The following is a 65,028-nucleotide window of genomic DNA, read 5'->3' as shown; positions in this document are numbered from 1 at the left end:
CTTCCAGAAAGACAACCATCTCTGCAGCACTCCACCAATCAGGCCTTTCCTCAGTAAAATGCACATGACAGCCAAGTTGGAGTTTGCCAAAAGGCACCTAAAAGACTCTCAGCCCATGAGAAACAAGATTATCTGGTCTGATGAAACCCAGATTGAACTCTTTGGCCTGAATGCCAAGCGTCACGTCTTGAGGAAACCAGGCATAGCTCATCACCTGGGCAATATCATCCCTATGGTGAAGCATGGTGGTGGCAGCGGTATGATGTGGGGATGTTGTTCAGTGGCAGGGACTAGGAGACTAGTCAGGATCGAGGGAAAGATGAACGGAGCAAAGTACCGAGAGATCCTTGATGAAAACCTGCTCCAGAGCGCTCAGGACCTCAGACTGGGGCGAAGGTTCACCTTCCAACAGGACAACGACCCTAAGCATACAGCCAAGACAAAGCAGGAGTGGATTCGGGACAAGTCTCTGAATGTCCTTGAGTGGCCCAGCCAGAGCCCAGACTTTATCCCGATCGAACATCTCTGGAGAGACCTGAAAATAGCTGTCCAGCAATGCTCCCCATCCAACCTGACAGATTCAGGAATGACCACATGCAGGAACACCCTGAATTGCGGCTTTTTTTGTGTAGTGCGTACTGTGTAGGAGCCCATTGGAGGACTTTTGGTTTCATGTGCTTTGGCGTCATTTAGCCTATTATATGATTTATCATATAATTCCGATTTAGGAAATTACATATTTTTTACTTCTATGCACATCTCAGTAGTTGGTATTCAGACTTACCTTATGAAGGTGCGTAATGGGCTTTGCAGGCATGGTTCCCTTGCGCAAGCTGAATGAATGTAATTCAACCGCTGAAATCTCTCCCACTTGTTGGCTGACAGATTGTCTCATGGAGTTTTCATTCAATAGGGGTTTCAGTACATTTAAGTCATCCCTTTAAATGTGTTGTACCTTTAAGTTAGAATTTTGTCAACAGACTCAATAGAATATATCGAGAGAACAGGTTCACAACCTTGGGGATCAATGAAAGAAAGCCATCAAAATATATGCACATTCATCTCTGTTTCAGCACCAATTGGTAGATACTCTGATCTTATTTACTGAACAAAAATGTAAATGCAACAGGCAACAATTTCAACAATTTTACTAAGTTACAGTTCATATAAGGAAATCAGTCAATTGAAATAAATAAATTAGGCCCTAATCTATGGATTTCACATTACTGGGACATAGGCCCACCCACTGGAGAGCCAGGCCCAGCCAATCAGAATGACTTTTACCCCACAAAAGGGCTTTATTTGCATGTTTGTTCTTCCCCATTTATTTTTCAATTTTTCTAAATGTATTTTCCTTTATTACTTTCCAAACCCACAACCACTCCCCTAATTGGAGTAAACTAGTGAACAACAAGGCTTAGGCCTCTACTTCCAGCTTATACATACTATATACATTTTACTTCCTCTACCCTCAACCTCTCCGATCATTTTCATGATGTCCATGCCTCTACATGCCATATCCCCCAAACTGTGCTCTATCACAAAAGTTCTCAACCTATATACTTATTATGGACACAGTATGTTTTACATTAGTTATTTTGTTGTTATTAGTTGTTATTAGTCCCATCTATCTCTTAAGACCATCCATATTGGATTTCTACTTGCCATATATTTCTCAACTGTACTGTGATGTTTCACAAAAGTTCTAAACCCCATTGTTTCTACAGATTGTAAATTGAAAATAAACATTTTTGCTAAAAGTATTATTATATTGTTGATCGATTGACTATGACTTTCAGATCACCCAGTAATGCTATCTGCAGGGTTAGCTCCAGGTATATATTGCAATCCTTCAGCCAATCCTGGACCTGTGACCAAAAACAAGCTACAAATGGACAGTACCAAAACAAATGATCTAATGATTCTGTCTCTTCGCAGCAAAATCTGCAGAGCTGGGAAGATTATATCCCCCATATAAATATGGGCTTTATTACAGACAGAAATACTCCTCAGTTTCATCAGCTGTCCGGGTGGCTGGTCTCAGATGATCCCGCAGGTGAAGAAGCCAGATGTGGAGGTCCTGGGCTGGCGTGGTTCCACATGGTCTGCAGTTGAGAGGCCGGTTGGACGTTCTGACAAATTCTCTATAACGACGCTGGAGGCAGCTAATTAACATTCAATTCTCTGGAAACAGCTCTGATGGACATTCCTGGAGTCAGCATGTCAATTGTATGCTCCCTCATACAAGAAATCTGTGGCATTGTGTTGTGTGCACATTTTAGAGTTGCTTTTTATTGTCCCCAGCACAAGGTGAACCTGTGTAATGATCATTCTGTTTAATCAGCTTCTTGATATGCCACACCTGTCAGGTGGATAAATTATGTTGGCAAAGGAGAAATGCTCACTAACAGGGACGTAATTTTTGCACAAAATTTGAGAAAATAAGCTTTTTGCGCATATGGAACATTTCTGGGATCTTCTATTTCAGCTCATGAAACATAGGATCAACAATTTACATATTGCGTTTATATATTTTTTTAGTATAGCTTAATTAAGGTTAGGAAAGTATTTATGAATCATAAAAAAACAGGTTTGGAGAGCCTTTAATAGAAAATAAAGAAAACTGTAGATTTCAGAAATTTGCCACATTCAGTTCTTCAACCCATTGTAATGTTGGAAGATTAGTGTACATATAATTATAATATGGAGAATAGTGTACAATAGTAGGCTATACCCTCCCTCGTCTAGTGCCTGCACTAACCATGGAACTGTGTGATGACACGGCCAAGTATTGCTCCATGTGTCGGGCGGGTTTAAATGGCTTGGTTTGTGCTCCGCTGCATAATGATTAAATTAGCCTACATGTCTTTTTTTATATTATCAAATGTTACTAATGATCCTCAGCAACAACCATATGGCCGTGACTGTGTTTACAGAGGAAGCAAATAAAGTTAAACAAAACAATGTAATTAAATGGAATGATAATGTAGGTTATACCAACTGAAGGGAATTAACAGTAAATTGGCAGTTTAATATGTGTGGTCATTAGACCTACTGACGGTCGATACTGATAGTTGATCATATTTAACATGAGAAAGTCAGGGTAGCCTATAATTAAGACACATTCTACATAAAGGCACAGCATTTCATAAACTTTACAGTGGGAAAGTTGATATGTTGATCTGCTTCACATTTGTCTCCAGCGATTATAAGGTAAAATACACTCAGTGGCCACTGCTTTCACGAAAATGGCTCGCTCCTACATAAAGCAGGCAGACAGACATCAAGGCATTTAGTTACTGTTCGATTGAACGTTAGAATGGGCAAAACGAGTGACCTAAGTGACGTTAAGCGTGGTATGATCGTCGGTGCCAGCCGCACCGGTTCTAGTACCTCAGAAACATCCGGCCTCTTGGGCTTTTCACTCACGACAGTGTCTAGGGTTTCCCGAGAATGGTGAAAATAAAAAAAAGTCCTGTGGGCGAAAACAACTAGTTGATGAGAGGTCAAAGGAGAATGACAAGAATCGTGCAAGCTAACAGGCAAATAACGGCACAGTACAACAGTGGTGTGCAGAACGGCATCTCGGAACGCACAATTCGTTGGTCCTTGTCAAAGATGGGCTATATTGCAGCAGACGACCACACCGGGACCCACTCCTATCAGCTAAAAACAAGAACAAGCGGCTCCAGTGGGCACACGATCACCAACACTGAACAATTGTGGAGGTGTAATGGTGTGGGGAGCGTTTTCCTGGCACACGTTAGGTCCCTTGATACCAATTGAGCAACATGTCCATGCCCCGAAGAATTCAGGCTGTTCTGGAGGCAAAGGGGGGTCCGACCCGGTATTAGATGGGTGTACCTAATAAACTAAAATAAGTGTAATTTATATGTACAATTCCCTTATCCAAATGGATTACTCATTTACCTAGCTCTTATTAATAGCTCTTATCAAGTTGTCAATGACAGTACATGGAGAATGGTGTTATTTTTATCCCCAAAAATAAAGTAGAGGCTTTTTCCACTTGGAACCAGTAGGTTCGCTAGACCTTATTCATTGTTTATCTTCGCGTAAAGGTGGTGTAATTATTTGGGAATTATCCTCTATTATTCCTCAAGCAAGGAGGAGGCCAGAGTCATCAATGATTCCCATCAGACCAACTCCTTGAAAGCCCCACTCCTTGAAGTTAGCAGTTGTCTACAAACACTATTTAGCAACAAAAAATATAATATATATATATATACTTTAGTGTGTTTACTTTACTGTATTTGTACTTTCAACAGTAAAAGTAAAAAATTGTCTGGAGGACCTCTTTAAAACTGCTCCATTGTGTAAGACTGGGCTACTGAGTAATCAAGACAAATAGTGGGAATAAAATATTGTTTGGAAACAACCCCATTTTAAAATAGGGCCAACGGCCATGCATTAGCATGAAGTCTTCTGTAAACGACAAAAATACGCATGGTGTTGTTTTCTTGGGTTAAAATACATTTCTGACGCAAGGTGCTGCTGGGCTGCACCTTCTATAGTGCAGAGCTTCTGCTTCAAACTTACAAGTGAAGGGAGCGACGACAGAGGAGGAGTTGAACATGAAGCTCCGACGAAAACGGTATTTTAGCAGTGTATGTGTGGGCAGCGCGGTGTGCAGAACGCCTGAGACAGAAACACTTCGGATAGTCAAAAACCTAAAGTTAGCGAGTAACAGAAGAGAGGAACGTGTACATTCAAACACGGAGACATTCGTTAGAGTGGTTATTCAAGTGCGTAATGGTTAGATAAGGTGATGGAAATTGGGGAAGGGTGGATTTGCGCGATATTGAGCAACTTGGAGAGCGCGCACCAACGGAAGGGTAGCTACATGCCAACGAATTGGGAGAGAACACTGGTGAATAACTGACTATTTTGTTCCACATAGACAGTTACAGAATAATGTCGGGTATGAATAATGGCAGGATGACAAGTGGGTCCCGGGAGCCTACTATCCCGGTGATTATGTTCATATTCGGAGTGGTGGGTAACGTCATCGCCATCGTGGTTCTCCGAAAGTCTCGGAAGGAACAGAAGGAAACCACATTTTACACCCTGGTGTGCGGGCTTGCAGTGACCGACCTTTTGGGAACGCTACTGGCCAGCCCCGTCACCATCGCCACCTATGTGCAAGGGAAGTGGCCGGGTGGAGAGTCACTGTGTCAGTACTCCGGCTTCATCCTTCTCTTCTTCTTTCTAGTCGGCCTCAGCATTATCTGTGCTATGTCCATAGAGAGATACCTGGCTATAAACCATGCATATTTCTACAACCATTACGTGGACCAAAGACTTGCAGCGTTGACGCTTGCGGGCATTTACATTTTTAACGTGATGTTCTGCGCACTGCCTGCCATGGGGCTGGGGAAAGTGAATAATCAGTTCCCAGGGACGTGGTGCTTCATCGACTGGCGGACTAACGACTCCACGCACGCCGCCTTCTCCTACATGTACGCCGGGGTGAGCTCCTTTCTTATCCTGGCCACGGTGATATGCAACGTGCTGGTATGCGGGGCGCTGATTATGATGCACAAGCGGTTCATCCGCAGGACATCGCTGGGTACGGACCAGGGAGGACGCATAGCGGACCTGAGGCGCAGACGGAGCTTCCAACGCTTGGCCGGCGCAGAGATCCAGATGGTGATTCTGCTCATCGCTACCTCCGTGGTGGTTCTCATCTGCTCCATACCTTTGGTAGTAAGTTGACGCCTTGCAAAATAAGTATTGCAATATTTTGACTGATTTTTTAAAGTTGCGCAACATGTTGGTCTCTCTTTTGTGTCTCTCGTTGTGTGTGCGCAGGAATGGATAACGTTCTGGTTGGTGTGGTGTCATTGTTTGTAACACCTTTACGCATCAGCATACGAATTAATAATTGGAGGGAAAGCCCAAAATGTGCATGAAATAAAATGGTTTAATATTTAGTAAATTAGCTCCTAATCCAATGAAGGATATTAATAGGCATAATTATAATTAATGAGGTGTTGTTACTATGTTAACTCTAATGTCAACTTCTGGTGCTCTTGCCATTAGAAACATTTCCTTACTTTGAGAAAAACAAGAACAAATAAATATTATTGGTCTGTTGATCATTTTTGCATTTATCTTTAGATGCCAAATTCACCAATGACATAAGGACTAACTATAGCAAAACCTTAAAGAAAAGCCCTTGTATTAATAATATCTTAGACTAATATCTAATTTTAGAGCATGAATAACAGGTATTTGTGATTTAGCACACTGATAAGGAAGACAGGCTAATGCATGCTTTTTGTGTGTGTGTGTGTGTGTGTTTGTGTGTGTGTACCTTGAGAAATGCAACTATCCAGATGTCAATGGTGGCAATATCAACTGGACATTAGAGCAACAACTAGTTATGTTCATTGTTGCGGGTTTTGGTTTTTCCGTTTATATTTCGAGGTGGCGCTTTGGCGCGTGGGGCACATCGATTGGTGTCGCCTCATTGGTGGGTATGTGTTGCACCTGTGCAGGCTTGTCCATCTCGTTGGTCAGTGGGTGTTTCGCCTGTGCTGGCCCAGGTGATGTTTGGGAGTGGCTGGCCCAGTGCTCCAGTTGGTCTTACATTTACATTTGAGTAATTTAGCAGACACTCTTATCCAGAGCGACTTACAGTTAGTGAGTGCATACATAGTGAGTGCATACTGGCCCCCGTGGGAAACTAACCCACAACCCTGGCGTTGCAAGCGCCATGCTCTACCCATTGAGCTACAGGGGACTTGAGAGTCACCTTTTGTTGACTCTCCCTATTTAAGTTCTTAAACAAAGCCTATTATCTGGTGTTTTCCCTGTTTTGTTTTGATCTGCTTTCTATTTACTCCCTATCTTAAGTTGGTGCAGGGTTTTCTTTTTGTTTTCTATTCACTAGCCACATTTAGTGGGCATCCATTGTGGGAATCTTTTAGGGCACATTTTCCTAGTTGCTTGTCAACTTTCAGTGGAGACCACCATGGATGTCCTTCAGAACCCCTTTTGAACCCCTTTCTGTTTTGGTTGTCAGTGATTTTCCTTGTTAGTTCCCTTTGTTGTGAGCGACATTTTGAGTTTGTGTTGTGGGGACGTAATACCATCCACTTGTGCTGATGGGATCGGTCTGTCTGAGTACTGCTCGGCCAGTGTCAACCATTTCCACCAAACTCTGTCCTCTGTACATACTGTAAAACCAAATGTTTAGGATCTGATTGTTTAGGATCAATGTACACGAGGAAACATAGATATTAAAACAAATTATTCAAAAAATCAACCTGCAACAAAGCATCCTGGGAAATATGATAATGAGGCCCCGCCCACGTCTTTTTCACCCAGAAGGTTAACAAAAATGAAGTCAACACAGTTGAGTAACAACAACACCATGTGATTGAAAATATTTATTGAATCAAGTGCTGTTAAGTGCTGAAATGTAGGTAAGGTGACAGACATTCCTTACACTGAACTGAATAAAAGGCAAGGAAAGTCACATTAATTTGTAATGACTAATGCACTCTAAACAGGATGATGGGAAAGTAAACACTAGTGTTTAAAAATGGAACACTTAGGAGATAAACAGTAGGTGTTTTCCTGATTGGAAACTGACTGTAAAAAGCTGACTATCATGTTTAATCTTGCATTCTAAACGCCTGTGTTTAAGATGAGAACACTTATTGGCAAATCTAAACGCCTAATGTTTACGTTTTAAACACTGACATTTACGTTATAAACGTGTCACGTTTGATGGTTTTACAGTGCAGAGAGTACTATAATCCATCCTGTCCCCATTCACTGCATTAGAGTTACAAGAGGGTACTGTAAGGACAGAGTCACTAGAGACAGTACATTACATCCTGCACGCTTCAAAAACACTCCACAAAGAAAATGAGAAAACTAACTGCAGGGCACTGAGGGCAAAAGTTCTGAAGAGGACCAATGATATATTGTGTTCTATAAACCATCCCCATGAAGCATTTGAAAGTTACATGTAAGGACAGATCCACTAGAGACAGTACATTACATCCTGCAAGCTTAAAAAACCCTCCCCTTGAAAAAAAACCCTGAAAAGATGAACTGAGGGCGTAAGGTCTGAAGAAGACCCATTGGTCTATAATTACATATTATTGTGTTCTATATGCTGTCCCCATGCTCTGATTGAGAGCTAAGGACAGAGCCACTAGACAGTACATCCTGTAAGCTTCAAAAACTCCACCAACCAAAAATGAAAAGACTAGCTGAAAGAGACCCTGTAAGGGCGGCAGGTAGCCTAGCGGTTAAGAGTGTTGGACCAGTAACCGAAAGGTCGCTGGTTTGAATCCCTGAGCCAGCAAGGTGGAAAAATCTGCTGTTCTGCCCTTGAGCAAAGCAGTTAACCCCGAATAACAACTGCTCCCTGGGCGCCGACGACGTTGGAATCGATTAAGGCAGCCCCTCGCACCAGGGTTAAACGCGGAAGACACATTTCGATTGAATGCATTTAGTTGTGCAACTGACTAGGTATCCCCCTTTCCCTGTAGTTCAATAATCAGTGTCTCTGTGTTTTCCCTCCTTCTGTATTTTCAATAACAACCTTATCATATAGGCTAGTCACTAACCCTGTGCCTGACAGTTACTTTCCTTCATTTGTTTTGACATTGTGAGTCAGAGCCCAGGGGAGAGCCAATGGCCAGAGACGTTCATATGATTGATTATTAACATGGGGAGTGGGGTTGTGTTTTCATTTGCTCTTTGCCCAGGCTTCTGTGCCGCTGTCTGCTAGGCTGATACTATTGCTCCTAGTACGCTCTACTGCCCATGCTATACCCTTATGCCAACATTACAACAGCATGGTCAAATAGGTTAGAAGTTTTGCTTTCATAGCAACCATGATAGTTTGTTCTGTATGTATGTATATTTTTTCTTGCACTACAATAACATGAGAAATTATTAGCTAGGTTTAGGTTAATGTTATTCATGTTTGAACGCTACATCAATTGGATTTAATTAGAATAGTTCAACAGGATTCAATAGGAATTCAATCATTTTGTACATTTTAGTCATTTAGCAGATGCTCTTATCCATATCCTATTGAACACACCTATTGAAGCTTCCAATGTACATCCTCCTCATAAATACACAGAATAACCAATAACCCTTAAACCCTGTCCATCTCCCTTCCTTCCTCCCTCAGCTGCGGATTTTTGTAAACCAGCTGTCCAGGTTTGAATTTGACGCCCGTTCAACTCCCATAGAGAAGAACCCAGATCTCCACGCCATCCGCATTGCCTCCATCAACCCCATCCTCGACCCCTGGATCTACATCCTGCTGAGGAAGACCGTTCTACTGAAGCTGGTGGAGAAGATCAAGTGTCTGTTCTGCAGCTTGGGCAGCCGGGGGCGGGGCTCAGGGGCATGGGGTCAATTCTGCTGCGGAGGTGAAGGTCACCTGAATTCGTCCATCGTGTCCCAGGACTCCCCATCGCTAGTGTCCTGCGAGTTGAGGGACGTCATCAGCACCTCGCAGACATTTCTTTACCTTCCGGAGGGGACTAGAGGGGGGCAGGGGGGGTTTAGAGGGACAGGGGGCGAGGGAAGACCTAGCCTCCCTGCTGTGGAGCGCTCCCTGCTCCAGGACCAACAGACACCAGCGGGTATGGGAATGCAAAAGGATCCCAAAAAGGGCACTTTAGGACCCAGGATATCAATGAGATCAGAGGGGACAGTTGACCCTTCACGTCTGAACAGGGTGCCAACGGACCGAAAGGACAAGACTCTACATGTGACATTTACAGACGAGACACTGAACTTACAGGAGAAATGCATCTGACGGACACAAACACAAACTCAGCCAGAGTGGCTGATAACACAGAAAAGTCACAGAGGTGAGGGGAATTTAGGACTTCTAATAGCTTAAAAGGTTGGGACTTCTGAAGGGTTGAACTGAAATACACATTGATAAACTGAACTCAAAGGTGAAGGAATTCTGGGAGCTGTGCAAACACACGGTTGATTTTACTGACAGCTGACACAATAAGGGGACAAATAGTAGTCGTTCTATAGTGATTGTGTTATTCTTAGAACTTTGAGTTCATCGGTGATGCTCCAATATGGAATGTCAGCCTAGCAGAAACATGATGTCCTGTTTAGGGTTTGGACAAATTGGAAACACGGTGTCAAAGTGGATTGTAGGAGATTGGATCTATTTACATGGATGGATCTATTGTATATGCCACAGTCTTATTACAAGAATACCAATATAATATGCACACACATCAGTAATGAACATAAAATGTCATATGAACTTTAATAAACACTATAAGGAGATTTCATTGCACTTTTCAAGAACTCAAAACCACTGAAAGGCTGTCAGAATGCAATCAGTATAGAATGTTGCTTACACTGGCCTCCACCTATACAAACGTTGTGATATACTGTAAATAGTCATGAGGCTACATTGTGAACTGTGTCCCATAACATTAATGAAGTTTTTTATGAAAAAATAAATGTTTCTTCTCTGTGAGAAGGTCCAGTTAGTTTGTATCCATTTAAAATTGTTACAAGATGGATTGAAACGGTACGCTACATTTCAACATTTGCATCATATTGGTTCACTTGGCAGCTCCACAACAATGCCTGAAGTATAAAAATCAAGCAAGAATATTGAGCATATAAACCCGTGCATTCCACTCTGTTACGTGTACTGAGCTTGTATGGTTGAAATAACAAAGATTATTTAAATTGCTGTCTTTTGTTTTGTTCAAATGACACATCTGCTTCATACAGTTGAAGTCGGAAGTTTACATACAACTTAGCCGAATACATTTAAACTCAGTTTTTCACAATTCCTGACATTTAATCCTAGTAAAAATTACCTGTCTTAGGTCAGTTAGGATCACCACTTTATTTTAAGAATGTGAAATCTCAAAATAATAGTAGAGAGAATGATTTATTTCAGCTTTTATTTCTTTCATTACATCGTGGGTCAGAAGTTTACATACACTCAATTAGTATTTGGTAACATTGCCTTTAAATTGTTTAACTTGGGTCAAACGTTTCGGGTAGCCTTCCACAAGCTTCCCACAATAAGTTGGGTGAATTTTGGCCCATTTCTCCTGACAGAGCTGGTGTAACTGAGTCAGGTTTGTAGGACTCCTTGCTCGCACACACTTTTTCAGTTCTGCCCACAAACTTTCTATAGGATTGAGGTCATGGCTTTGTGATGGCCACTCCAATACCTTGACTTTGTTGTCCTTAAGCCATTTTGCCACAACTTTGGAAGTATGCTTGGGGTCATTGTTCATTTGGAAGACCCATTTGCGACCAAGCTTTAACTTCCTGACTGATGTCTTGAGCTGTTGCTTCAATATATCCACATAACTTTCCTTCCTCATGATGCCATCTATTTTGTGAAGTGCACCAGTCCCTCCTGCAGCAAAGCACCCTCACAGCATGATGCTGCCACCCCCGTGCATCATGGTTGGGATGGTGTTCTTCGGCTTGCAAGCAACCCCCTTTTTCCTCCAAACATAACGATGGTCATTATGGACAAACAGTTCTATTTTTGTTTCATCAGACCAGTGGACATTTCTCCAAAAAGAACGATCTTTGTCCCCATGTGCAGTTGCAAAACGTCGTCTGGCTTTTTTATGGCAGTTTTGGAGCAGTGGCTTCTTCCTTGCTGAGCGGCCTTTCAGGTTATGTCGATATAGGACTCGTTTTACTGTGGATATAGATACTTTGTACCTGTTTCCTCCAGCATCTTCACAAGGTCCTTTGCTGTTGTTCTGGGATTGATTTGCACTTTTCGCACCAAAGTACGTTCATCTCTAGGAGACAGAATGTGTCTCCTTCCTGAGCAGTATGACAGCTGCGTGGTCCCATGGTGTTTATATTTGCGTACTATTGTTTGTACAGATGAACGTGGTACCTTCAGGCGTTTGAAAATTGCTCCCAAGGATGAACCAGACTTGTGGAGGTCTACCATTTTTTTTTCTGAGGTCTTGGCTGATTTCTTTAGATTTTCCCATGATGTCAAGCAAAGAGGCACTGAGTTTGAAGGTAGGTCTTGAATTACATCCACAGGTACACCTCCAATTGACTCAAATTATGTCAATGAGCCTATCAGAAGCTTCTAAAGCCATTAAATCATTTTCTGGAATTTTCCAAGCTGTTTAAAGGCACAGTCAACTTAGTGAATGTAAACTTCTGACCCACTGAATTGTGATACAGTGAATTATAAGTGAAATAATCTGACTTGCCAAAACTATAGTTTGTTAAAAATAAATTTGTGGAGTGATTGAAAAACGAGTTTTAATGACTCCAACCTAAGTGTATGTAAACTTCCGACTTCAACTGTATGTGTGCATGTCCATTTCTTTCCCCCCCAATTAAATGATATCAGTGAACTGCAAAACTGGATGATTTGTTTTCAATGTTTCTGAAGAAAGTACTCACCGGGCACCAGGGTCGTAGTTACGGGTGGGCTTTGGCGGGCCCAGGTCCACCCACTCGGGAGCCAGGCCCACCCAATCAGATGTAATGCTCTACTTGTCAGTGTTCCAAATGGGACATTGTTTGTCTTTTTAATTAAACACAGTACTTGACTTAGGCAGAAGCTCACCGGAACTTAGTACCCACACCTCAATATTTATTCTGCTTGAGTTACTGTACCTTCTATAGAATATTAGCTCAAAACTATTGAGGCGTTCCTGCACCTAAATATAAACATACCGGCACCTATTTCAGTCCAAGTCAAGCACTGGCCTAAACATGCACACATTATCAGATAGAAATCATAGCAAGCAGTAGAGAGGGGGTGGGAAAGGGATATACACTGAGTGTACAAAACATTATGCTCTTTCCATGACATAAATAAAAAAATTATAGACTGACATAGACTGACCAGGTGAATCCAGGTGAAAACTACAGTATATTTTTAGTAGCCTCCCACTGGGCACAAACTGGTTGAATCAACGTTGTTTCAATATAATTTGTCAACGTATTGTGACGTGGAATCTATGTGGAAAATACATTGGATTTGAAAAAATTAATCAACTGTTGTTTTGAGGGTGAAATTTCAACCACAGAACTATGTCATCATGGTAACCACTTTTCATCATAGCCAAACCTTGTATAAAATATGTTGAATTTGTACCTTTGAAACAACGTCAGATCGTCAACATTATATCCACTAACATTAAAAAAAGGCTGAATCTATAAACAGCTATCCATTTGGTCTCCCATCCAGGGTTTTAACCAAGCCCAGCCTTGCTTAGCTTTGATATTTGTCACTGACTACTACCAATGTGCTATCGTGAGAATGGTTATTGAGAGACCTCTTAATACCTAAATACCTAAATATCAAAGTCATTCCAAAGGGTAGGTTTAACAGAGCAAATGAAATCTAACCACACTTTATAAGTCATATATCATCAATATTTAGGCCTATATAGCATCTGAAAAGTCATCAACAACTATTGTTTCAATTCAACCCAGGGTTCAACTAAAAATAGACGAGACATACTGTTTAGGCCTAGGGTTTCAAACTTTGGTTGATTTCAAATGTAATCTTCAAGTTGTTAATTACCATAATGGATTCACGTCCATCTTAACCAAAAATCTAAGTTAAAGAACAGAACTACACTGAACAAAAATATAAATGCAACATGCAACAATTTCTAAGATTTTACTGAGTTACAGTTCATATAAGGAAATCAGTTAATTTAAATAAATGCATGAGTCCCTAATCCATGGATTTCACATGACTGGGAATACAGATATGCATCTGTTGGTCACATATACCTTTAAAAAAAAGTAGGGGCGTGGATCACAAAACCAGTCAGTATCTGGTGTGACCACCATTTGCCAAATGCAGCGTGACACATCTCCTTTGCATAGAATTCATCAGGCTGATTGGATTGTGGCCTGTGGAATATTGTCCCACTCCTCTTCAATGGCTGTGCGAAGTTGCTGGATATTGTCGGGAACTGGAACACACTGTTATACACGTTGATCCAGAGCATCCCAAACAAGCTCAATGGGTGACATGTCTGGTGAGTATGCAGGCCATGGAAGAACTGGGACATTTTCAGTTTCCAGGAATTGTGTACAGATCCTTGTGACATGGGGCCGGCAGTGACACGAATTACAAAGCCAGAACCCAGAAGCAGACCAGGACAAGGTAAGTTGAAACGAAGGTGAGTGTTTATTTACAAAGTCAAGAGTGATGCTGAATAATCCAGGGAACAGAGCGGGCGGCGTTGATTAGTTGTTGGGGGTGCAGTGGTTGATCCAATCAACGGCCGGCAGCCGCCGACCACCAGGCAGAGGTTGGATGAAGGTTCCGGACGAGTGACTGCAGATGGAACAAAACGGAGGTAAGTAAACAACAAACCAACAAGGTGCAAAACAACAAAACTAACGCTAGAAGCTCTAAGACTGATACTCTGGTAAACCTACTGTTCATGGCTAACGATCCGGCAGGGAATGGATGTTAGGCCAGAGCCTAAGAAGGGTGATGATCAGGACCAGGTGTGCAGATTGCTGATGGGATGCAGGTGCGGAAATCAAGAGAGCCCCCGGAGCGTTCCAGAACCCTCGGGAAACTGGAGATCACGAGAAGAAAACTAGTCCACAGACAGGACCCGACTCAGACTGCCGGGATCGTTACAGTACCCCCCTCCGACGAACGCCACCGGGCGGACTCCCGGAGCGCCAGGATGGAGGCGGTAGAAGTCACGGATGAGGTCAGCATCTAGGATCTGTCGCCGCGGAATCCAACTCCTCTCTTCAGGACCATACCCCTCCCAGTCCACGAGATACTGGAAACCCCGGCCCCGCCGTCTGGAATCCATGATGCGTCGCACCGTGTAGGCAGGACCACCTCCGATCATCCGAGGAGGAGGAGGAGGAGGCGGAGGAGGCAACAGAGGACTGAGGAAAACAGGCTTGAGGCAGGAGACATGAAAGGTGGGATGGACTCTGAGCGTCCTCGGGAGTTTGAGTTCGAACTGCCACCGGATTGATCACCTTCTCCACCACAAACGGACCAATGAACTGCGTAACAACTTCCTAGACTCAGTCCGTAGAAGGAAGATCCCGCGTGTGGCCAACCAGACCCTATCTCCGATGGTGTAGGTGGGGATCAGCGACGATTCGCCTGGAGCTGATACCGGGTCGAAACTCTAAGGAGTGCCTTTCTGGCCCGATGCCAGGTCCGGTGGCAACGCGAATATGGGCCTGAACAGAAGGCACTGAGAGCTCCTTCTCCTGAGAAGGGAACAAGGGAGGTTGTTGTGCCATACAGGCACTGGAAGGGAGAATCCCAGTGGCAGATGTAGGGAGAGTATTGTGGGCATACTCAACCCAAGGCAACTGAGAGACCCAGGAGGTGGGGTTGGAAGAGGCCAGGCAGCGTAGCGGGGATTCCATCTTCTGGTTGGCTCTCTCCGCCTGACCATTAGATTGGGGGAGTGAAAACCAGATGTGAGACTGACTGTAGCTCCAATGGCCAAACAGAAGGACTTCCAGACAGCAGAGGTAAACTGAGGGCCACGGTCGGGTGGAACGATATCACTGGGCAACCCGTGGACCCTGAAAACCTCCCTAACCAGGATCTCGGACGTCTCCGGAGGCAGAGGGAAGCTTGGCAATTGGCACAAAGTGGGCGAACTTGCAGAATCTGTCCACGAATCAGAGAACGACCGTGTTCCCCTCAGAAGCGGGCAACCCAGTGACAAAGTCCAGGGGCCAGATGCGACCATGGTCGCGGGGAATAGGAAGGGGGTGAAGTAGTCCAGAGCTGGGCCGATTGGAACTCTTATTCTGCGCACACACTGGACAGGCAGCAACATAACCCGAGTATCCTCGGCCATGGCAGGCCACCAAAAACGTCTGCGAGAAACGCTATCGTCCGAGCCACGCCAGGGTGACAAGCCATCTTGCTGGCGTGGGACCATTTGAGGACCCGCAGGACGAACCGACTCAGGCACAAACAACCGACCGGTGGGAACGTTGCGGGACCGGGCTGCGTCCGAAGAGCCATCACCTCCTCCTCAATCTTCCACCTAACAGCTCCCACGACGCAGTTCCGGGGAGAATTGTCTCGGTCTTGGACCCACTCTCCTCCGTCTTGGAGAACATCCGAGACAAGGCGTCCGCCTTGCCGTTCTTAGATCCAGGTCGGAATGCTAGGGAAAAAATTGAATCGTCCGAAAAACAACGACCACCTGGCCTGGACGGGAGTTGAGACGTCTAGCCGATTGCACGTAAGCAAGATTCTTGTGGTCAGTCCAGACAATAAACGGCTGCTCCGCCCCCTCCAACCAGTGGCGCCACTCCTCCTCCAAGGCAAGTTTCACCGGAGAAGCTCCCGGTTACCCACATCGTAATTCCTCTCCAGGCGAAGCGACATAGTAGGCGAGGGATGGAGTTTACTGTCCGTGGAGCATCGCTGCGACAGGATGGCGCTAACTCCCACATCAGACCATCCACTTCAGCCGACTAACCGACGGGCCGTGGTCCGGTTGAGAGAGAATCGGTGCGTTGGTGAATCGCCTCTTCAAATCCAGAAACGCTCGATCCGCCTCCGGATTCCACTTGAAGCTCCTGATACTGGAAGTCAAGGCCGTTAACGGAGCGGCCACACGGCTGTAATCCCGGATGAATCTGCGGTGTAGAAATTCGCAAACCCCCAAAAATCTCTGGAGCTGCAATCTCGTACCGGGCTGGGCCCATTCCAGAACCGCTCCTAACCTTCTCCTGGTCCATCCTAATCTCTCCCCTGGAGATGATGTACCCGAGAAAGGATGTCGTGTGGGCGTGAAACTCGCACTTCTCGGCCTTCACGAACAGGCGATTCTCCAACAATCGCTGCAGAACCTGCCGGACATGCTGGACGTGGTCGGAAGGTTCCTTCGAGAAGATCAGAATGTCATCCAGGTAAACAAACACAAAGAGACCGATCATATCTCTCAGGACGTCGTTCACCATACTCTGGAATACCGCTGGAGCATTGGTCAGTCCAAACGGCATCACCTGATACTCGAAGTGACCCATCGGGTGTATTGAAACCCGTCAACCACTCGTCTCCCTCTCTGATCCGGACCATGTGATACGCATTGCGTAGGTCTAGCTCGGAGAGAACACCGTAGCACCCTGTAAGGAGTCGAAGGCAGAACTCATCAAGGGCAGGGGATACTTGTTCTTGACCGTGATGTCATTCAACCCCCGATAATCAATACGCGGTCGAAGAGAGCCATCCTTCTTACCCACAAAGAAGAATCCTGCCCCCAGGGGTGATGACGAGGGACCGAACGAGACCAGCAGCTAGGGACTCCTTGATGTAGGTCTCCAAAGCCTCACGTCGTTCAGGGCGGGAGATACTGTATAACCTTCCCTTGGGGTAGACAGCTCCAGGGAACAGGTTGATGGCACAATCATATGGTCGGGGGGAGGGAGTGACAGAGCCTTCTGCTTACTGAACACTTCCCCCAAATCGTGATATGTCTCGGGAACCAGGGACAAATCTGGGGGTTAGCCTCAATCACCTGACTGGGAACCGAATGGGGACAGGCAGTCTTGAGACAGTTAGCATGACAATCAAGGCTCCAACTCGTTACCTTGCCCGTCACCCAATCGAACGTGGGATTGTGTTCCTTCAGCCAGGGGTATCCAAGGACCAGAGGAACATGGGAAGGACGGCAAAGAATGAAATCATCTCCGAATGATTCCCGACAACAGCATCTTAACCGGTTTCAGTCCTCATTTCGTGATACGCGCCAGACTACTGCCGTTCAGAGTGGTCGCTTCAATGGCTTCCGGCAATTGCTCCTTGGAAAGCCCCAGCTGTTCCACCAACTCGGCATCAAGAAAGCTTCCATCGGCACCTGAATCGAGAAAAGCGTTAATCGCTAAGCTCTGATTCCTGTTCACAAGGGTAGCCCGGAAACGGGGTCTGACAGAGGTACTGAGAGGTTGAAACTGGCTCGCTAAAAGTCCTCCCAACTTTAGCGAGCCGGGCAGTTTGACGACCGCCGGGGAACAAGTGGAGATGTAATGTCCCGAGCTACCACAGTAGAGGCAGCAGTTGGTCTTACGTCTATGTTGACGCTCCTCCTTGGTTAACCCTGGTCCCCACTTGCATGGGTTCAGAATCGGGAGAGAGGACCTCTCCACTAATCCTTTGTGGTGGAGAATGATCGACGTGTTCTGGTCCACCACCCGACCCGACTGGGAACTGAGAAGCTGATCGATTGGACGGACCCCATTGCTTCTCCCTCCTTCGGCTCTCGGACTCGATTATCCACCCGAATAGACAAGGCTACCAAGCTGTCCAGGTCACTAGGCTCCGGATAGGAGATCAACTCATCCTTGAGCTGCTCCGACAGACCCTGGTAAAGGCCGCTTGCAGAGACTCCTCATTCCACCCACTCTCCACAGCCAACGTCTTGAACTCGATCACGAAGTCGGCCACGCTGCGAGTATTCCTTGGTGAAGCGAAAACAGGCGCCTAGCTGCGTCCCTCCCTCGGACGGAATGGTCGAAGAGCTTCCTCATCTCGGCCGTGAACCCCTGGTATGAAGCCATGCAGGGGTCTTGTCGTTCCCAAACGGCTGAAGCCCACTCCAGCGCTCGACCACGCAGCAACTCAATCACAAAGGCTATCCTAGCCTTGTCTGTGGCATAAGAGTAGGGCTGTAGATCGAACACTAACCCACACTGCATAAGGAAAGAACGGCATCTTCCCAGCTCCCCCTCATATTTATCCGGCGTCCGAACCTTGGGCTCACGGAAGGACACAGCTCCAGACGCGGCAGGCGAGATGGGTGAAACCGGTAGTGGATCCTCCACCGAAAACTTGCGCTGGTTCTGGACCTCCGTCAGACCGGTAGAAAGGTTCCGAACTGCCAACGCGATCTCCTGTAGCTCCGTGCTATGATGGCCCAACATCTTCTCCTGATGGGTAATGGCATGGCGAACAGAGTCCAGGTCCGCTGGGTTCATTACTTGCCGGATCGTTCTGTCACGAGTTACAAAGCCAGAACCCAGAAGCAGACCAGGACAAGGTAAGTTGAAACGAAGGTGAGTGTTTATTTACAAAGTCAAGAGTGATGCTGAATAATCCAGGGAACAGAGCGGGCGGCGTTGATTAGTTGTTGGGGGTGCAGTGGTTGATCCAATCGCGGCTCGGCAGCCGCGACCACCAGGCAGAGGTTGGATGAAGGTTCCGGACGAGTGACTGCAGATGGAACAAAACGGAGGTAGTAAACAACAAACCAACAAGGTGCAAAACAACAAAACTAACGCTAGAAGCTCTAAGACTGATACTCTGGTAACCCACTGTTCATGGCTAACGATCCGGCAGGGAATGGATGTTAGGCCAGAGCCTAAGAAGGGTGATGATCAGGACCAGGTGTGCAGATTGCTGATGGGATGCAGGTGCGGAAAATCAAGAGAGCTCCCCGGAGCGTTCCAGAACCCTCGGGAAACTGGAGATCACGAGAGAGAAAAACTAGTCCACAGACAGGACCCGACTCAGACTGCCGGGATCGCTACAGTGCATTATCATGCTGAAACATGAGGTGACGGCGGCGGATGAATTGCACGACAATGTGCCTCAGGATCTCGTCAAGGTATCTCTGTGCATTCAAATTGCCATCGATTAAATGATATTGTGTTCATTGTCCATAGCTTGAGCCTGCCCATACCATAACCCCACCGCCACCATGGATCACTCTGTTCACAACGTTGACGTCAGCAAACCGCTCACCCACACAACGCCAACGTCTGCCATCTGCAGTTGAAACCGGGATTCATCAATGAAGAGCACAGTTCTCCAGCATACCAGTGGCCATCGAAGCTGAGCATTTGCCCACTGAAGTCGGTTACGATACCGAACTGCAGTCAGGTGAAGACCCTGGTGAGGACGATGAGCATGCAGATGAGCTTTTCTGAGACGGTTTCTGACAGTTTGTGCAGAAATTATTTGATTGTGCAAACCGACAGTTTCATCAGCTGTCCTGGTGACTGGTCTCAGACAATCCCGCAGGTGAAGAAGCCGGATGTGAAGGTCCTGGGCTGGCGTGGTTACACGTGGTCTGCGGTTGTGAGGCCAGTTTGACGTACTGCCAAATTCTCTAAAATGATGTCGGAGGCAGCTTATGGTAGAAAAATTAACATTACATTCGCTGGCAACAGCTCTGGTTGACATTTCTGCAGTCAGCATGTCAATTGCACGCTCCCTCAAAACTTGAGACATCTGTGGCATTGTGTTGTGTGACAAAATGTCACATTTTAGGGTGGCCTTTTATTGTCCCCAGCACAAGGTGCACCTGTGTAATGATCATGCTGTTTAATCAACTTCTTGATATGCCACACCTGTCAGATGGATGGATTATCTTGGCAAAGGAGAAATGCTCACTAACAGGGATGTAAACAAATTTGTGCACAAAATGTGAGAGAAATAAGCTTTTTGTGCATATGGAAAATTTCTGGGATCTTTTATTTCAGCTCATGAAACATGGGACCAACACTTCACATGTTGTGTTTTATTTTTGTTCAGTGTAAATCTTTCACTTAGATTTTTGGTTTAGATGGAGTTGGGAATCGAACATATCAAATATTCATTTGTAGACAAACTGATAAATATGAAATTGTGTTTGGTTTTCAATGCAACAGAATATCAACATTTGAAGGAGATGTATTTTCTGCTTAGATAGTTCCATCTTTGCCACTGACTTAGCATGGCTTTAATTCCAGTTTATCTACAAATTAATAATTGATGAATACAAAATATATGACATTGTATTCCCATTTCAACTTTGTTGTGCTTTTAAATGGTTGAAAGTGAAGTGATAACACATTTATATGCCAACTAAACCAGAAATCTGACATAGATTCCTATTGGAATTTGATTGTGCTTTTAGATGTTTGAACGCATAGATAACACATTGGGAATTCAACAAACTTCTGGTTGTTTTTTTGAGTGGGTGAGTAAAGGTTGAAATCTCATTAGTCAACGTCTCAACCAAATATTACCCACATTTCCATGTTGAAATTATGTGGTGTTCCCAGTGGGTAGCCTCATATCTTTCTCCAATTACAATGTCAAATTAAGGATTTCAAAGGTCGAAAAGAACCAACTCACACTCACACAAGTCTATCTGTTCTGACACAGAACAATATGTGGCTGCTGGCTGTATAAAATGTAAATATGTGGCTGCCCCTCGACACTTCAATGTTGGTTGAAGTCCTGTCTACTCTCCTTCCAAAGTAGAGAGAAACTCTCACAGAGCTTGATGATAGAGGAGGGTCTTATAGGCCCTTTTCCAGTACACGACACACTGACACTTACAATGATGTTTTGATTCTTGCTTAAACAGTCGCTAAGATTATATTTGGTTGTGATCTTTGCAAAATAACTATTTTGGATGCAGCAGTTGTTAGCTAGAATGATATAGGCTGTAGAAAAAGCTAGCCAAAGAGCCATTCTACTGGTTGTTTAAGTGTTTTTTAAGTATAATGCAGTTGATTTGCGATGATGACACAAACATTATATTAAGCAGGACATTCATACGAGCCTTAAAATCCAATTATAATCCAAAAGTAGTGTGAAATGCACACATAAGGAACATGTAAATAGAGGCTTTTTTTTGCTGCTGTTCTATAAGAACTCCCCCTTGTTCTGCCACCAACTTGCGCGCATCGCCCTCGTGAGGCACAGAAAGAGGTCTATTGGACTCAGCAAAGCACAATCAACCTGGACCAGCCTTTTACTGACTACCTGACCTCATGACAACTTTGACTGACATTATTATCAATAGACAAACATTGCATAAAGCTGTTACGGCCATGAGATGTAGTGAAACACCCACAGAGCTCAATGAGGAAGGTCGTAGGCAGGCCACAGGAAAACATAGCAAAACACATGCAGTCAATCTGAACCAGTCTTTACTACTGACCTGATAACCTAACTACCTGATCAAGGCCTCTGAACAAATAGGTTATCGATCAGGCCAGCCTACTTGACGGCACTACAACTAGACATCAATACTACAGGATTCATCTGATGGAGGTCACAGATCATCAAGTGTAGGGGGTAATAGATTACAGGATTCATCTGATGGAGGTGACAGATCATTGTTCCATATCAATCACATCCTCCAGAATGTATTTCTTGAGAGGCCTTGAACAGGTAGTCAGTTGTAAAGACTGGTTCAGGTTGGCTGCATGTGCTTTGCTGTTTTATTCTGAAGAAAACTGCTTTGTCCGAGATGCTTTACAGGCAATTATGGCTCTGATCAATCATAAGGAAATTGCATTTATTTCTACTACAGCACCTTTATAATGAATTATGTACGACGTAGGCTACTGTACTGTATATCCACAAGTAAAAAAATATTTGTAGCCTACCAAGTTTTGCTTAATCGACTTAAGCTGTGGGAGTGTCCAAATCTAGCATATGGCAAAAAAAGGCCAATTAAATTTGCAATGTTACTTGTAATCAATTGATTTATTTCAATTTACACTTTACATGTAAGACTGATACATTCTCATTATTTACAAAAACAAAGTATTACTACATTACATCAGCTGGGTCAATTACAGAAACATCAATAAAATTCACACTATATAGACTATGAGCATTGTCATGGTCAAAACAGTTGTGTTACTTTTCCCACTGTGTGTTCACAGCTCCTCCCAACGATCCCCCACATTACCAGAGAATAAACTCAGTCCTATGAAATTAATGACGGTTACCAACACATTCATGGCCCCATTTTTCTAGTAAAAGGTCAGTGCTCTGTGTCAGAGTGTCTTTAAAGCTGAAGTTGCTGTTCAGCATTTATTGCGATGCAGCCTCTGCAGACGTCAGGGCTTTCATACTAGCGGAGCAGAGCAGAGCTATTGCGAAGTAAGTTGTCAAGGAAGTAAGTTTGTGTTTATACAGGTCGTACTGCCCCCACCTACCGTCAACTAGTCATGTCAATGCAGAGCTATACGGAGCACAGCGATGCGTAACAGAGCTTAATTTGTCCTCTGCATGCCTCTGAATGTTCCGCAATTGTGTCACACTCTCCATACGAAGCCTTCGACCACATTTTCAGATCAAGCATAAATTGGCCTTTACTATGAAATATATTTCTGCATCCATTACAAGAGACATAGATGACGAAATGGTCTTAATATGATTTAATATTGTTAGGTTCTGAACAAACAGAGTAAAAACTCAGAAAAAGCTCAAACCAAGTTTATTCACCCCATTCGGTCATACAGCTGCAAAGACAACATACAAGTCACACAAGCACATCTTTATACCTCACAACTATACGGAGTCACCTCCTTGCATGTCTAAGATAACTAATCCTTCTTTGGTGTTAGGCAGATACACAGTAGGTTCCTCTTACTGGTATTGTCATGGCCATGCCTCAGTCCAGGACCCTCATGGGCGTGGAAGTGTGTGTGTGAATGAGAGATAGGACTGTACCCCTGTGGCCCCCCTTCCAGCAGTGTCTTCTCTCTTCAACTGTTGACCATATCTCAAGTTGAGTTCCACCTCCCTCATGGTCCTGGTTCCACAGCAACTGGCCTGCCTTATCAAGAACTGAAACTAGACTGTTGCCTTTTGCCTCCCTCCTTAGGAACGTTCATATTCGACAATAATATATTTGAACAGAATAAGACATTTCTGCACTTCCCCTTTTCTCACTCAGTCACTTTCCATATCACTCAGTAACTTACCCTTCCTTGACCCCAGACATACATTTCTTATACATGTAAAATCATCACTAAGTTCTGGTATGGTATCATGAATAAGTACATTTCAAGCTAGAATCCAACAATATGAATTTAATAAAGCCAAGGAGGACACATGAATTCTCTCAGAAACCTGTCTCTTCTTTCACTGCCTCTCTGTATTAACGACAATTATATGGCTAAATCTGATAGCCTGTTTTAGTCATACAAAACCCTTTTATGAGTGTCCCATGAAAACAATCTTGCTATTATAAGATGCCATTCAAATGTAATGACTGTTCAAGCTGCTAGGCTTTTCAGATTGGCCAGTCCAGGCTGACTGCACAGAGCTTTCAGCGCTAGCCTGCTGCTGGCATTCCGGCCCAAGGTGGATTGTTTTAGCAGCTCACCCATCGCCTATGGAGGCTCACATGACACACAAATCCCAACACTGGAATTCTGGGAAAACTCATGCAATATTATTTCTCTGTGGGGTTTCTTTCTCCGAGTTACCGTGGAGACAGAGTTTCCCAACAGATAAGACCAGTCCGTTAGTCATTATAAAATAGCACTTCCAATTGCGAATTTGTGTGGCATGAAACTCCAATTCAAAAAGGTCTATTTTTTAATAACAGCTCGACTGACACAATTGACTCAAGTGAGGAGTTTTCCAAGGAGATATTTTCCGGTCATCTGACAAAGACATCCTGAAACTTCTCATAACTTGAGACATTTAAAAAGAGTAAGGGGCAGTTTCTGGACACAGAGTATGCCTATTCCTGGACTAAAAAGCAAAATCAATGGATAATCGTCATTCAATCGTTTTTTAGTCCAGGATTAGGTTTAATCTGTCTGGGAAACCGGCCCTGAATGTATTTGAGTTAATGGAACTGACAGACATATTCCAAACACAACAGGATGCTCTTTTCAGGAGGAGGATTAACCAACATGAGTGACTGTTGAGCTCTCAAGTGCCTAATGATAAAACATTATTTGGGGCTACACTCCAAACCAGTATTTTAAATGCCATAGGAGTAATAAGAGAGCATTGATATAAACAACAACGCTTAAACAGGGAACATACATTATGTCTAAAATTGTTGGCATCCTTGATAAAGATGAGCAAAAAATAAAGTATAAAATAAATAATACAAATACTGAGCTATATTGTAGGCTCAAAACAATTTGTAACTTATTATTTTATACTAATACAATTGCTCAGTGTAAATGTATTTTTTTTATACTAATACAATTGCTCAGAGTGTACATTTATTTTTTCATACTAATTCAATTGCTCAGAGAGTCATTTCCAATAAACTTTCAATACTGACCTTGCGAGGATAACGCATTCAGCCTTTTTCAAAAATGTTTTACAGCATTGGAGAACACATTGGGAGGGATCTAAGACCATTCCTCCATACAGAATCTTTCCAGATCCTTCATATCCTTTATCTGCACTTATGGACTTCATCTGCACCCTGAGGTTTTCAATCAGAGACTGAGATGACCATTCAAATATGTAGATTTTTTTCATCTGACCATAGCACTGGATCCAATCCAAGTGTCAATGCCTTTAGCAAACTCCAGGTGTTTATATTTGTTGGATGACATGAAAAATGAGCTCTTTGGCCACACACCCCAGTGGTGGGTTTGGCGTCAAAAGAAAGATGCCTGTGCAGAAAAGAACCCAATACCTACTGTAAATATGGTGGTGGACCTTTCATCGTATGGGGGTATTTTGTTTCCACTGGTCCTTAGGCCCTTGTTAAGGCCAACTGCATCATTAACTTTATCCAGTAGCAGGGGCCTCATTTATCAAGGTGCGTTCGCACACAACAACAAAAAAAGACTCTAAACTTTGCGTACACCAGTTTTCCTGCAAAGGTTGGTATTTATACATTTTGAACTTGATGGGAAATTGTGCGTATCTCCATGCAAATCTCAGACCATGCGTACGCACAACTTCTAGTAGTTGATCAACTGTATTGCAAGCAAATACTGTTATTTTGGGGGAAATGGAGGTGTTTGATGCACATGAATTATAATAATGGTAGGCTAATAAAAATATTAAAACGTACGCCTAATGATAAAACAGATGCATTTGCTGTTGGTAAGGAGATTGCATGTCACCTAATATATTTACTTTACCTTTACTAGGCCTATATATAGGCCTAAATCATAATCATATTGCAGGACATGTCTCCTTTTCTGACATGCCTGGTTTATTCCCACTACACAACAAATATGAGGCTACCATTTATCCATTGTTCATTCAATAGCCAACCATGCTCGAAAGTAAAGAGACTGGTAGCCCATTTAAAATATTTGACAGTATGGGTAGGCTACAGTATTGCTGTGGAATAGGAGCGTGACATCATAGCCTATTTAATAGGGATGTGCATCTTTCCCTTTCAAGACGATTCGACACGTATCTAGATACATGGGCTCCGATGCGATACAGAAACGATCCCTTTTAGATTGAAACGATACGGTGCGATTCAATGCACTAATATTTGTTGCACAGACACATTCATTTCCATTCTAAATTAAAATCTGCTGCTGATGGAGCTCATGAGCTGGGCCTCTCTGAGCTGGATCTGCCTGAGCTGGATCTGTTAGAGCTGACGTCTCCGTGTCAATGGTGTATGCAGGCACCTGAGCTGAGCCATAAGGGAAACTGGGCATCTACCACCCCACTATCTGTTAAGGGGATAGTCATACAAAACCCTTTTATGAGTGTCCCATGAAAACAATCTTGCTATTATACGATGCCATTCAAATGTAATGACTGTTCAAGCTGCTAGGCTTTTCAGATTGGCCAGTCCAGGCTGACTGCACAGCACAAACAAACACACACTTGATCTCAAATCACCATCACCCACTAATTAGTCATTTTTGCAGATTAAAAGTGTTAGAGCTAGTAATTTATCAATATTTACAGTGGGGAGAACAAGTATTTGATACACTGCCAATTTTGCAGGTTTTCCTACTTACAAAACATGTAGAGGTCTGTAATTTTTATCATAGGTACACTTCAACTGTGAGAGATGGAATCTAAAACAAAAATCCAGAAAATCACATTGTATGATTTTTAAGTAATTCATTTGCATTTTATTGCATGACATAAGTATTTGATCACCTACCAACCAGTAAGAATTCCGGCTCTCACAGACCTGTTAGTTTTTCTTTAAGAAGCCCTCCTGTTCTCCACTCATTACCTGTATTAACTGCACCTGTTTGAACTCGTTACCTGTATAAAAGACACCTGTCCACACACTCAATCAAACAGACTCCAACCTCTCCACAATGGCCAAGACCAGAGAGCTGTGTAAGGATTAAAATCCTGCAGCGCACGCAAGGTCCCCCTGCTCAAGCCAGCGCATGTCCAGGCCCGTCTGAAGTTTGCCAATGACCATCTGGATAATCCAGAGAAGGAATGGGAGAAGGTCATGTGGTCTGATGAGACAAAAATATAGCTTTTTGGTCTAAACTCCACTCACCGTGTTTGAAGGAAGAAGAAGGATGAGTACAACCCCAAGAACACCATCCCAACCGTGAAGCATGGAGGTGGAAACATCATTCTTTGGGGATGCTTTTCTGCAAAGGGGACAGGACGACTGCACCGTATTGAGGGGAGGATGGATGGGGCCATGTATCGCAAGATCTTGGCCAACAACCTCCTTCCCTCAGTAAGAGCATTGAAGATGGGTCGTGGCTGGGTCTTCCAGCATGACAATGACCCGAAACACACAGCCAGGGCAACTAATGAGTGGCTCCTTAAGAAGCATCTCAAGGTCCTGGAGTGGCCTAGCCAGTCTCCAGACCTGAACCCAATAGAACATCTTTGGAGGGAGCTGAAAGTCTGTATTGCCCAGCGACAGCCCCGAAACCTGAAGGATCTGGAGAAGGTCTGTATGGAGGAGTGGGCCAAAATCCCTGCTGCAGTGTGTGCAAACCTGATCAAGACCTACAGGAAACGTATGATCTCTGTAATTGCAAACAAAGGTTTCTGTACCAAATATTAAGTTCTGCTTTTCTGATGTATCAAATACTTATGTCATGCAATAAAATGCAAATTAATTACTTAAAAATCATACAATGTGATTTTCTAGATTTTTGTTTTAGATTCCGTCTCTCACAGTTGAAGTGTACCTATGATAAAAATGACAGACCTCTACATGCTTTGTATGTAGGAAAACCTGCAAAATTGGCAGTGTATCAAATACTTGTTCTCCCCACTGTATCTTGAGAAAATAAGCTATAACAAAGCCATTGAATATAGTGCACAACTTTGGATTTCGCCCCAGTCTCATAATCGAATGGTTAAGACCGTTTGGCAGTTTTGATGGACTCTGAGCGAGCATCTCTTCTTCTCCCGCTTCGACCATGCAGTGTGGGTAGCAAAAGTGATTGCTGTCCTCATTAGGAAATTATCAACTTTACCCTGTATATAAAAAAATTGCTATATATAGGGGAGAGTGGGGTAAGTTGAGCCAAAGAGGTAAGTGAGCCACCCTTGTTTCTAGGAAACCATACACTAAATTAATAATTTGATCAAATATTTAGGTAGAGATCATCATTTAATTTAACAAACCACATGAAAAAAGTGGTAAGCAAGTTAGGTCCGATTATCACCAAGTCAAATTAATGTATTGTGTTTGAGGTTTCATGATGTTTGTATCTAAACCAAAGTAGTTGTAAGATTGTTTTATACATCAGTCAGGGTCTCTATAAGCTTCAATATTGAGGTCCTAAACCTAGCATGAAAGTGCATCCTTGTAGCTGTGTGGGCTAATATAGTGAAAATATTTGCCTTAGGGTAAGTTGAGCCAATGGTTGAGCTAATGGGAAGTTGAGCAAATTGAAGTGTTTTCTTCCCAGGTGTAATGCAAGGCATTATCGCTGGGATATGAGGTGACAACAGGGCCTGGCCTATGTTAAAAGTTTTTTTTTTTTTAAGCACAACGTATTAGGTTAAAGCCTCTGTTAAAATATGCTTAAATGATTGAAAGACAAAAAAACAATTGTGATTGTGTTGAATTGTGTTTGGGAAATAAAGACAGACATGGTTTAAAAAGGTATTGATCATATTTAATTCAGTACGGAGTAAGTTGTGCCAAGAGACCACTTTTTTTGGACAAGCTATGTTTTCAAAACTGTAACGTTTACATACATTGATTATTTCCAGGGATACACAACATCCTGAAATATATGTAGATATCTTTGTTAGAAAGAATACTATATTTCCCTTGACGGTGTGATGCTGAATGTAAAAAAAATGGCTCAACTTACCCCACTTTCCCTACTGATTGTTTCAAGCAAAACTACCAGAACCATTGCTGATGGTGAACCTAATGTAAGACCCGATCAGCATGTACAGTGCCTTCAGAAAATGTTCATACCCCTTGACTTATTCCCTAATTTGTTGTGTTACAGTATGAATTGAAAATTCATCTACACACAATACCCCATAATGACGAAGTGAAGACATGTTTTTAGAAATTTTTGCAAATCTATTGAAAATGAAATACAGAAATAGCTAATTCACATAAGTATTCACACCCCTTTGCTATGCCACTCCAAATTGAGCTTAGCTGCATCCAATTTCCTTTGATCATCCTTGAGATGTCACTACAACTTGATTAGAGTCCACCTGTGGCCAATTGTTTGGACATGATTTAGAAAGAAGCACACCTGTCTATATAAGGTCACACAGTTGACAGTGCATGTCAGAGCAGAAACTATAACATGAAGTACAAGGAACTGTCTGTAGATCTCAGAGAATTGTGATGAGGCATATATCTGGGGAAGGGTACAAAACAATTTCTAGAGTGTTGAAAGTTTCCAAGAGCACAGTGGTCTCCATCATTGGGAAATTGAAAAAATATGTATCTACCCAGACTCTGCCTAGAGCTGGCTGTCGAACCAAACTGAGTAACCGGGCAAGAAGGACCTTGGTCAGGGAGGTGACCAAGAACCCAATGACAGCACTTCACCAATCTGGGCTTTATGGGAGAGTGGCCAGACGGAAGCCACTCCTGAGAAAAAGGCACATGACAGCACGCTTGGAGTTTGTAAAAAGGCAAGTGAAAGACATAAGGCAAAATATTCTGTGGTCTGATGAGATAAAAATGTTACTCTTTGGCCTGAATGCAAAGTGCTATGTCTGGAGAAAACCAGGCACAGCTCATCAACCGTCTAACATCATCCCTACTGTGAAGCGTGGTGGTGGCAGCATCATGCTATGGGGATGCTTTTCAGCGGTAGGGATTGGGAGCCTTGTAAGGATAGAGGGGACAATGAACAGAGCCAAATACAGGCAACTCCTTGATGAGAACCTGCTTCCGAGTGCAAACGACCTTAGACTGGGGCGAAGATTTACGTCAAAACAGAACAATGACTCCAACCATACAGCCAAAGCAAAGCTGGATTGACTTCAGAACAAGAATGTGAAAGTCCTTCAGTGGCCCAGCCAAAGCATAGACTTGTGTGGAAAGACTTGAAGATTGCTGTTCATCGCTGCTCCCCATCTAATTTAACAGAGTTTAAGAAAATCTGCAAGGAAGAATGGGAAAAAAATACCCAAATCCAGATGTGCAAAGCTGATACAGACATACCCATGACGACTCAAAGCTGTAATCACCGCCAACGGTATTTCAACAAAGTATTGACTTAGGGTTGTGAATACTTATGTAAATTAGATGTCATTATTTCATTTTTAATACATTTGCAAAAATGTCGAAAAACATGTTTTTACTTTGTCATTATGGAGTATTGTGTGCAGATGGGTGAGGGAAAAAATATTGAATCCAGTTTGAATTCAGACTGTAACAAACAAAATGTAGAATAAGTCAAGGGGTATGAATACTTTCTGAAGGCACTGTATAACCAGATGATTTGTTTGACTAGAACATTTATATTGCCTGGGGTTGTTCGGCATGCAAAATGACTTGTAGATCAATGACTGTCAACACAATTACATGCTTAGTTCGACACTAAAGGAGAAGAGCAGTTGTCACAAAATATGAGGTATTTTCAGAAGGTAGAAAGAAAGTAATTTGAGCAAAACATTTTAGTGAACTGGAGATTAGTAACATTTGAATCAATTTCCTGACCGATACATGCTGCATTTGGATCGGTTTGGGGTCCCTCAGACAGATGCACTTATCTAAAACATTTGAACTGGGAACTGATGCCTATCGGTGAATTGTTACATCCCTACTATTTACTCTCAGAGCCTATACCAAGGCTGGAGATAGAAACACAATCATGTATTGATAAACAAAATATAGAACAACAATGTGTCCCTTTGCATGTGGGCTATTGCATTTACTTTAAATTGTTCGAAAGGACAACTCATCTTACAGAATGCGCAGCGAGTGTTTGGCACTCGCTATAGGCAGCATGCGTTTTTAGTTTGAAAAAGTCACTGCAAAAGATTAAAACATTCTGCCCACACCTCTACAGAAATATGATCACATTTCCCATTGCACTTTCTTTTAGAAACTACCATTGCCCAGTTCCATCATCTCCAAATCGTATAGCAAATTAAAAAAAATTGTTACCATAAAAGGTGAATGGAGGGCGTTTTCCAGGCGGGGTTGTAACGCTTGTTCACAAGCGCACAAATATTGAATTGCTCTGATGTTCCAGTGAGTTTGATAAATCCCAATAATTTGATGCGCACGCAAATTCTAGAATCTCCACATACCCCAGAATTTAGTGAGAAATGTATGCATGGTTGATAAATGAGGCCCCAGGACATTTTAGCAAAAAACCTGGTTGCCTCTGCCAGGGCAGTCTTGAAAAAAAAAAAAATCTGTGTATTTTGCTCATCTTTATCAAGGGTGCCAATAATTTTGGACCTGACTGTATACATAATACACAAAAACAAACATTAATGACTTGATTAAATCTACTGCCATCACCCAGAGTCTCTTGTGGACTACAACAGAAAACAATAACAACATGCATAAGACTAAAGATTCAAAACTTAACAAAAACAAACAGAAATACCCATTTCATAAGACCCATTTCAGCCCATAAGACTCATTTCAGTCCATTAGACCCATTCTAGTCCATAAGTCCTTAGTGACATCTCATAGTCCCGGTGCTTTGACCCACTGATACTGTGATGATTAGGGTGTGTCCCCTGACCCCTCCTCCTCCACGGGTACCTCCCTTGCGTTCCCCTCAGCGTCTACCACCACCGTCGTCCTCTTCAGATCCTCATAGCGTCGCTGTCTCTCGGCCATGGCAGCGCAGGCTGCCACCACCTCATCTGACTCAAAGTCGCAGTCCTGTTGGAGCTCTGGGGCGTTCAGGACCTCTCGCTGGGCGTCCTCCTCCCGCTGGGACAGGGCCCGAGCCGCCAATCTCTGCTGCTGCAGCCTCCGTGCCCACGCCAGGTCCTCTGACCAGAAGGGGCGCTCTGACGAACACAGGTGGGCCGCCACCTGGAAAAACCTCACCGCCTGTGGACAGGACGAAGACTTTGGTGGTATTTTCCTTTCTGTTAACATACTTTTTTATTGACTTAAAAAGAACACAACACAAATGACTGGTAATGAAAGAGAAATATTTCATGGGGAAGATGAATGGCTTTGAAAGCAAATGTGTCAAGTAGGGTTGGGCGATGCCAACCTTTGTCCTATCATGATTATGTACCCATAAAACATCCTGATATACGATGCTATCGCCCCTATTGGCCTCCCCCAAAATAAATAAATAAATAGTTTTGGCTATAGTCTAATGCCCATGCATCTGACAGAGAGAGAGAGATAGAGCTAAACAATATTTTCTGATTATATATTTTTCACTGCTTTGGTGGAATTCTCAGCTCTGTCTGGCCTACAGTCCTCTCTTGCATTCTGTAGGCTATATAACATATTTATTGAAATAGGCTATAGCAATTAATGTAATGTCACTTGTGTGCTGCCCTGCTGTGCGCTGCGAGACGCCCCGAGACATGACTGTTGCCAGTCATGTTCAATTAAACTAAACCATCGTCTGTCACATTACGATGTCGTCACCATCGACAATGGCTGTCAATCATCGTCGATAGACGATACGATCGTAATATCGGTCAACTCTAGTGTTAAGCATTGACGTGACAATTGGAGAAGCTTAATGAGTAAAAACAACTGCGTTGTATGTCCCTAGGGGTCCTGTTTCTATGTACATTGATAGTGAATGGTCATCTGTCCCTTTCACTGGGAATGGGGTGCAGTTGTCTTGAAATAGGAATCAAGGACATTACTTTTATTTTTATTTATTTTGTATTTTTTTCACCTTTATTTAACCAGGTAAGCCAGTTGAGAACAAGTTCTCATTTACAACTGCGACCTGGCCAAGATAAAGCAAAGCAGTGCGATAAAAACAACAACAGTTACATATGGGGTAAACAAAACATAAAGTAAAAAATACAACAGAAAATATATATACAGTGTGTGCGAATGTAGTAAGTTATGGAGGTAAGGCAATAAATAGGCCATAGTGCAAAATAGTTACAATTTCGTATTAACACTGGAATGATAGATGTGCAAAAGATGATGTGCAAATAGAGATACTGGGGTGCAAATTAGCAAAATAAATAACAATATGGGGATGAAGTAGTTGGGTGGGCTAATTTCAGAAAGGCTGTGTACATGTGCAGTGATCGGTAAGCTGCTCTGACAACTGACACTTAAAGTTAGTGAGGGAGATAAGAGTCTCCAGCTTCAGAGATTTTTGCAGTTCGTTCCAGTCATTGGCAGCAGAGAACTGGAAGGAATGGTGGCCAAAGGAGGTGTTGGCTTTGGGGATGACCAGAGACATATACCTGCTGGAGCGCAGACTACGGGTGGGTGTTGCTATGGTGACCAGTGAGCTAAGATAAGACGGGGATTTGCCTAGCAGTGATTTATAGATGACCTGGAGCCAGTGGGTTTGGCGACGAATATGTAGTGAGGGCCAGCCAACAAGAGCGTACAGGTCACAATGGTGGGTAGTATATGGGGCTTTGGTGACAAAATGGATGGCACTGTGATAGACTACATCCAATTTGGTAGAGTGTTGGAGGCTATTTTGTAAATGACTATTTTGTAAATGACATTATGTTACGGGAAGGTCTCTAACATACCTTTTATATTTTCAAATGGGCTGGTTTATGTATTTTTTATACTACTGGCCGGGAAAGATTCAGGGCTACGCTTTGAAATCGAAGACCTATTTATTCAACTGTTAAATCCGTTGATTTAGCTCAGCTCTGAGAGTTAAAGGAGTATTTGGGTGTTGTTGCTCACAATGCCTGCTGAGAGGAACCCTGAAACAGCTCCAATACTATAGAGAAAGACATACGTTGCCGGTTCATAATGCAATCAAAGATCACTCTACTAGACGGTCTACAGTAAATAACAGTTGTACCACATCCTGTCAAAAATGATGTACAACTAAAAGTCAAAGGAGTCACATGATTTGTGAAGAGTGAACTGTTAATTAAAGAAGTTTAATCTCTGCGTTCCATAATAGATACAAATCAAATTAAATCACATTTTATTTGTCACATGCGCCTATTACAACAGATGTAGACCTTACCGTGAAATGCTTACTTACAAGCCATTAACTCTATTTCCTTAAAACTGCATTGTTGGTTAAGAAAATATTTAATAAATAAACTAAAGTAACGGTACCGAGTTAATGTGCGGGGGTACAGGTTAGTCGAGATAATTTGTACATGGTAGGGGTAAAATGACTATGCATAGATAATAAACAGCGAGTAGCAGCATTGTAAAGACAAAGGGGGGTCAGGGTGAAGGAGGGCCCTGTTGATGTGAATGGGGGCGTGTAAGGGCCCTCCTTTTCCTGTAGTCCACGATCATCTCCTTGGTCTTGCTCACGTTGAGGGAGAGGTTGTTGTTCTGGCACCACACTGCCAGGTCGGTGATCAGGCCTACCACGTTGTGTCATCTGCAAACGTAATGATGGTGTTGGAGTCGTGCTTGGCCACGCAGTCGTGGGTGAACAGGGAGTACAGGAGGGGACTAGGCACACACCCCTGAGGGGCCCCCGTGTTGAGGATCAGCGTGGCAGATGTGTTGTTGCCTACCCTTACCACCTGGGGGCGGCCCATCAGGAATCCAGGATCCAGTTGCAGACGGAGGTGTTTAGTCCCAGGGTCCTTAGCTTAGTGATGAGCTTTGTAGGCACTATGGTGTTGAACACTGAGCTGTAGTCAGTGAACAGCATTCTCACACAGGTGTTCCTTTTGTCCAGGTGGAAAAGGGCAGTGTGGAGTGCGATTGAGATTGCGTCATCTGTGGATCTGTTGGGGCGGTATGTGAATTGGAGTGGGTCTAGGGATACCAGGATGATGGTGTTGATGTGAGCCATGACCAGCCTTTAAAAGCACTTCATGGCTAACGCCGTGAGTGCTACAGGGCGGTAGTCATTTAGGCAGGTTACCTTCGCTTTCTTGGGCACATGGACTATGGTGGTCTGCTTGAAACATGTAGGTATTACAGACTCGGTCAGGGAGAGGTTGAATATGTCAGTGAAGACACTTGCCAGTTGGTCCGCGCATGCTTTGAGTACACGTCCTGGTAATCAGTCTGGCCCCGAGGCCTTGTGAATGTTGACCTGTTTAAAGGTCTTGCTCACATCAGCTACGGAGAGCGTGATCACACAGTCGTCCAGAACAGCTGGTGCTCTCATGCATGCTTCAGTGTTGCTTGCCTCGAAGCGAGCATAAAAGGGATTTACCCCCTCTGGTAGGCTCGCGTCACTGGCCAGCTCGCGGCTGGGTTTCCCTTTGTAGTCCGTAATAGTTTGCAAGCCCTGCCACATCCGACGAGCGCCAGAGCTGGTGTATTGACGCTTTGCTTGTTTGATGGTTCATCTGAGGGCATAGCGGGATTTCTTATAAGCGTCCGGATTAGTGTCAACTCCTTGAAAGCGGCAGCTCTAGCCTTTAGCTCGGTGTGGATGTTTCCTGTAATCCATGGCTTCTAGTTGGGATATGTACTATGGGTGACGACGTCGTCAATGCACTTATTGATGAAGCCGGTGACTGAGGTGGTATACTACTCAATGCCATTGGATGACAGTCCTGTAGCGTAGCATCTGCGTAATTTGACCACTTCCGTATTGAGTGAGTCTCCTGCTTTAGTTTTTGCTTGTTCAAAAGGATCCGTATGCAAGTCTGACGTACATTGGGGAGAACAAGTATTTGATACACTGCCGATTTTGCAGGTTTTCCTACTTACAAAGCATGTAGAGGTCTGTAATTTCCAGAAAATCACATTGTATGATTTTTAAGTAATTAATTTGCATTTTATTGCATGACATAAGTATTTGATACATCAGAAAAGCAGAACTAAATATTTGGTACAGAAACCTTTGTTTGCAATTACAGAGATCATACGTTTTCTGTAGGTCTTGACCAGGTTTGCACACACTGCAGCAGGGATTTTTGCCCACTCCTCCATACAGACCTTCTCCAGATCCTTCAGGTTTCGGGGCTGTCGCTGGGCAATACGGACTTTCAGCTCCCTCCAAAGATGTTCTATTGGGTTCAGGTCTGGAGACTGGCTAGGCCACTCCAGGACCTTGAGATGCTTCTAATGGAGCCACTCCTTAGTTGCCCTGGCTGTGCGTTCGGGTCGTTGTCATGCTGGAAGACCCAGCCACGACCCATCTTCAATGCTTTTACTGAGGGAAGGAGGTTGTTGGCCAAGATCTCGCGATACATGGCCCCATCCATCCTCCACTCAATACAGTGCAGTCGTCCTGTCCCCTTTGCAGAAAAGTATCCCCAAAGAATGATGTTTCCACCGCCATGCTTCACGGTTGGCTGCTCCATGTCCCATGGGTATTTCCACCAGGGAAAACTCTAGGCCCTAGTTATCTAGTTATAGACTCCTGTTCCCATGGGTTGTGAAGCCACTCTCTCATGCACTCTCTCCCTTTCTCTTCTGCTCTCTCCTACTCGCTCTCTGTCTCACTCTCCTGCTCCCTTTCTCTTCTGCTCTCTCCTACTCGCTCTCTGTCTCACTCTCCTGCTCCCTTTCTCTTCTGCTCTCTCCTACTCGCTCTCTGTCTCACTCTCCTGCTCCCTTTCTCATCTGCTCTCTCCTACTCGCTCTCTGTCTCACTCTCCTGCTCCCTTTCTCTTCTGCTCTCTCCTACTCGCTCTCTCTCACACTCCTGCTCCCTTTCTCTTCTGCTCTCTCCTACTCGCTCTCTGTCTCACTCTCTTGCTCCCTTTCTCTTCTGCTCTCCCCTACTCGCTCTCTGTCTCACTCTCCTGCTCCCTTTCTCTCTACTTCAGAGCAGAGAAGAAAGCTAATCACTTCCCCAGTACCTGTCCTGGGCTCCATGATGTAGGCAGCCTGCTACTCACACTGAGCCCCAGGATCATGTTCCATCCCTGGGAAAGAAGACATTTGCCAGTGCCTGGCCAACATAGACTCAGGCCCCAGACCAAGGAAGTGTCAAACGGGGAAGCGTTTAATGAAAAGTCAAAAGGAGTCAAAAAGAAGCATAGATCGTTTCCCCTCTTATATTCCTCAGAGTCCAAACGAGACCACGATGTGATTCAAAGTGGTGAAGCGATTTTCCAAGCCACCATTAAAGGGCTCCACAACCACACCCTGACTTTTATGGCCTGTATCTGTATGTTAAATGGATGGGACTTGCAACGTTCTGCCTCGCTCTAATAAAGGAGACCTCAGCTCTTATTAGGTCAACATTCCTGAAACAGACTGGCTTGGTTTCCCCAACTGGCAAAAGTATGCAAACAAAAATACTATAAAGGCTAAGTCAAGTGAAACTGTCAAGAAGAACCAACGTTTTTACAAATTAACTCAGGCAAGTCAAGACTCATATGATAAATAGTTTGTATTCACACAACTCTTTCAAAAGCATAGTTTCGTCAAAGGTGGAATTAGGTCCTCTGTGCTCCTTCGCTTATTTCCACAATGATTCCCCAACCAAATGACAAAACCGTCCCTTAGTTCTAATGGCCTGCTTTTGTTATAACCTCCATCCAAAAAGCGGATGATTTATTATTATAGCACTATTATAGCATTATTATAGATAGGGGTGTAACGGTAGATGTGTTCATACTGAACCGTTCGGTATGGGGACCTTGGTTAGGTCTGCACTGTGAACCCGAATGAAAACATTTAAAAAAATAGAACAACTTAAAACACTAGGCCTATAGGCTATGCCTATGCTGTATTGTATGCCTCTTGAGTAAATCTGAGCTAAAAAAAACATTTCAGGCTATTCCGTTAAAACAACTAGAGCCTACGTGCACGTTGTAATCCAAATTCAAATCTTAATTGGCAAATTTCAAACTGTCCTTTTTGAGGCGCAGCCAGGAACTAGTTCTGTACGATGGCGATTGGTGGTGGATTCACCATCATTTTTTAAATCTCCAGTTTGGGAACATCATGGTTTTCCAGTAGATTACAACAGCGATGGACAGAGAGAGTATGTCGCCACTGCTGGTTTAGTGAACCGTTACACCCCTAATTATAGCATATATGCCATTAAGAGTACATTTGGGTACTAGGTAAAGAGAGAGAGAGAAATAGAGAAAAGGAAAGATAAATGCGAGAAAAAACTGAGCGGGAAACAGACTAAGAGAAAAGCAAACATGAAAAAACAGAGAGAGAGAGAGAGAGACTTGTGTATGCGAAGCCGGAGATCACTGCGCCCGTCTTTGTGCAAACAGGGCACCACTCAAACATGTCGATGCACACAACGTCCTGAAACACGACTGAACAAGCCCCTTTTAAAATAGACAGCCACTTTCTCCTCTCCTAATACCTCTCCATTATGTGTAATGGAAATGTGTATATATTTGGCGAGCTTCAGCTCTAGCAACTTTCAACACTTCCCATTGTTTGTTTGGGTACACTTCTGACAGTTCTGTTGCCCTGGGACATTAGAGATGGAGAGATGTACACAGTGCCATTAGCCATAGGGTTTCTGAGTTCAGCAAGGTGGTTTTTCTCTCCTCTCTAAACAGCAGAGGAGCAGTTTAACTGTGATCCAGCCAGGTTTCATACAGATAGAGTGGATATCATAAGTATTTTGTTCACATTTTGTTTTGTTACAAAGTTGCATTGAAAAATATTGAATTGTGATTTTTTTGTAATTGATCTACACAAAATTCTCCAAATGTGAAATTAAAAAGAAAATTAGTCAAATGTTTCAAATACAATATCTAAAATACACTTGCTGCATAAGTATTCACCCCCTTTGTTTAGGAAAGATGAATTCTAGAATAAAATTTGGTTTAACAAATTACAATAAATTACATAATAGGGATTGAGATGATTTTTGAATGACTGACTACCCCTTCCTCTGGCCCCCATACATACAACATCAGTCAAGTACTGAATTTCAAGCATAGATTCAACTACAAAGAACAGGTAGCTTTTTGAAAGCCTCATAAAGAGGGGCAGTGATTGGTAGATGGGTAACAATAAAAGATCAGACATTTAATATCTCTTTAAGCATGGTCAAGTTAATAATTATGCTGTGGATGATGTATTAAACCACCCAGACACATCGAAGATACAGTCGTCCTTCTGAACTGAGCTGCAGGACAGGAAGGAAACTGCTCAGGGATGTCACCACGAGGCCATTGGTCATTTTAAAACAGCTACAGAGTTCAATGGTTGTGATGGGAGAAAACTGAGGATGGATCAACAACATTGTAGTGACTCCACAATAATGACCTAAATGACAGAGTGAAATGAAGAATACAAATACACAGAATAAGAAATATTTCAAAACATGCATCCTGTATGCAACAACACACTTAAGTAATACTGCAAAAGAACCGGGAAAAGGAATAAACTGTTTGGCCTAAATGCAAAGCCTTCTGTTTGGGGCAAATCCAACAACACATCACTGAGTAAGTGCCTCCTTATTTTCAAGCATGATGGTGGCTGCTTCATGGTATGGGTATGCTTGACATCGGCAAAGACTGGAGTTTTTCAGGATAAAAATAAACAGGCTGGAACTAAGCACAGGCAAAATACTACAGGAAAACCTGCTTCAGTCTGCTTTACACCAGACACTGGGAGAGGAATTTACCTTCAGCAGGACAATAACCTACAACACAAGGCCAAATCTACATTGGAATTGATTACCAAGAAGACAGTTAATGTTCCTGAGGGGACAAGTTACAGTTCTTACTTAAATCTGCTTGAGAATCTATGGCAAGACTTGAAAATTGCTGTCTTGCCATGACCGCCAACACCTTGACAGAGCTTGAAGAATTTTGAAAATAATAATGGGCAAATATTGCACAATCCAGGTGTGCAAAGCTTACCCATAAAGACTCACAGCTGTAATCGCTGCCAAAGGTGATTCTAACATGTATTAACTCAGGGGAGTGAATATTTTTTCATTTTTCATTCATCTTTAAAAAATGTTAGAATTGTTCTTCCACTTTCACATTAGAGTATGTTGTTTAGATTATTGACAAGAAATGAATCCCACTTTGTCACACAATAAAATGTGAAGAAATCACAGGGGGTAAATACTTATGATACCCACTGTACAGAGAGGTTCAGGCGTGCACTGTTGGGCACTTTAAGTAATCTTCCATGCCCCGGGCATTGGGTGTGCTTTAAAAGAAGAGCCACTTTATTACACAGGGAACAGTGAAAAGTTATAAATAAGAGCTCAGGGTAATGACTGGCACATTAGTGTCTGTGGGGATGACAGACAAGCTAAAGCCACTTCCCTGCAGACTCACCTCCCTACAATGGACACATGCATTACACAGTTGTTCACTTAAACCTTGCATTGATGTCAGAGGGAGAAGTGCATTATGCACTAATATCTTTGTTTTTCTGTGCATGGTTCTCAAGTTAGGCTACCTAGTTGTGCATAAAACACAACCTGAGTGCTTGTCACACTACAGTGCCAAACCTAGCCGGGCCAACCAAGCTGTACCAAGCTGGCCTGGTTACACATCCTCCATGGTTGCTGAAAAGGACCATGTGAAAAGAAAATATCGAAGACAGCACAGTTTTTTTTTTTAGGGCTAGCACAATAGTATAAAAAGTGTGGTAATACTGACCAGGTCCACCTCTCCCAGACTAAGCTGGGCACGGCCCAGTGTCTGCCTACCCTCCCACCACAGGGGGCGGAGCTTCACAGACATCTCTGCTGCCTGCGCCGCTGGGAACACCTCCTGCAGGATGATCAGCACCTGCAGGTCAAGGTTCAGAGGGCAAGGGTCAAACAGTCTGCATAAAGGCTCATAATATGTCGCACCAACATGAAAATAAATAGTGTGTGTGTGTATATACAGTGGGGGAAAAAAGTATTTAGTCAGCCACTAATTGTGCAAGTTCTCCCACTTAAAAAGATGAGAGAGGCCTGTCATTTTCATCATAGGTACACGTCAACTATGACAGACAAAATTAGAAAAGAAAATCCAGAAAATCACATTGTAGGATTTTTAATGAATTTATTTGCAAATTATGGTGGAAAATAAGTATTTGGTCAATAACAAAAGTTTCTCAATACTTTGTTATATACCCTTTGTTGGCAATGACACAGGTCAAACGTTTTCTGTAAGTCTTCACAAGGTTTTCACACACTGTTGCTGGTATTTTGGCCCATTCCTCCATGCAGATCTCCTCTAGAGCAGTGATGTTTTGGGGCTGTCGCTGGGCATCACAGACTTTCAACTCCCTCCAAAGATTTTCTATGGGGTTGAGATCTGGAGACTGGCTAGGCCACTCCAGGACCTTGAAATGCTTCTTACGAAGCCACTCCTTCGTTGCCCGGGCGGTGTGTTTGGGATCATTGTCATGCTGAAAGACCCAGCCACGTTTCATCTTCAATGCCCTTGCTGATGGAAGGAGGATTTCACTCAAAATCTCACGATACATGGCCCCATTCATTCTTTCCTTTACACGGATCAGTCGTCCTGGTCCCTTTGCAGAAAAACAGCCCCAAAGCATGATGTTTCCACCCCCATGCTTCACAGTAGGTATGGTGTTCTTTGGATGCAACTCAGCATTCTTTGTCCTCCAAACACGACGAGTTGAGTTTTTACCAAAAAGTTCTATTTTGGTTTCATCTGACCATATGACATTCTCCCAATCCACTTCTGGATCATCCAAATGCACTCTAGCAAACTTCAGACGGGCCTCGACATGTACTGGCTTAAGCAGGGGGACACGTCTGGCACTGCAGGAATTGAGTCCCTGGCGGCGTAGTGTGTTACTGATGGTAGGCTTTGTTACTTTGGTCCCAGCTCTCTGCAGGTCATTCACTAGGTCCCCCCGTGTGGTTCTGGGATTTTTGCTCACCGTTCTTGTGATCATTTTGACCCCACGGGGTGAGATCTTGCGTGGAGCCCCAGATCGAGGGAGATTATCAGTGGTCTTGTATGTCTTCCATTTCCTAATAATTGCTCCCACAGTTGATTTCTTCAAACCAAGCTGCTTACCTATTGCAGATTCAGTCTTCCCAGCCTGGTGCAGGTGTACAATGTTGTTTCTGGTATCCTTTGACAGCTCTTTGGTCTTGGCCATAGTGGAGTTTGGAGTGTGACTGTTTGAGGTTGTGGACAGGTGTCTTTTATACTGATAACAAGTTCAAACAGGTGCCATTAATACAGGTAACGAGTGGAGGACAGAGGAGCCTCTTAAAGAAGAAGTTACAGGTCTGTGAGAGCCAGAAATCTTGCTTGTTTGTAGGTGACCAAATACTTATTTTCCACCATAATTTGCAAATAAATTCATAAAAAATCCTACAATGTGATTTTCTGGGGGAAAAAATCTCAATTTGTCTGTCATAGTTGACGTGTACCTATGATGAAAATTACAGGCCTCTCTCATCTTTTTAAGTGGGAGAACTTGCACAATTGGTGGCTGACTAAATACTTTTTTCCCCCACTGTATGTGTGTTGTCTTGGGGTTGGGGAATATTTTTTATTTTATTTAAGAGTCATATTTCCAATCAGTCATATTTCCAATGTGTCAGTCATTACCCTGAGCTCTTATTTATAACTTTTCACTGTTCCCTGTTCAATAATGCACCATTCAATACATTTTTTTTCTAAAATTGTAATAGCTACCATGACATGGTAGTTATTAAAATGTAATGAAAAATGTATAGAATGGTGCATTATTGAACAGGGAACACTGAAAAGTTATAAACAACAGCTCAGGGTAACAGCTCAGTCAAGATTGTGAAGATGGACAACCTCAATTGTTTATAAAAAAAAAATAAAAAAATTCAGACAGTGAGACGCACACCTCCACAATCCCCACCATCAGTGACAGAGATATCCGAGGCCTGTTTGTCAGTTCAGCTGAGTCAGCAGGAAATGAGATCACAGCACTAGGCACCAGAGGATTGATCGCTATGCGTGCCTGGCCTGATAGATAGTCCCTAGTGATGTGCCTGTGGGTGATTCCTCACAAAACCAGGACAAAGAAAGACAATGATTTTTGGGATTTTCACGAAATTTCATCCAAAGCATGGTCTTTTTGAGGAAGTATTGTTGACATATATTTGACATTTGAATCTAAAAGCATAATTGAAAAATTATTAATTTAAGTTGGAATATTGTTTACATTTTGGCCTTACCCAGGCCTCCTTTAAGACTCCATAATGTTTCATCTGTAAGCGCTACAAAGCAAGAATTGGTGTCATATGAAGCTTTGCTCTGTAAAATGAGTAGTATTTTGCTGTAATAAATAAAATAAAATAATGATTCTTTATGAATATTGAAAAATATCAATATCAATATTGAAAATCATTTGGATTAGCCAAATGTTTTAATATATTGAGCATAATATACTCTAATACGGGCATATCAAAGTTTGAGAGTGGGATCTCTGCTAGTTTTAAAGTTATGGCCCAGATTGACATTGTAGGCAATGTAATCACGTGCTGTCACGCCTGGAGAACTTTGTATTAGCCGAAACGGTTCGCATGATCCGCTGACAACAAATGTTATTGGATGTTACATTTCAAGAACCAAGGACACATTTTGCAGAGTTCTTGCTTATGCTAGTTTGCAACATTGCAGAAAATGGAAGAACACCTGGAGGAAAAACTGAATTCTGCTCTCACACAAAATCTAGTCGATGAAGGCATTACAACTTCTCTGCTTGAACACTCAACAAAAAAAAAAGCTGTTATGGCGTGTCTACCTACAGCAGGGATCATCAACTAGATTCAGCCGCAGGCTGATTTTTTCTTGAGCGGACGGTCAGGGGGCTGGAAAATAATTACAAATTAACCACAAGAAGCCCAAACAGATATAATATTTGACTAAAACATTTCAAACCTTGCTTACGTTTGTATACATACACTCAGTTGCCAGTTTATTAGGTACACCACCCCATTCACGAAAATGGTTCGCTCCTACAGACAGTGAGTCACATGGCCGTGGCTTGCTATATAAAGCAGGCAGACAGGCATCGAGGCATTCAGTTCTATATCGTGGAGCTCCGCCCCATAGGGGAGCTCTGCTCCTAGTGGTTTACCCTCTGCCCTAAGGCAGCAGCAGCCTGAGACAAAATTATGCACACACCTACAGCCAATAGGAGTACAGGTGTCCCTATAAGAGGGGATGCCTCCCCTCACTCAGCCTCCCTTTTTCTTCAGCGACTGGATGACTAGACTGAAGAGCCAAGAAGAGACGAAGCACGAAGACTCAGGACGAAAAAATGCCGTTGATATTCCAGTCATCAACGTCGTCTAAATGAGCACACCGGGAGATTTTCCACCCCCAAAAGCTATTTTCAGAACTCAGTGCAGATGCACTTCCATGGCGGCCGGTGACCACCACGACCTATGTTTCGTGTGTTTGGGATCCCAGCATGCCAAGGAAGGCGTCTGCAGTCCCCCGAATTGCGCCTCCTGCGCCCTCCTTTCTTTAAAGGAGAGGAAGCAGCGTTGGGCGTTTTTCAGAGAGGACATCCCCCTTGAGGATGTGTTGTCGATACTAGCCTCTGCTTCAGAGGTGTCGTCCGACGGCGCAGACTCGGGGGAAGATAGGGATTTTGAGGAAGGGTCTGGCATTCCAATGGAACAGTCGGACCCCGTCCCTCATACTTTAAAGCCCCCCTTTCCTTTGGAGAGCGAGAGGGCTTGTAGTCCCTATAGCGAAGGGGATACGAGCTCTGAGAGATCAGAAGCTCTCTCTTTCGCTGCAGCCTCTCTGAGAGCGGATTTTCCGGGTCTCATTGAGAGAGCTGCTCAACGGCTGGCAATAAGGCTGCCCCCTCTTCCCTCCGCACCGGAGGTTGATATGATGGAGGGCGGTCCTTATTCCAGGCCAAGGAAGGCGGCAGAGCCAGTGGCTCCTGCCTTCTTTGGCTAGGTACGTTGAGGGCTCGTGGGAGGCACCTTTAGCGGCGCGTTCGCCTGTAAAAGCGTATCTCCCATTCACGAGAGTGGAAGGAAGGTTTCAGGGTCAGGGAATCCCCAGGTTAGAGAGCGCCATGGCGGCGTATCTCGTACCGGGTTCGAGCCCTTGGCCCTCTTCCAAGAAGGCCACGTTGCCATCCCAGAAGGACCGACTCACAGCGTCGCTGTTAGAGAAGTCTTTTGGGTTGGGAGCCCAAGCTGTAGCAGCAGCTAACAACATTGCCCTCTTGGCGGCCTCTCTGTCCCGTTTAACCACGGGTAAGACAGAGATGGCACCGGAGGAGGTGGAGGAGGCGTCCAGAATTTCTGGCGCCATACTCCACCTTACACAGGCGTCCGCAGTCTGCGCGGGGAGATCCATGGCCACTTCGGTGGTCGGGGAACGACACCTCTGGTTGTCATTGACTTCCATGAAAGAGGCAGACAGGACGTCTCTCTTGAACGCCCCCCTCTCTGACGACGGCCTCTTTGGGGTCGCAGTAAAAGAGGCGACGGAGCGTTTTTCAAAGTTAGAGGAGGAGAAGAAGCAGCTGGCCAAGCACCTGCCGTTGGCAGGACGACTCGGCCCCCCTCCTCCCCAAAGGCCATCTACCTCCGCCCCTCTAAGTAGACCGGGGTCTACGACAAGGCGGCGTAATCGGCGTCACCCGGCGGCCACGAGCAGCAAGGGAGCGGGCTCGGCCCTCCCAGCAGCTACGGTAGCCCCACTACAGCCGGCGAGGGAGGTGACGAGGACGCCGACCTGGCCCTCCAAGGGAGGCAAGAGGAGGCAAGAGGACGCATCGATGGTGTCGAACGTGCCCACTGTTCCCCCCCACCCTTCGGTTGAAGGGACGGGTGTGCCTTTGTTGATGTGTTTAATAAAGAGTTGGCTCCACCTGACTTTGTCAAAAAAGAGCCTCTTTTCCATAATACGTCCGAGAGCGTTCAAATCTCACCCTCTCTTCCTTACCACTCTAAGAGCCGTTCAGCCCACCGAGGGTGCGTTGCTGAACAGCCACTAAGAGTAGGTATCCAGAAGACCTCAATCAGGTCGTCACATCACACTTCACGTATAAGAAGTGCTTTACATAGAAGGTAGCAGTCCCGGTCAGATTCTGACATGAGGACGCAGCCGCTATTTGGGGATGGCGCAAGTACGAGCCAGACCCATGCTGCGTTCACGGAGGGCCCGATTACCGCGGTCACCAAGGTGCCCAGAGTATCGGCGCCCCCAGGCATTGTAACACAGCAGCTATCTGGGGACGGCGCATTATCGCAGACCAAGGTCTCGGTTAATGCGATTCAGACCCATGCTACGTTCACGGAGGGCAGGATTACTAGCGTTATGGGTATAACCAAAGTATCAGCTCCCCTGACAGAACGAGCCAGTACTCACCACACTGAGCGTGAATCAACCCACCAGGGGTGCAGTGTTGAACACACACAGAGGGTGAAAGTTAAGAAGGTATCAAGGCGCCGCCTTGTTTTACCTCATAGAGACCTCATACTACAGACTTCTAGGAGTACTGTAGTGAAGGGCTCTGATAGCGAATTGCAGTCACCTAAGATGATGCAATCGCTTGCTGGGGATGGTGCCCTGCCGCAGGCTTTGGCCTCGGTCAGCGCAATTCAGACCCGCAATGCGTTCAAGGAGGGCAGGAATACGACGGTTACGGGTTTAACCGACGTCCCTACTCCTCTTTCTTTCTCAGAACGCATTTCCTCTCCCTTTCACGGGAGGCCCACCTTGGGCTGTTCCACCACTTCAATGTTGGGGAACAGTGGCGGTAAGGGCCATAGAGGAATACAGGTCCTTCCTACTGGATGCACCACAGCTTCGCGCCCAGCCACTTTCTCTGCATTGCTGGCAGTGGCGAAGAAGCTGCACCCTCTCACACTGGCTAGAACAGACGTTGCAGAAGGGTTATGCTCTCCAATTCCACCGGACCCCACCCCCGTTCAGGGGAGTGGTGGAGACGGTGATGAAAACGCCAGACAAAGTGGCCGCTCTGATGACAGAGATTACGGAACTTTTTGGCGAAGGAGGCGGTGACAGTAGTTCCCCGGGAGCAAAGGAACAAAGGGCTATATTCGCCTTATTTCATAGTGCCCAAAAAGACGGGGGAGTGAGGCCGATTTTGGATTTACGCATTCTCAACGAGAGCATAACCAAAGCGGCCCTTCCGAATGCTAACGACAAAACGTCTGCTGGAATGTGTCCAAGAGGGGACTTTTGTATCGAGCATAGACCTAAAGGACGCGTGCTTTCATGTGCCGGTTCAGCCGCGTCACAGGAAGTTTCTGCGGTTCGCCTTTCAAGGGGTGGCGTACGAATACACGAGGATGCCATTTGGGTACGCCCTGGCACCTCGCACATTTTCCAAGTGTGTGGAGGCGGCATTAGAACCGTTGCGTCGTCAGGGAATACGGCTACTAGCCTACCTGGACGACCTACTGGTTCTCGCCCCGTCAGCAGAGCTGGCGATCACTCACACAACACAGACAGTGATGCATCTCACAAGTCTGGGGTTTGCTGTGAATTGGAAAAAGAGCGCGCCCTGGCCCACTCATCAGATTGTCTACCTGGGAATACAGCTAGACACTGTGAGGATGAGGGCTCGAATTTCGGACCCCCGAAGGGTAGCCTTGTTGCTAGCCCTAAGGAAGTGCCGTCCGAATCACACGGTGACGGCGCTGTCGATCATGTCACTTTTGGGTCTCATGTCGTCAGCGCACTCTGTGGTTCCGCTGGGACTCCTGCATATGCGCAGGACGCAGCGATGGTTCGCCCAACTAAGACTAGACCCATTGCGTCAACGTCATCGGTTGGTGGTGGTTCCCCTCTCGCTCAGTGCAGACCTAAACTATTGGAGAAACTCGCACGGAGTCCCGATAGGAAAGGTGTCCTCTCACATCCCAGTATTCACGGATGCGTCCCTGACGGGATGGGGAGGGACATGTCAGACACAAGCGATAGGAAGTGTGTGGCCTCAATCAGGTCGTCACATCAACCTCCTGGAGTTGGAAACGGTTCGACTGGTTCTGACCCACTTCGCGTCTATCCTTCGGGGTTGCGATGTGCTGGTCTGGTCAGACAACCGGACCACAGTAGCCCACATAAATCGCCAGGGAGGAGTCAGATCTCCTGCTCTCCATCGGGCGGCAGAGGAATTGTGGCTGTGGGCTCACGAGCACCTTCGCTCATTGAGAGCAGCACACATTCCGGGCTACTTGAACGTAGGAGCAGACCTCATGTCAAGAGGGGGTCCACGAGACGACGAGTGGTGTCTGCATCCAGACATTGTTCTCCAGATTTGGGAACAATTTGGGAGAGCCGAGGTGGACCTATTCGCGTCACGCGTGAATGCGCAATGTCCTCTGTGGTTCTCTCTGAGGGAACAGGACGAACAGCCACTGGGAAGGGACGCCTTTGCGCACCAACCGTGGCCGAGAGTTCTCCTGTATGCATTCCCTCCGCTGTCCTGCATTCTCCCACTGCTAGCCAGGGTGAGGTCAGGGGGGCTGTCAGTGATACTGATAGCGCCCGATCGCCCGGGGGCTCCGTGGTTTGCGGAGATGAGTCAGATGTTGATTGCGCCACCTTGGCCAATTCCACATCGACGGGACGCGTTGTCTCAGGCGGCTGGCACGATAGGGAAATTGCCCATAATCAGCCAACCACTGAAGGCCTGGCTGCTGAGAGGGACAGGCTAGAGCGCTGTGGGTTATCTGATGCAGTGATCAGGACCATACAGGGTTCACGTGCCAGTTCCACTTCTAAGATGTATGCCAGTAGATGGAACGTGTTTTCACGATGGTGTGTCACACAAGGTGTAGACCCCATGAGCTGTCAGGTGGAGAGTATTCTCTCTTTTCTACAGCTCATGTTTGATAAGCAAAAATCGCCTGCCACGATTAGAGTGTTTGCAGCAGCGATTTCAGCTTGTCATGAGGGTTTTGGCAGAGACAATGTCTTTAGCCACCCTCTAGTGAAACGCTTCCTATTAGGAACGCGGCGACTTAGGCCAACACCTAGAGTCACGCTTCTTCAGTGGGATTTGGCTTTGGTACTCGGGCGCTATGTAAGTCGCCGTTCGAGCCATTGAATCAAATACCCCTCAAGATGCTGTCTATAAAGACAGCATTGTTGCTCGCTTTGACTACAGCTAAGCGGGTCAGTGATTTGTGTGCTCTTTTCGACGAGACCTGACTGCTTGGCCATCAATGGTGACATGAGCAGAGCAGTGTTACGTCCTAACCCGGCATTTGTGCCGAAGGTTATTAAGAGTTCATATAGGTCACAGACCGTGGAGCTGTGGGCTTTTTTCTCCTCCTCCTCATAGAGAGAGGAGTGAGGAAAAGCTCCATCGCCTGTGCCCGGTACGCGCTTTGGCGTGTTACGTCGAGCGCACAGCAGCGATTAGGTCATCGCCTCAGTTGTTTGTGTGTCATGGTGCGGCTGCACTAGGTAGACCACTTTCAAAACAGAGGTTGTCTCACTGGCTTTGTGAAGGCATTGAGACAGCTTATGAGGTAGCAGGGCGGCAATTGCCTCAGGGTATCAGAGCTCACTCCACTCGGCTCGTAGCGGCTTCTACTGCCCTTTTCAGAGGAACAGGAGTAGAGGATATATGTAGAGCAGCATCCTGGTCGACGCCGTCTCCATTTATCCGTTTCTATCTCTTAGATATGTCTTCTAATTCTCTGGCTCGATCTGTACTCAGCGTGGCTGAAGGGAGATCTTGAGCAAGAAAGAGAGGAGAAGCAGGACTGTGGACACAGGTTTCCATCAGGTCCGCTTTGGTTAGGAAGACGTGTTTTTGACAGATGTGTTTTCTAACTCTTTGGCTCGGTCTGTACTCAGCATAGCTGAAGGGAGATCTTGAGCTAGGAAGAGAGGGAAAAGCAGGACTATGGACAGGGTTTCCACCAGGTCCGCTTTGGATAAGAAAACATATTTTGTGGCATGAATCCTGATTGACAGGGTCAGTACAGTAGAGGCATGTGTTGATTACAGAATGTGAGGTCATCTATCTGCTTGTTCAGTTAGTATGACTCATGTTTTTGTTCCTGCCCACTAATCTCTGGGATTCCATTGAGTGAGTGAGGCGGTCTACCGCGTTCACAATGTAGAGTGACACTTGATGTCATTCCATTAGTGGTCGGTAGTGTTTTCACAGGATATTGAGGCACATCTATCTGCTAGTACAGGTTAGTATGGCTTCTATTCTGGTGATCTGCCCACTAGTCATTGGCATTGCCATTGGACTAGGTGGGGCGGGTCTTTAACCGATGACGCGGTATATTGTGACGCCCGTAGGGGTTTTTAGTTGCAGTACTGCGGGACTCGGTTGCAGCCATTGCTAGGCCTGACTTTCTCATTTCGATGGGAAGTGTTAGGCTCGGCAGGGAGTACATTTTGGGAGCGCTACGCTCCGCCTTAAACCACTAGGAGCAGAGCTCCCCTATGGGGGCGGAGCTCCACGATATAGAACGATTAGTTACCGGAGTGTAACTCCAGTTCTATGAGTGGAGCGGAGCCCCATAGGACTTAAGGCCCTGCCGACCCTCTCTAGTCTCACTGAAGAAAAATATCTCGGGAGGCTGAGTGAGGGGAGGCATCCCCTCTTATAGGGACACCTGTACTCCTATTGGCTGTAGGTGTGTGCATAATTTTGTCTCAGGCTGCTGCTGCCTTAGGGCAGAGGGTAAACCACTAGGAGCAGAGCTCCCCTATGGGGCTCCGCTCCACTCATAGAACTGGAGTTACACTCCGGTAACTAATCGTTACTGTTTGATTGAACGTTAGAATGGGCAAAACGAGTGACCTACTTTGAGCATGGTATGATCGTCGCTGCCAGGCGTGCAGGTTCCAGTATCTCAGAAACGGCCGGCCTGCTGGGCTTTTCACGCACGCCAGTGTCTAGGGTTTTAGCGAGAATGGTGCGACAAACAAAAAACATTAAGTGAGTGGCAGTCCTGTGGGCCAAAACAGCTCGTTGATGAGAGGTCTAAGGAGAATGGCAAGAATCGTGCAAGCTAACAGGCGGGCCACAAACAGGCAAATAACGGTGCAGTACAACAGTGGTGTGCAGAACAGCATCTCGGAACACACAACTCGTCCGTCCTTGTCATTGATGGGCTATTGCAGCAGATGACCACACCCGGTTCCACTCCTATCAGCTAAAAGCAAGAAGAAGCGGCTCCAGTGGGCACATGATCACCCAAACTTGTTTCAGAGCATGTTGTATTATTCTTTATGTAAATCCGAAAACCATTTAGTATGATATGTTAAGTTTTCATATGGTATGTATTAATTTGTGGATGTCATCATCCATTTTGTATTATATGTTATGAATTACAATTTGTATGATATTCTATTACATCTACATTTACATCATTTAGCAGACGCATGATATGTATGATATGTTACGAATTTGCTAAACGTACAATATGTTACACATTTCCAAAAGGTACAATATGTTACGAATTCGTAAAACAAACAACATGTTACAAATTTGCAAAAAGTATGACATTTAATGAATTCCAATTTGTTGTTGCTAACGTTAGCTAGGCTAGTGGTTAGGGGTTTGGTTAGGAGTTAGGTTAAAGGGATACTTCGGGATTTTGGCAATTAAGTATTTACTAGCAGATACCCATAGACTTCCAGTCATTGCGGTAACGCTAGTAAGTATTGGCTTGCAAAACTACATCTAACTTCCTTCATACTGGACAGACAAACATGATAATGGTATCCACAAGTTCATCTGACTCTGGGGAAGTAGATAAAGGGCCTCATTGCCAAAATCCCAAAGTAGCCATTTAAAGGGTTAAGGTTAGGGGAAGGGTTAGCTAACATGCTAAGTAGTTGCAAAGTAGTAAATACACTGAACAAAAAAAATGAACACAACATGCAACAATTTCAAAGAGTTACAGTTCATATAAGGAAATCAGTCAATTGAAATACATTTATTAGGCCATAATCTATGGATTTCACATGACTGGAAATACAGATACGCATCTGTTGGTCACATATAGGGCTGTTACGGTGACCGTATTAACGCCACACCAGCGGTCCCGAGTCATGAAGGCAGTCAAAAACCACGTGACCGTTTAGTCACGGAAATTAATCTTCTCCGAGCTCTGATGCTGCTGATGGTCATTAGTAGCCTACTGAACTTGCTAACTGCCTGGTACTCAGCACTCTACTGTCCCTCTAATCACTCTGACATCAATGCAAATGTAATCGAAAATCTAATCAAACACTTAATGAGAGCCCATGAGCTCATGTTGCGCAACATTTCTATAGGCTATGCAATTGCGTAAGAAAACAGAGTGGTCGCCTCTATTAAAAAGAGGAGGATCCCATCAGCTTTATATAGGCTAGGCCTACTATATTTATTTTTCAACTTCCCTTATATTAAGCACATTGCTTCTCTTTACAACAGGAGTATAGCCTACCTGGCTGGCATAAAAAAATTAACCACGGGATAAGCGTCCTCCATTCGCTATTTACAGTGAGGGAAAAAAGTATTTGATCCCCTGCTGATTTTGTACGTTTGCCCACTGACAAAGAAATGATCAGTCTATAATTTTAATGGTAGGTTTATTTGAACAGTGAGAGACAGAATAACAACAACAAAATCCAGAAAAACGCATGTCAAAAAAAATTTATTCATTGATTTGCATTTTAATGAGGGAAATAAGTATTTCACCCCCTCTCAATCAGAAAGATTTATGGCTCCCAGGTGTCTTTTATACAGGTCATGAGCTGAGATTAGGAGCACACTCTTAAAGGGAGTGCTCCTAATCTCAGCTTGTTACCTGTATAAAAGACACCTGTCCACAGAAGCAATCAATCAATCAGATTCCAAACTCTCCACCATGGCCAAGACCAAAAAGCTCTCCAAGGATGTCAGGGACAAGATTGTAGACCTACACAAGACTGGAATGGGCTACAAGACCATCGCCAAGCAGCTTGGTGAGAAGGTGACAACAGTTGGTGTGATTATTCGCAAATGGAAGAAACACAAAAGAACTGTCAATCTCCCTCGGCCTGGGGCTCCATGCAAGATCTCACCTCGTGGAGTTGCAATGATCATGAGAACGGTGAGGAATCAGCCCAGAACTACACGGGAGGATCTTGTCAATGATCTCAAGGCAGCTGGGACCATAGTCACCAAGAAAACAATTGGTAACACACTACGCCGTGAAGGACTGAAATCCTGCAGCGCCCGCAAGGTCCCCCTGCTCAAGAAAGCACATATACAGGCCCGTCTGAAGTTTTCCAATGAACATTTGAATGATTCAGAGGAGAACTGGGTGAAAGTGTTGTGGTCAGATGAGACCAAAATCGAGCTCTTTGGCATCAACTCAACTCTCCGTGTTTGGAGGAGGAGGAATGCTGCCTATGACCCCAAGAACACCATCCCCACCGTCAAACATGGAGGTGGAAACATTATGCTTTGGGGGTGTTTTTCTGCTAAGGGGACAGGACAACTTCACCGCATCAAAGGGACAATGGACAGGGCCATGTAACGTCAAATCTTGGGTGAGAACCTCCTTCCCTCAGCCAGGGCATTGAAAATGGGTCGTGGATGGGTATTCCAGCATGACAATGACCCAAAACACACGGCCAAGGCAACAAAGGAGTGGCTCAAGAAGAAGCACATTAAGGTCCTGGAGTGGCCTAGCCAGTCTCCAGACCTTAATCCCATAGAAAATCTGTGAAGGGAGCTGAAGGTTCAAGTTGCCAAACGTCAGCCTCGAAACCTTAATGACTTGGAGAAGATCTGCAAAGAGGAGTGGGACAAAATCCCTCCTGAGATGTGTGCAAACCTGGCGGCCAACTACAAGAAACGTCTGATCTCTGATTGCCAACAAGGGTTTTGCCACCAAGTACTAAGTCATGTTTTTCAGAGGGGTCAAATACTTATTTCCCTCATTAAAATGCAAATCAATTTATAACAGTTTTTACATGTGTTTTTCTGGATTCTTTTGTTGTTATTCTGTCTCTAACTGTTCAAATAAACCTACCATTAAAATTATAGAGTGATCATGTCTTTGTCAGTGGGCAAAGGTACAAAATCAGCAGGGGATCAAATACTTTTTTCCCTCACTGTAAGTGCATAGCTGACATGTATTTTTTCCCCTGCCCCTGTTTCAAGACAGGTGCATGATAATGGTCCATTCTAAATCAAAACAAATTTCACACATATATTACTTAGTATATGTAAAGACAAGATTAAATCAAGAATAGTCTGATGGGTCACAATATTAGCCTATATTATCACTTGTGAATGATGCCCAGCGTAAGGCAAGAAACAATGTATTATTTTTGCGACTTTTTCGAATCATAGTCGCACACCTCATGTAGCCTAACCCATAGGCCTATATGTTTTGATAAGGTTTGTATCACAACTAAAGTGGCCAAATAACTTAAAATTAAGCACATTATTTCCGCTTTACAAGGGGTGTAGAGCCTAACTGGCATACATAAGCAGTGCGTGAGTTTCAAGTTTGGGGAAGATAATTAAAATTCACCTGTATAATAGAAGCATTACATGCATAATCACTTTTCTGGTCACTTTTGATAATGGTGTTTTCCTGCTAATGGAACATTCATGCTTATAGCCTACTGCCGTGTGCGCATTGCTGCACTTATAATGTGAAGAAATAGTCTAATAATTTAGTTAATCAACATTTTAAGCTAAACGTTCTGATCTGTTGCATCAGCCTCATTGCATAAAACAGGTTTTTTGATGCTAGTGGTTGTATTAGTTTGGGATCCATCACATCCCACAACTGTCCCAGACTATGTTTGGAATATTTATTTCTAGCACAGAATAGGTCAACTTTTGTACAATGGGGGATAGTAGATTGACATAGGCTAGTGCTTTTTCTGTTCGTTAGGCCTACTCATCTTGTTGGCTGACGTCCTTATCCTTGGAATTGGATAAGGACGAACGCAGTTGCGTCCCCGATGTGTCTGTCTTCCTTGTAGCCTGTGAGAAAGACCCGATCACGTGATGGAGAGCCATGTGAGTGAGAGGTGCTTCGGAGCAAGCAGCATGCAGGGAGAAGGGAATTATCATTATTACATTCAGCCCAGGGGCACAATGACCACTGGCATGGATTTGTTTAGGGAGCATTAAGGCCACACAAAGGGGATGCCACCAGGAAATTCTAGGCATTATCAAGTGCTTGTCAAATTGTGAATGAGAGACTGATGAAGTGTGTACAGCCTGCGAAAAAAAAAACTAAGCAGATATAAAATAATGGCACGGAACATCAGCAAACCGCTCGCCCACACAATGCCATACATGCAGTCTGCCATCTGCCCGGTACAGCTGAAACCGGGATTCATCTGTGAAGAGCACACTTCTCCAGCGGGCCAATGGTCATCGAAGGTGAGCATTTGCCCACTGAAGTTGGTTATGCTGCTGAACTGCAGTCAGTTCAAGATCCTGGTGAGGACGACGAGCACACAGATAAGCTTCCCTGAGACGGTTTCTGACAGTTTGTGCAGAAATTCTTCGGTTGTGCAAACCCACAGTTTTATCAGCTGTCTGAGTGGCTTGTCTCAAACAATCCCGCAGGTGAAGCTGGATGTGGAGATCCTGGTCTGGCGTGGTTCCACGTGGTCTGCGGTTGTGATGCAGGTTGGATGTACTGCCAAATTCTCTAAAACAATGTTGGAGGCGTCTTATGGTAGAGAAATTAACATTAAACGCTCTGGCAACAGCTCTGGTGGGCATTCCTGCAGTTAGCATGCACATTGCACGTTCCCTCAACACTTGAGACATCTGTGGCATTGTGTTGTGTGACCAAACTGCACATTTTAGAGTGGCCTTTTATTGTCCCCAGCACAAGGTGCACCTGCGTAATGACCATGCTGTTTAATCAGCTTCTTGATATGCCACACCTGTCAGGTGGATGGATTATCTTGGCAAAGGAGAAATGCTCACTAACAGGGATGTAAACAACTTTGTGCACAATATTTGAGAGAAATAAGCTTTTTGTGTGTATGGAAAATTTCTGGGATCTTTTATTTCAGGTCATGAAACATGGGACCAACACTTTACATGTTGCGTTTATATTTTTGTTCAGTATAGTTGAAAAGTTGGTAAGTAGCTAAAATTATAAAAGTTGCCCGTGATGACATTTGAACACGCAACTTTTGGGTTGCTAGACGTTCGCGTTATACGCCCACCCATCCAACCACAAATCATACTATTTTAATGTCCCGGATTTACATTTACTATGTTATGTCTAGTCAATGAGACCAGGCTGTATCACCAACACTGGACAATTGAGGAGTGGAAAAACATCGCCTGGTCCGACGAATCCCAGTTCCTGTTGTGTCACACTGATGGCAGAGTCAGGATTTGGCGTAAGCAGCACAAGTCCATGGCTCCATCCTGCATGGTGCCAATGGTACAGGCTGGTGGCGGTGGTGTGGGGAATATTTTCCTGGCACACGTTAGGGCCCCTGATACCAATTGAGCAACGTTTTCATGCCCCAAAGAATTCAGGCTGTTCCGGAGGCAAATGGCGGTCTGACCCGGTACTAGATGGTACCTAATAAACTGGCCACTGAGTGTATAGCGCTCAATTATGCGTGGGAATAATTTTAAACAGATCTCCAAAATAAAAATGACTTGGAGCTGATTTGCTGGTGTTTTTACAGTCTTTTATGTCCAACAATTAAGAGCAGTAAAGCGTCATATGACACCAATTTTTGCTTTGAAGCACCTACAAATGAAACAAAATGGAGTCTTAAAGGAGGCCTGGGTAAGGACAAAATGTCACAAATATTCCAACTTCAATTAATTATTGCTCAATTATGCTTTAAGATCAAAATGTCAAATATACATTAACAATCCTTCCTCCAAAGGAATATTTAATGGATTACATTTCCTAAAAATCATGTTTTTTTTTTTTTCCTGGTTTTCATGAGGAATCACTCCTCTGGAAAACGTGTTGGTCCTGATGTTATAGTGCAGTCCTACTGTCTACGTTATGTATTATATTCAGCAACGGCAGGCGAGCTAGGGCAGGATCCTGGTAAATTACCTGTTATTACATTACAAATGAGGGTTACAGTACTGGGCGAGTCAAGGCCATGATACACAGCGACCTTCAGTGATATACTGCTAATGACTCCATCTGTCTCTGGACTGCAGACCACAGGAGCTACCAGTGTTGTACTGTACTGAGGTAGAAAGGGCGGGCCCAGAGAGGATGTGCCCAGAAAGAGAATGATGACTCCATAAGTGATTGTCTAAGACATAAAACAATCTATGTTGCGTATTAGAGATGATACAGGTTAGAAAGTGAGGATATAACAAATGGTGGTTGAGTCTTTGTAACAAAACTCCAATCTCTTGGGTTTAAATTTTGTTCACTCTGTGATTTTGATGTTTTTTACTGTTTTTCTAAGGCAAACATTATATTCAATGGACAACAAAGTTTGTCCTCATCATGCATGCCTCATGCAGCCTAACAGAAAGACATCAGTGGAGTGATGACATGGTTGCAATGGGATCGATCTCATGCCAACCAATCACAACTTTAAAGGAAGAAAGTGACGAACACACAAAAGGACCAGGCTTTCATAGGAGACCGTGATGGACAAACAGAGAGAGGACTGTGAGCGTCATAGAGAAACTGAGTGGGTAAAGGGAGGAAGGTGATGAGAGGAAGTGAACGGCAAATGTGAGTTGTGTCTCCATCCCAGTCTTCTGGCTCTGAGAGAGCTGTCTGACCTCTGATGAGACAGACTCTTATAGCTGGTCTTGCAGCAAGTGCAGAACTTCCAAAAAACAGAGACTGGACTAATGGGGACATATATTTGTATTACACCGAGCAGTCAGACTATTCATGTGTAATGAAACACATCAGAATATAACTTAATGAGGGAGGCAAACGTCTCCTCCGCTACACAGCATACAAATAGAGTTATGTGTGTTTGTGACCCTGTTTCTGTGTCCCTTCTAAACCATGACTAATAAATGTATGTAGCAGCCAAAACTACAGTTGAGGACTTGAGAACTGAGTTAGTTATAAAAAAATAAAAAAAAACACTTCATGTGTAAAAGAACATGATATTACATTTCCCTAAAGAAGGCAATAATGGAAGCTTTCATTATGTGCCTCATATAGGTCACGTAATGCATTTCTACTCAGATTTCATATCATGGTTAATAATGTCAGCCATTAAAAGTGTGGAGGGATAATGCTTATTGGAAAGGTTAAGGCTTTAAGGAGAAAGTTAATTGTGCTACAGATACTGTTGGGAGTATGTCGGGGGACATGTGGTGTGACTACATCACAGTCTGGGATAGACAGCTTCTCTGCTCTATGATTACCCCCCCACACATCACATCTCTGTTGGCTAGCTAGCTAGCCTAATCTCTACTCTCAATGACACCTGGGAGAGAGAGAGGGAGGGACAGAGAGAGTTAAATGCTCAAATAGACCATTTGAAATTAAAATTGTATCCTCCACTTACTGTCCTCATATAAAGAGTTTCACTTTGAAATCTCAAGCTGCTTAGTTTCTCTCTCAACAGCGGGTCATTATGAAAGACTGTTTCCCCTGTCCATTGGCTGTGTTTTTCACGGCACAGCTCAAGTACACAATCCTATAACTAATTTATCTCCTGACAGTGTAAAGCAGGGATGGGAAACTTTGATGGAGGTGGGGCCACCAAAAATCTGAACTCATCATGAGGGGCCGCAGTAGCTCAGGGGTCTGCGTACACGCATCCATACCCACACATGCAGTCAGAGCCGGCCCTAGGCTTTTGGGGGCCCTAAGTGAAATTTTGTTGGATTTTGTCCCTCCCCGCAAACAGCGGAGAGATGTTTCAGAGTTAATTTCCTGAAATTTGTTGCAGTTTTAAAGCAAGTTTGCTGCAATTCTACACATTTTGCCAAGGGGGTGGAGAGAAGATTTTGCAATTTTATAACAAATGTCATGAAATTCCCAAAAAATTGCCATGGGGCGGAGAGAAAGATTAGCAGTTTTACAGCGAATTTCCTGCAATTCTACACATTTTGCCATAGGGTGGAGAGAAATGTTTGCAGTTTTTAATATGATATCTGAGTGAGAGGGACTAAAAAATCAATGGGGGCCCCCCGGTCAGTAATTCGACCTTGATTACTACAAGTTTAGGTAGCTGGCTAGACTAATTTACCAATCTAACTTTTTTTTTTTGCTGACATGGGCTAATTGAGTGAATAATAATATATAATATGGCATTTAGCAAACACTTTTATCCAAAGCGACTTACAGTCATGGGTGCATACATTTTTGTGTATGGGGATTGAACCCACTACCTTGGCGTTACAAGCGCCGTGCTCTACCAGCTGAGCTGGTCGAGGACCACGTCAGTGACTGAAAAACTGCTGATGAACAATTGCATTTTGTGTATTCTACTCTTCTAACGCTCAACAGTAAGTTGAGACTCTGACGGAGTCCCCCCAAAACATATATAAATATAAAAAATTGGGGGGGAATAGATCCGCATGCCTAGCGGGCCACCAGTTGCCCATCCCTGCCCTAAAGGGAGCTTCCAGGAGAAACGTACCTCTGACAGTTCTCAGATTGTATCTGGAGGTAAATTCGACACACTGTGAATGTATTGTACCAGAACAGAGAACAAGAATGGGAGAAAAAAGGTTAATACAAAACCAAATGTTCTGTATGTAGCAAAGACAGACTGAGGAAGTTCTTATCTGGCTGTATCTGGCCCTATTTGGCTGGCTGTGGTCTGATGGCTGGATAATTGGAGAGCTAGAGGGAGAGCAGGAGGAGAGGAGGATACAGTGAGGGAAAAAAGTATTTGATCCCCTGCTGATTTTGTATGTTTGCCCACTGACAAAGAAATGATCAGTCTATAATGTTAATGGTAGGTTTATTTGAACAGTGATAGACAGAATAACAACAAAGAAATCCAGAAAAACGCATGTCAAAAATGTTATGAATTTATTTGCATTTTAATGAGGGAAATAAGTATTTGACCCCCTCTCAATCAGAAAGATATCTGGCTCCAAGGTGTCTTTTATACAGGTAACAAACTGAGATTAGGAGCACACACTTAAAAGGAGTGCTCCTAATCTCAGCTTGTTACCTGTATAAAAGACACCTGTCCACAGAAGCTATCAATCAATCAGATTCCAAACTCTCCACCATGGCCAAGACCAAAGAGCTCTCCAAGGATGTCAGGGACAAGATTGTAGACATACACAAGGCTGTAATGGGCTACAAGACCATCGCCAAGCAGCTTGGTGAGAAGGTGACAACAGTTGGTGCGATTATTCGCAAATGGAAGAAACACAAAATAACTGTAAATCTCCCTTGGCCTGGGGCTCCATGCAAGACCTCACCTCGTGGAGTTGCAATGATCATGAGAACGGTGAGGAATCAGCCCAGAACTACACGGGAGGATCTTGTCAATGATCTCAAGGCAGCTGGGACCATAGTCACCAAGAAAACAATTGGTAACACACTACGCCGTGAAGGACTGAAATCCTGCAGCGCCGCAAGGTCCCCCTGCTCACGAAAGCACATATACAGGCCCGTTTGCCAATGAACATCTGAATAATTCAGAGGAGAACTGGGTGAAAGTGTTGTGGTCATATGAGACCAAAATCGAGCTCTTTGGCATCAACTCAACTCGCCGTGTTTGGAGGAGGAGGAATGCTGCCTATGACCCCAAGAACACCATCCCCACCGTCAAACATGGAGGTGGAAACATTATGCTTTGGGGGTGTTTTTCTGCTAAGGGGACAGGACAACTTCACTGCATCAAAGGGATGATGGACGGGGCCATGTACCGTCAAATCTTGGGTGAGAACCTCCTTCCCTCAGCCAGGGCATTAAAAATGGGTCGTGGATGGGTATTCCAGCATGACAATGACCCAAAACACACGGCCAAGGCAACAAAGGAGTGGCTCAAGAAGAAGCACATTAAGGTCCTGGAGTGGCCTAGCCATTCTCCAGACCTTAATCCCATAGAACATCTTTTGGAGGGAGCTGAAGGTTCGAGTTGCCAAACGTCAGCCTCGAAACCTTAATGACTTGGAGAAGATCTGCAAAGAGGAGTGGAACAAAATCCCTCCTGAGATGTGTGCAAACCTGGTGGCCAACTACAAGAAACATCTGACCTCTGTGATTGCCAACAAGGGTTTTGCCACCAAGTACTAAGTCATGTTTTGCAGAGGGGTCAAATACTTATTTCCCTCATTAAAATGCAAATCAATTTATAACATTTTTGACATGCATTTTTCTGGATTTTTTTGTTGTTATTCTGTCTCTCACTGTTCAAATAAACCTACCATTAAAATTATAGACTGATCATGTCTTTGTCAGTGGGCAAACGTACAAAATCAGCAGGGGATCAAATACTTTTGTAACGATCCCGGCAGTCTGAGTCGGGTCCTGTCTGTGGGCTAGTTTTTCTGCTCGGGATCTCCAGTTTCCCGAGGGTTCTGGAACGCTCCGGGGAGCTCTCTTGATTTCCGCACCTGCATCCCATCAGCAATCTGCACACCTGGTCCTGATCATCACCCTTCTTAGGCTCTGGCCTAACATCCATTCCCTGCCGGATCGTTAGCCATGAACAGTAGGTTTACCAGAGTATCAGTCTTAGAGCTTCTAGCGTTAGTTTTGTTGTTTTGCACCTTGTTGGTTTGTTGTTTACTTACCTCCGTTTTGTTCCATCTGCAGTCACTCGTCCGGAACCTTCATCCAACCTCTGCCTGGTGGTCGGCGGCTGCCGAGCCATGATCGGATCAACCACTGCACCCCCAACAACTAATCAACGCCGCCCGCTCTGTTCCCTGGATTATTCAGCTTCACTCTTGAATTTGTAAATAAACACTCACCTTCATTTCAACTTACCTTGTCCTGGTCTGCTTCTGGGTTCTGGCTTTGTAACTCGTGACAACTTTTTTCCCTCACTGTAAGTGGCTGAGAGCTGTAGTTCTGTAATGTACCTGTGACTTCATCTCGTACAGTAGAGGGTTTTCTGGAGTCAGTTGCCTCTTAATGGCCTCCCAGTGCTTGAGGAGAACACACACAAAAAAAATCAGGGTGCAGTTGGGGCATAGTTAAAATGTTGCAGTTTTAAAGTAAGTTTTCTGCAATTCTACACATGTTGCCATGAGGGAATATTATGTCATTTTATACAAAACTTCATGCAATTCTGCTTATTTTGCCATGGGGCAGAGAGAAAGAATGTGCAGTTTGAAAGCTAGTTTCATGCAATTCTACTAATTTCCTGCAATTCTACACATTTTGCCATGACTTATGCCAGGTTAATATTATATCTGAGTGAGAGTGACTAAGAACCAAATTTCAAAATTGCACCTTGTGTATTGTTCTATTTTAACTCTCAACAGTAAGTTGAAATCCCGGCTAATTTCCTCCCCAAAATGGAAATTGATCCGCGGACCTACAAAAGGGGGCCGCGCCAGTTGCCCATCTCTGCTGTACACACTGTACTCACACACAAAATTGTCACAGACACTAACAATCTGGGAATATGTTGACTACTTTGGCTATACCAGGCTTACAGAAGACCAGGGAGTACCAGGAAAATAACTAACAAAGACCACACAAAGCACTATGTGTACTATATTACGGATTGGTTTTCTAAAAGATACAAACTTTAAATTGCCATGTGGTCTCCCGATTAAATGGGCGGATGGTAAAGTTGCTTGGTGTACATATCCCGGAAAAGTTTTGCTATCTTCCAACTACTAACTTTGATAGAAAAATTAGCAAAATAGATAGGATCTTGAAACCATGGAGATGAAAACACCTGTCCATCTAAGGGAAAATTAACCTGATTAATTCTCTAGCGATATCGCAGTTTACATATTTATTCATGGGGCTACCGACTCCCGGAGAATCCTTTTTCAAATAATGCGAGAAAAAAACCTTTCATTTTATTTGGAATGCCACACCAGATAAAGTTAAACGGCATATTTACATAACAAACATGACTTTGGAGGGTTAAAACATATTATAGGGACACTTTGGGATTTTGGCAATGAGGCCCTTTTACTACCAATGCTAGTAGATACCCATAGACTTCCAGTCATTGCGCTAATGGTAGTTAGCATTTGCTCGCTAAATGACCTCTAACTTCCTTCATACTAGACAAAGAGACATAAAAATAGTATACACAAGTTCATCTGACTCTGGGGAAGTAGTTGTAAGTCGCTCTGGATAAGAGCGTCTGCTAAATGACGAAAATGTAATGTAAATGTAGTTAAAGGGCCTCATTGCAAAAATCCCAAACTATCCCTTTAAAGGATAGAAAGCATGACTTTTTACTCACCAATGTAACAACACAGTGTCGTCAAAGACTTAGTAACTTAGTTGTAGTCACGATCTGGTTGTCTATTAGTACAAACGGTTATGTTTTTGGGTTATTACATATTTATTAACTTATTTCCGGATATCTTCTAAACTACCTACAACGGACTAATTCTCAACGTCATATGGAGGACGTTGAGAACGGTAGCTAGCTCAAGCTGGCAAACGTTTGCCACTAGCCATGCTAGCATGTAATTACATTCCAGACCAAGTGTTGGCTGTTGTGAGCTACAATCCACCAATCACAGAAATTGTGATGTAAACAAGAACGAGATGGGGCACGTGCGGCCATGCAGCATGCTCTTCACATACATTCTAGCTGTGTTATCTAGTGGAACCCGTTAGCACGGCAGGCTCTGGTGCCTTCTTCCCGTGGGCTCAAAATGAAACAGAAAATCATACCTGCTTGATCTAATTTTGTAGTACCTTGTCTGTTCTCATTTTTGTTTTGACAACTTCTCGGCATGTTCTCTGTGAAGTAGGCGGACAACTGGAATCTATCTATTTGGGATTTCCCTGACTCTCCATCTGCCAGTGAAGCACCCACCTCCCCCTGGCTTTGGTCTGCGTCTCACAAATGTTCTTCTTTGTGATCCAAACACCTCAAACTTCGATTTGTCTGTCCAGTGTCTGTGTTCTTTTGCCCATGTTAATATTGTATTTTTATTGGCCAGTCTTGAGATATGGATTTTTCTTTGCAACTCTGCCTAGAAGGTCAGCATCCCGGAGTCGCCTCTTCACTGTTGACCTTAAGACTGGTGTTTTGCGGGTACTATTTAATGAACTTGCCAGTTGAGGACCTGTGAGGCGTCTGTTTCTCAAACTAGACACTCTAATGTATTTGTCCTCTTGCTCAGTTGTGCACCGGGGCCTCCCACTCCTCTTTCTATTCTGGTTAGAGACAGTTTGCGCTGTTCTGTGAAGGGAGTAGTACACAACGTTGTACGAGATCTTCAGGTTCTTGGCAATGTCTCGCATGGAATAGCCTTCATTTCTCAGAACAAGAATATACTGATGAGTTTCAGAAGAAAGTTATTTGTTTCTGACCATTTTGAGCCTGTAAAAAAATACACAATTGCTGATACTCCAGATACTGAACTAGTCTCAAGAAGGCCAGTTTTATTGCTTCTTTAATCAGCACAACAGTTTTCAGCTGTGTTAACATAATTGCAAAAGGGTTTTCTAATGATCAATTAGCCATTTAAAATGATAAAACTTTGATTAGCAAACAACATGCCATTGGGACACAGGACTGATGGTTGCTGATAATGGGCCTCTATATGCCTATTTAGATATTCCATAAACAAATCAGCCGATTCCAGCTACAATAGCCATTTACAACATTAACAATGTCTACACTGTATTTCTGATCAATTTGATGTTATTTTAATGGACATAAAAATTGCTTTTCTTTCGAAAACAAGGACATTTCTAAGTGACCCCAAACTTTTGAACGGTAGTGCATATATATACACAGTGCATTCGGAAAGTATTCAGACCCCTTGACTTTTTCCATATTTTTTCCCCATA

General features: G+C 44.1%; 2 protein-coding genes across 2 annotated transcripts; one reads left to right on the top strand and one right to left on the bottom strand.

Annotated features, from left to right (window-relative positions):
• The first annotated feature begins 4,575 nt into the window (after positions 1 to 4,575).
• Positions 4,576 to 10,834, top strand: LOC121541494 (prostaglandin E2 receptor EP4 subtype-like). The gene is made up of 2 exons (XM_045208031.1): positions 4,576 to 5,724; positions 9,182 to 10,834. The coding sequence occupies exons 1-2, from the start codon at positions 4,933 to 4,935 to the stop codon at positions 9,815 to 9,817; spliced, it is 1,428 nt and encodes a 475-aa protein (XP_045063966.1). The 5' UTR covers positions 4,576 to 4,932; the 3' UTR covers positions 9,818 to 10,834.
• A 21,028-nt stretch (positions 10,835 to 31,862) lies between these two features.
• Positions 31,863 to 52,194, bottom strand: LOC121542185 (tetratricopeptide repeat protein 33-like). Its single transcript, XM_045208270.1, has 3 exons — positions 52,156 to 52,194; positions 40,808 to 40,939; positions 31,863 to 32,198 (listed from the first exon to the last, which is right to left on the bottom strand). Exons 1-3 carry the CDS (start codon positions 52,192 to 52,194, stop codon positions 31,863 to 31,865), a joined length of 507 nt encoding a protein of 168 aa, XP_045064205.1.
• Positions 52,195 to 65,028: the final 12,834 nt, after the last annotated feature.

The sequence above is a fragment of the Coregonus clupeaformis genome, chromosome 27, assembly GCF_020615455.1.
Source record: "Coregonus clupeaformis isolate EN_2021a chromosome 27, ASM2061545v1, whole genome shotgun sequence".
NCBI lineage: Eukaryota > Metazoa > Chordata > Actinopteri > Salmoniformes > Salmonidae > Coregonus > Coregonus clupeaformis.
The sequence above is the reverse complement of the archived record's forward strand: the minus strand, read 5'-3'. Positions and strand labels throughout refer to the sequence as shown.

Excerpts from the sequence above, each read along its gene's own strand:
- LOC121541494 (XM_045208031.1), top strand. The coding sequence starts at position 4,933 with ATGTCGGGTATGAATAATGGCAGGATGACAAGTGGGTCCCGGGAGCCT. Across the intron at positions 5,725-9,181 it reads TCTGCTCCATACCTTTGGTA|CTGCGGATTTTTGTAAACCA; the intron begins GTAAGTTGACGC and ends TTCCTCCCTCAG.
- LOC121542185 (XM_045208270.1), bottom strand. The coding sequence starts at position 52,194 with ATGACTCGGGACCGCTGGTGTGGCGTTAATACGGTCACC. Across the intron at positions 40,940-52,155 it reads GTGGCGTTAATACGGTCACC|GTGCTGATCATCCTGCAGGA; the intron begins GTAACAGCCCTA and ends CTTGACCTGCAG. Across the intron at positions 32,199-40,807 it reads GTCTGGGAGAGGTGGACCTG|GCGGTGAGGTTTTTCCAGGT; the intron begins GTCAGTATTACC and ends TCCTGTCCACAG.